This window comes from Callithrix jacchus, chromosome 5, assembly GCF_049354715.1.
Source record: "Callithrix jacchus isolate 240 chromosome 5, calJac240_pri, whole genome shotgun sequence".
Lineage (NCBI taxonomy): Eukaryota > Metazoa > Chordata > Mammalia > Primates > Cebidae > Callithrix > Callithrix jacchus.
This window is the reverse complement of record NC_133506.1, coordinates 31,151,958-31,224,046: the sequence shown is the minus strand read 5'-3', so window position 1 is coordinate 31,224,046 and position 72,089 is coordinate 31,151,958. Positions and strand designations below refer to the sequence as shown.

General features: G+C 45.0%; 1 long non-coding RNA gene across 3 annotated transcripts; it reads right to left on the bottom strand.

Moving 5' to 3' along the window:
- Nucleotides 1-28,123: 28,123 nt before the first annotated feature.
- On the bottom strand, nucleotides 28,124-55,345 carry LOC118154057 (uncharacterized). 3 transcript variants are annotated; one of them, XR_013536356.1, is made up of 4 exons: nucleotides 55,093-55,345; nucleotides 51,172-51,354; nucleotides 50,724-51,082; nucleotides 28,124-28,219 (listed from the first exon to the last, which is right to left on the bottom strand). It is a non-coding gene; the product is annotated as an uncharacterized LOC118154057 (long non-coding RNA). The 3 variants fall into 3 exon arrangements; XR_004743986.3 differs by lacking the exon at nucleotides 28,124-28,219 and having other exon boundaries at nucleotides 49,966-51,082; XR_004743987.3 differs by lacking the exon at nucleotides 28,124-28,219 and having other exon boundaries at nucleotides 49,966-51,082; nucleotides 55,104-55,345.
- Nucleotides 55,346-72,089: the final 16,744 nt, after the last annotated feature.

Here is a 72,089-nt window from a genome sequence, read left to right as displayed (position 1 = left end):
ACTTAGGGTTTTAATGTAGCTTTAAATTAAATGTGTTAATTGGTTGAGAGAGAAGTATTGGTCAGCAGACAGCGTGTAAATATCACATCAGTGTCACTGAAGCAAACGTTGAAAACAATCGTCTGAACTGCCCAGGGTCTGGGTGGTAGATCTGCTATTGATGCTTCCTGAGGGATCCAACCCTTTCTGCTGGTTTCATGCTCTCCTGAGCACTCTCCGCAGGATGATTTTCTTCCTTTGTGTGCATGCAAAAATCATTTGCCACAGATTTCAGGGTGACCTATCTGGTCAGTTTGAGGGTCATAGTTTTGCTCTAGGTTCCTCAGCAGCATCCTTGTCTACACACCTGCAGCTGTGAGCTCTGCAAGTGTGTGTCTGTACCTGAGTGGCAGGTTCACACTCGAAGAGTTGATAAGATTAGATCCTTGAGCCTGTAAAGCTGTTGAGCACAGGCACAGTGAAATGTCATTTGACAGACTTTTTGGCAGTCTGCCCAGCTGGGAAAAACAGATTGGCCCACTTTCATTCAAATCACAGGTCAGGATAGAGGCTGCTCACAGATGCTCAAACAATGCTGGGGAGCCATCATCAAAAAACCGCAACAAATGATTCTCACTATGCTTTGTCCTACAGCGTGTGGATTCTTCATTCCTGCACATTAATGAGACTGACATACACAGTCCATCTCGTCCCAGCCCTACTCAAATGCCACAGCATCTGCAGGCAAACAACGAAATAATCTTGCTTAAGAAAAACAAGCATGAAGCTCTCCATCTATAAATCACACAGAGACCTGGCAGGGTAGAGCACACTGGGACCCAAACTGAACACGTAAATTGTTCTCTCGGAGGTGGCATGGAGCTGTTGCTGCCTGCCGGCACCCAGTGCTGTCAGATACAGCACCGCACAGCCACTGTGTCACCCAGATGCTGGAGCCGGCACCACTGTGGCTCTGCGGGCTGCCTCCCCCAGCCCCAGCCAGTGGACTTGCAGGGTCTCAGAGTGGGGACTAGGTTTATTCAACAGGGGGGAGTCAATGGGTTCTGTCCCCAGTGGAGGTGGAATGTGCAGCCCACGGAGAGCAGGGAGATTGGGACTAAAGACGGATCCATTTATTTTTAGGAAAAACTCTCAGGCAGGTGACTGAAAATGTTTTCAAAAGAAGGTGCTGAGGACAACATACTGTGTGATGCTCAACCAGACGCTTGTCTTGGTAAGCCATAAGCTTGGAAAACCCTGGTAATCTGCAGAAGTTTGAAACAGCTTAGGGAAAGCAGACAATCAGCCCCTGTGAAAATCAGAAGCAGGGAACCGTGGAAGCCGGAGTCATGATCCAGTGTGGATCCTCCGCTTCTTCGTTTTCCAGGCACTGGGAGCCACCTGGCAGCTTTGGTTTCTGTCTCATGGGGCTCGGTAACCTTTTGGGGTGCTTTGCTTCCAGAATTTCCTCCTGTAAGTATCCTTCTCCCACGCAGTCAAACACGCGGTATATCAGGAGATGAAGGTGGCAGGGCAGGAAGAGCAAAGCTTAAGAGATTTCCTGGCCTTTGTGTCTATAGCATGAACTCCTGGAGGATTTCACAAGAAATGTGAAGGCGGGAAATGGACAGAATGTTTGTGGCAGAATCCAAGTGTCCTGGGACAAACGATAGTGCAAGGACCTTCTCCCATACCAGAGACAGAGAGAGGTTTTCCTGGGCCAGGAGCGGAGCAGGAGCTGTCTAGGAGTCAAGGGAGGTCCCGACAACTCAGAGCAATGGAGGCAAACGCCAGGTTCTCTGCAGCAAGCTAAGAGACAGCTTGGCCGCAGAAAGATGTATCTGGGACATGGGGTACCTCACAGATTTCCTCACTCTGCTCTGGCCATGGATGCAAATGGATCACAAAGGCAGGGGCAGAAGCCTTCATAGAAACCTGAGCAGGTAGGTAAGGATACCTGTTTCCCACCCCACACACCCCTTCCTGCTACTTTGTAGCTCAAGAGCTTGGAAAAGGGATGGCACTCCACGACTTAATGAGATGCGTTTCCAGCCAAACCAGTGAGATGGGATCTAAAGTCCAAACTGAGTTGGAAGTTGTGGATCGAGAGCTGCCCTTACCTGAAGTGCCCAAGCGTTCATGTTTCTTAGGTCAAGAAGAAAGCACCTCTTTCTCCCTTCTTTCTCTACCACATGGAGAAGAATTAATGCAAAGGGGCCTGATGTGAGTGGCTCCCAAGGCTACAGCCTCTGCATGGTGGGCTTCCTCCCATAGAAAGTCAGGTGTGATGGAACAGGCTTAGGGAACACTGCCATGTCAGAGTTCACCCAGTTGGTCTAAATGAAGAGATTTTAGTGAGAAGACCGTTTAGAGGAGAGGAACAGTGCTATGGGAGAAAGTAAGGAGTGGGTAAGCACCTGCAGCCAGCAGGAGGTTGTGTTGCTGTCCGAAAGGCCTCGTGAACAGAAAGTGAGAGAGGGTTACTGTCGCCCGGTGAGCTGGGAGCGGAGCTGTAACAGTCACCCGGTGGGAGCTGCATGTGCAGATGACACAGTCACCATCAGCACAAGGTACTGGGACTGGGAGGTATTCAGGAAGAAACAACCCGTTTCTCTCTGCTCTATCATGTCCTTCTAGTACCTTCTGTCGGTCCGACTTAACTTGAAGCCTGCTTGGAGTTAGCCTCATGGACTGCAGCTGTCCTCCTGGGGCACACAGCATGGCAGAGAAGGGTGAAGAATGAATCTGGGCAAAAAACAAAGAATGACGAAGGCGTGTGCTAAGGTCTGAGTCAGATGCATGGTACAGGCTCCCACGTTCGATTTCTGGGGCATATACCTACCAGTGGGGTTACTGGCTCTATTTTCAGTTTTTTGAGGAATCTCCAAACTGTCCTCCACAGTGGTTGTACTAATTTACATTCCCACCAACAAGGGTTCACTTTTCTTTACATCCTGGTCAGCATTTGCTGTTGCCTGTCTTTGGATAAAGGCTATTTTCACCGGAGGGAGGGAGACAATACCTCACTGTAGTTTTGATTTGCATTTCTGTGGATCTGTGACGTTGAGCGCCTTTTCAAATGCCTGCTTGCCATTTGTATGTCTTCTTTTGAGAAATATCTATCAGATCTTTTGCTATTTTATGATAAGATTATATTTTTCCTGCAGAGTTGTTTGAGCTTCTTTCATATTCTGGTTATTAATCCCTGGTCAGATGAGCCGTTTGCACTGTTTTTCTCACGTTCTGTGGGTTGTCTCTTCACTGTTGATTGCTTCCTTTGTGTGCAGAAGCTTGTAACTTGTTGTGATCCCATTGTCCTCGTTTGCCTTGGTCGCCTGTGCTCAATGAATAGTTCAAGTCCTGGAGCAGGAGGGCAAATGGATAAGAAGGACATCTGGAGACATTTCAGGATGAGTTTGGGAGCTGTAATCTTAAATTGGGCTTGGAGATTGTCATTGTACCTGCAGCAGGTCAGTACCTCTTCAGGGGACCCAGGGGAGCTGGAGCCACACAGTCTCCACGTGCTGATTCATCAGAGCTGCGCTGAAGCCCCCCTCAGAAGCCACTCCCAGGGCCTGGAGTCCACAGCCCTGCAGCTTGTCTTTGTCTTCTGCTGATCTGGGGCTTTCCCCTGCATCCCACATCCTAGGCTTTCTGGTAAGTGGGAATGTTGGGATGAATCCCCAGAATGTCTTTATCATACATGTTACTGTCTGGACCAAAAGCTCTTTTAGCCAAAAGCTGAGTCACCTCTAAAGCACTCCATCCAAAACCATAACATTCAGTTCTCATTTTTAGCACCCACAAAATGGGAGTTCAACTCAGGTCAAGACATCAAGAGGGAATGAGAGAAAATATATGATTTTGCAGCAGAAAATAGGCTAAGAATATGGTGGCAGAAGAAAAATAGGAAACAGTTTGGCAAGAGGTAGGAAGGGAAGCAATTGAGTCCATGATAATGGTGTTGGACAGAGGGAGAGGTCCAGGGAGAGGCGGAAGGTGAGGAGACAGCTGTAAAATGCAGAGAGGCTCATGAGAAAGGAGAAGTGACAGACCTTGACGTGAGATTACAGAGTGTGAAGAAAAGCAGGGAAGAAAGATGGTGGGAACACAGCTAGAAAGTGGGGGTGGGAAATGGTTAACAGAGAGACAGAAACACATTTGGGAGAGAAACTCATGATACAATATTCCTATAAAACAGATATTTGGCATAGATTCCTTTGGGAAATGTGACCAATTGTAACTCACATATATTAAGTTAAAATTCTTTGTTTACAAATACTATAATTTGGGCTGAATATAATTTCTTTATAAAAGTCAAGCAGTAAAGGGTTGGACTCTCAAGGAAATAATTAGGACAATAGTAATAATTTTAAAAGTCATGCACCAAAATTAACCTAGAATTAGAATAATAATGTGGGATCAGATGGCACCAGAGTTGGGATGGGACTCCAGTCTCATCATTTAGCTGTCTGCCTGTGAGCATCTGGCACGTGAGTCAGAGCTGAGGGCAACTGGGAGAATCTGTAAGGACAGGACTGCATGTGCAGCATGGAGGTCTGCACAGGGTCTTTGCTGGTGGGAGTGGTCAGTTCAAACAGACAGGCACACACATATGCACACACATAGATATATACACACATATACATGCTATGTATTTATATATATGCACACCCACACATATATACACAATTTATATACACACATATACACACAACTATATACACACAAATATATATGTGCAAATATATACGCTGTGTATATACACACAAATATATACACACAAATACACACACTATACATATGCATACACCCACACATATATACACACAAATATATGCCCATATATGCACATGGGCATGTATACACATGGGCATATACATACATATACACACACCCCACACACCCACATATATACACACAAATACACATATACACACACACTATACATATACATACACCCACACATATATACACACAAATATATTATATGCCCATATATGCACATGGGCATGTATACATATGGGCATATACATACATATACACACCCACATATATATACACACACACATATACACACACACTGTACATATACATACACCCACACATATATACACACAAATATATTATATGCCCCTATATGCACATGGGCGTGTATACATATGGGCATATACATACATATACACACCCACATATATATACACACACACATATACACACACACTGTACATATACAAACACCCACACATATATACACACAAATATATTATATGCCCATATGGGCATGTATACATATGGGCATATACATACATATACACAAATCCATATATACCTTCTATAGACCCACAAATTATATATATTCAAATATACACACATATGTACACACACAAATATATATGTGCAAATATATTCACTATATATACCCCACATATAATGCACAAAAATACATACACTCAAGTATATGCACACACACATACATACACAAATATATATTTACACACAAATACATTTATTTACACACATATGTCCACATGATATACCCACACATATATACTCACACATGCATACACACACATATGCACACACACACACATTTATATACACAGACCATATTAGTCTGTTTTCATGCTGCTGATAAAGACATACCCGAGACTGGGATGAAAAGAGGTTTAATTGAACTTACAGTTCTACGTGGGTGGGGAGGCCACAGAATCATGGCGGGAGGAAAAAGGCACTTCTTATGTGGTGGCAGCAAGGGAAAAATGAGGAAGAACCAAAAGCAGAAACTCCTGATAAACCCATCGGATCTCATGAGACTTATTCACTATTATAAGAATAGCATGGGAAAGACCAGCCCCCATGATTCTGTTACCTCTGCCTGGGCCCCTTCCACAACACATGGGAATTCTGGGGGATACAATTCAAGTTGAGATTTTAATGAGAACACAGCCAAACTGTATCATACACAAATATATATATATATATATATATATATATATATATACACACACACAAATACACACACACACACATATACACATGAAGTATATACATGCTATATATACTCTCATATATACACACACATAGACACACAAATATATATACACATATATACATTTACATACACACACAAATATGTGCATTCAAATATATACACACAGATACACATTTATATACACATAAATATATACACACATATACTATATACACACATTTATACACACAAATATATACATACACTCATATACACACATTTTTATATACACACAAATGTATATATACACACGCAAACACATATACACAAAATATAAATATATATATTTGACATATGTTTACTGTCCAAATTATGAGAAAATATTATTAAGATAAAGACAGACAACAATATAAAATTGGGCTGAGCCTTGAAGAAGTCCTTCCTAAAAGAGTATTCGAGTGGCCAATTAGTAGATGGAGAGGAACACTGCCACATTGGCCAACAAGGAAATGCAAATATATATGCATACGTATAAGATGTAAATATACTTGTAGATATGATATATATATATATGCATACGTATAAGATGTAAATATACTTGTAGATATAATATATACACATACACATTTGCATTTTCCTGGTGACCAAGGTGTTAGTTGTTTCAACCAACAGTTGAAAAGGATGTGAAGCCAATTCTGCTGCATTCCTCATGTAAGTCTAGGTTTGTGAAAGCCCTTGGAAGTATGCTTGAGGGTGTCTGTGGAGACGGAACACACATAATCTATGACTCAGCAGTTCCACTCCAGAAATGTGTACATGTTTTCACCAGAGACACGTACAAGGATGTTTATAGTGGTATTTTTATAATAACAAGAAATTGGAAACAACTCAAATGACAATGGAGAAAATAACATCTTTACAGTGAAAAAACCAGGAAGACACCTCTGAACCAAGTGATCCAGGTGAACGTGGGGTATTAATATGGTGCTGGCATGTCACATCCATAGATTTAAAAAAATCATAGCATTTATATTACCAGTTTATGATCAGAAAGACATAACCATTGCTACGAGTCTGAGTTGAGTTGACATAATTCTAGCAAAAAAGCTACAGAACCAGGCATCTGGGTTAGTCTCCACTGCATGCTGTTGGTGAAGGCATTGTGCGTTTGAGTCACTCACAGTGTCTTCACTCCATTTGGGGGTGCCCAGAATCTCCAGATGGAAAAGTCCTCAATGCATCCCATTTTTCTTCCCTAATTCAATCCTGAGTGAAGAAGAAAACTGTTAAGGCCCGTGGGGAAGCAATTCCAGACTTTTAAAAATAATGCTTCATAGGCCCTGTTTTCCAAACACAAAGGCTGAATACATTTCATTCCTTCAACTGTTGACTCACGAAGTTCCTGACCTGTGACTTCCCTTCACCTGGACCCAGCTCTAGCATGGGCAACAAAAATGATTAATTTCATAAGCATTTGGAAATTTTCAAAACAATGTTGACTTGAAAATAAAAATAATGGCAACTATTCTGCCGGGAAGTCTTGACCAGCAAGAGGGTTCCAACCTGAATGGGGAGTGCACAGGAAATAATAAAGGAGACAGAAAGAGGGGTCAGGAGGGATGAAGAGACATTGCTCTGTCATCAAGTTTATTATCTGAGGGCTAAGAATATGTAGTTTTCAGGATCTGATTGACGTCATGGTAAGGAGAAAAATAAGTAGCTAAATCATCAATTCTATACAATAAATTGGCAGCTAAGTGAAAGGTGGCTATGGAAGATAATAATATCTTTGGTGCTCAATAAGCAAGTTTCTTGTAGCAAAAAAGTTGGTTCCTCATGAATGCGGGGGGCCATCTGATTTCGCCCGTCTGGTTATCTTTTAGCTAGATTCTCCTTTTTTCCTGTCCTCGACTTCCCTCTCTCTACTTCCCTCTGCCTAGGGGCTCTGCTTCTGGGGTCAACTTCCCGTATAGTGAACACCTGCTTTGCAGTCTCACATGGGAGGGTCCCCAACAAACTATGGTCCCCAACAAAATATTCCAGATAAACTGAGTTGTCTCAAGAATTCCGCCCTCCTGTGCCCCAGCACTAGCATCACCCTGTGTCAGATCTTCCCTTCTAAGATGGGGTACAATGGAGCAATAAGTACAATAAACATAATTTGACCAAACCCACCTGTGAAAATGACAGCGATTTTCAAATCAGACAATACAGTGTAATTTTGGTTTGCAAGTGGCAAACCCAGAACACAATTTCGGAAAGAACACCGAAAGCGAGTGAATGGGAAAAGTCACAGCAAGCGGTCACGATCCCAGAGAAACGGGCGATGACCTCAAATCGGGTGGAACGCGCTTTTAAAGGCGGAGAGGGCCAAAACCCAGCGGCAGATAAGTTAATTCATCAGAAAGGCTTAATAATTGTAAATATGGATATGTCCAAAAAAGGAGCCTCAAAAGATGTATAAAAGGAAATTGTAGAATTTCGAGGATAAAGCCACCATTATTCTGTGAGATTTCAACGAATCTCTTTCCGTTAATTCTAGGTCAAGCAGACAACCTAATTAGCAAGAACACAGAACTTGAACGATGGCATTAGCGACCTTGACCTTCCTTCCCTGACCTAGGTGACATTTCACTTTTCCTTTCAATTCTTTCCTATCTTTATGACGGAGATGTTTTTCATGAATACAGATGCAAAAATTCAAAACATAGTATCAGCAAATAGGGCTAACCATTTATAAAGAAGGAATTGAGTTTATCCCAGGTATGAAAGGAAGATTTAATATTAGAAAACTTGTACAAAGTACTTTAGCATATTGTTGTTTTTAAAATGATATTTTCAATATCTATTTACAATAAAAAGCTCTTTTAAAAGTAGAAATGAAGGTAAAATTCAATCTGACAAGTATCTATTAGAAGAAAAATCCAGAGCGAGCATTGTCATTCTAAGTGGGGGAAGGTGAAAGGAACACCCTTACACATCAGGACCAAGGTAAGGATGCCCGTGTATGAGAATTGCAAGGCAGGACTGTTGACTGAAGCAGGAGCTGGGAAACTAGAAAATCCCCACACTTGGGAGAGCTGGTGAGTAGACTGTGGGGTGTTCGCACATTGGGATGCCAACACAGCAACACAGACACATCGTGCCATGCAACAATGAGGCAAACTTAGTCAGTCATTGCTATAGATACAGATGCATGGTTCCCTGGGGAGAAACATGTGAATGCCAGCAAAGAAGAGGTGCTTCCAGAATGGCAGCATAACCAGCCCCATGGAACCGCTTCCCCGAGAAACAATCCCAGCTAGGAAACATCATCTAATAAACTCCCGTTCAAAGCCTCGGGAGATTGTCCCAAGGGCAGACAGCCAAGACACCTTTATTCAGGAAACTCTAAAATGAGATAAGAATAGTGAGTCTGTGGCACTTGAGGTATTACTGGTTCCTCCTGCTCACCCCCTCCCCTTTGGGGGAGTACCTGCATCCTGGGGGTACAGCCTGAGCTCTAGCTTCTGAGATGTACCTGCTTGTTGTGTGCGTTCGCCACTCATTCCTTTTTTACTGCTGAGCTGTATTCTGTGGCATATTCATTATTTCAGTCCTAATATTTCATTCAACATATCTTAGCTGGACACACAACACTGAGTGGATATGAAACCGTCCCCATGTGATAACAAGAGTTCTGGACAGCAATAGAGTTATAATTAAGCCCTAATCAGAGTGTACTTTGGCCTAATTCCTTGTCACCGAAAGTCAGATAGCGTTAGACTCTGACCGTCTGCATCCCCATTGTTCCTGTAGGTAGAATCTCAGGCTAGAATCATAAGCTTTGTTTAATAAATGCTTGAGATGTTTTCAGATCCTGAATTCCAGTTGACACCAGTTTGAAGACCCCTACAAAGAAATGGGATCAGCATGAGAATACAGTTTTTTTCTCTCTGTCCCATAACTTCACCCTGCACTGTTAACCAATCAACCATCTCTACACTCTGGCTCCATCTGAAGCCCTTAAAAGCCTGAAACTCCTCAGGGAGATGGATTTGAGGTTTCCTTCCACCTCCTCATTCAGCAGCCCTGTCATCGAACCTCTTTCTCTGCAGCCGGTGTCTGGGATTTTGGCTTCCCTTGTGTGCTGGGCAACCGCCCTGTCGCACTTACGGGAGTGTTAGATGAGAAGCCTTTTCGCAGCCACGGGCACTCCATGCTGGCTGGTCTTGGCCCTAGGGGTTAGTGGAGCGTGTTTCACGGAGAATGGTGGTTGGTTCACAGTGTGGCTCTCCAAGCTGCCACTGCCAAGCACAAGGTCGACTCTGATTTTCATTAGATCGAAGTACAGCTGAATGGTTTCCACATGGAAGCCGTGATGTGACAACCGTCTTCCCCGCCGAGTAAGATGATCTTCTAGAAGGGCATACATCTGTGTAAGCGGCTTTCTGTGCTCGTCATACGCTGGCCTCTAGCAACTTCTGTTTTAAACACACGTGATTAAAGAGACTCTGTGGAAATAGAACTAATGCAATGTTACAGCAACTGGAAGTGTATGTTTACTCTGTGTTTGAACCCTTACCAGCTCCCCTCTTGTGGTGGCTGCAGCAGCGCCTGGGAAACCAGACTCCCAGCAGCACAGATGCAGGACCACGGACTCATTAGAAACGTTTCATTCTTCCAGTTGTTGGAGTGGTTGTGCATTTTTGGCTTTCTTTTCTTTATCTTTTGTTTTTAGAATTCATCACTTTATGTTCCATTGTGAAAACGAAGACGATTGTCAGCCTTGAGGGTTATTCACAGACCCCAAACACCTTTGCCTATGATGCCCTACTGCTTTGAGACTAGCCAGAATGCCGTTGAAAGCCCTAAACCCCGACATGTCTTGAGAGACGCCACAGGAAAGAGGACCGCAGATTCCAGACAACACCCCCATACGCATCAGCCACTCAGCATCACCTGCGACTCCAACTGTTGGAAACACTGATTTCAGTGTGAAAAACACCAAAAACAACAGAGTAAAAGGGAAACCCATACCCAGACGCTCACTAACACAAACTGGCTGAGCGCCGTCAGCGTGAACCACACTTAACTTAGTTAAATCAGGTGAATCTTAACTACTTAAGGTTAATTACTGCATAAGAGAAATAAAAGTACCCTGAAGTATACAGCTCAGACATAAGGAATTTGACAGACATCTCCTAAAACTTGGCAATGGTATTAAAATGCACACGACATCGCCGATTACCAGCTGTAAAGCTAAAAGAAGTGTTTAAAACCAATTAATAAGACAAAAAATTATCATCAGCCGTGGCAAGAAAACAGCAAAGTCATCTTTGCATCTCTCTGTGGAGAGGGTTGCTGTGAAGTCGCTGGCAGTGGAGAGGCCCCAGCAGGCAGGCATTAAGGAAAGTGTGTCAGAACGGATGTCGAGCAGCTGCTTCATAGAAATGTGGCATTTTCCCAAAACGTGTGATGTTCGTAGCATCTGCCGGCTTTTAAGATGTATGACTTATGATTTTTCTTTTCATTCAAAACAGGCAGTCTCTTTCTTAAGAGGATACCCACAATGGAGAAACTTCAAGTCCCATTCATCTGGGTCTGTCTATACTTTTCAGCCTGTTACTTTGCTAAGCAATAACATTAGAAACTAAATGAGACTCAGCCAAAGTGACCCACCAGTTATCTGCATTGCCAACTCATGAAACAATATATATCTTAACACGAAAAGAGGAAAAATAATTGTTACTGGAGTAAAACGACACCTTAGGAAAAGATGTGTGAAGACAGAAGCACGTTGCCCTCATTTCCCCGTTGCTTTTCTAGGGAACCTGAGACGGAGGTGAGGTCTCCACAGTCTGGCCAAAGCTGCGCGGCCTCCAAGCATTCATTGCCCGTGAGGCAGAAGGGGGACCTGACGTCACTGCCTGCCACCCACATGCCGATCCATGGCCTCCCAGCTGCACAGCCAGCACCGACAGGCCTGAGGGCCAGACGCCTGCATGACCTGAACACCGCCCCTCCTCAGGAGTAGCCTCACATCCCTCCCTGTTAGAGCAACCCAAATGTGAGGCTTGCTGCTGCCCCACATGGGGATTTTAACCCACAGGGCGACAGCGCTCCCCTTCCGGCTGGCGCTTCAATGATGGAAGAGGGCCCCTGCTTATCTCCATGAGTCCCAGGGCACGGAACTGGGCTCTGCCTCTAATCCCATTTCACTTTCACCATTCATCATCAGCCTCCCTGCAGGGTCTCAAGAACCCAGATGAGGCCCATGGGTTACTTTAAACACTTGAGGCAGGCAATAGGATCGAGGCGGGCCTGTGCTCCCGTCCCCACCCCTGCCAGAGGAGTGAGTAACTTAACTCAGTGACTTGTCTTGGCCAGGGCCCTGCTCCCAGTGAGTGGCCAACATTGAACCAGAATCTGTGATCCAGAGGGAGGCTCCCAGCATGGAACCAGAATCCTCCCTTCAGTGGAGGCTCCCGGGCTTTGGCACTAGTACTACCACAAAGGACGGCAGGAAGGAGCTCTCACTGGTGAACTGGGTACTTCAAGACAGCTGGGCCTACAATCTGGTGGAGACCCTCACCTGGCTTTGTGTGAACATGGCCTGCAAGCCTGGGGCCCGGGACTGCACAGATGATCCCAGACTGCCCCGGGCCAGCTGCTGGGTGGGGGATTCTTGGCCCCTGTCTCCTGAAGATGATACCCCCCCGCTGGAATCTGGCTGTATTTGTCTCAGGTGAACCTTTCATCCAGCATATTTTCTGAGCCCTGGAAAAATTAGAAGCTGAGACTCCCATGGTCTGCTTACTAATAAAGGCTGTGAGCCTCACTTTCAGTTTCCAGTATTTACCCAGAATAATCAAATTGTTTGAGACATTGTCCACTTCACAATGAAATCTTGCTTGCGGAGGTTTCCTCTGAGAGAATGGGGACAGCCACCAGGGATTTCCTCTGCCAGGGGAGGCACAGGGCTCCTGGTGGCTGTGCCCCGCCCAGCAGGGGGGTGAATTGTGGACCTTGGTGTTGCACGCGGGCTCTGGCGTGCCGAGACACAGCTGTATTGCTCACACCTGAGTGCAGCCCACCTGGCTGGACCAGCTGGCATCCAAGGGTGCCCTCCACAGCCTGTTCAACCCAGCGCCAGGTACAGCCTGAGCCTCTGTTGTTCTAATTGCTGTGACTAAAGCATCAGACTTACCGGATTAATGTAGAGCTGTGCCCCCTGGGTGGCAGGGTGCCCTTGCTGAGCCTAGTTACCAAGAGAGGGTGTGGACTGGACAAAAGACCCTGGAGCCCTGTATCACGGCATTCACATTTAGTGAATGGAGTTCAAATAGCAATAGTAGTAATGATTGGGTGTGATTTCCTGAATGTTTTATGGAACAGTTCTCAAGGTGCTCTGAGGACCACAGGGAGTCCCTGAAACCCTTTCAGGTGACCACAAGGACCTCCCTTTCCCATCCACATGCCCGCGAGAGGCTGGTTTTGTGCACAGACTGAATTCAGGGCAACACATTGTAACGGTGGGAGTAAAAAGCGGAGAGGAGATTCCAGCTTCTTCTATTAAAGCAGACGTCCAGGGAAGAGGTCTGCAGGGTGTAAAGCAACATCACTCTTCTCGCTGTTTTCAACTTTGGAAAATACAATTATTTTTTGATAAAACTGTTACCGGTGTTACCAGGTAATGAGTGTTATTGTTGTTTCAAGGTGGATTAATACAGATTTAAAACAGGTCTTGGTTTTCATTGCGAATGTGGTGAATTTTGATCACTACAAACCCCTGAGGGACCCCAGTGGTTTTGAGGGGTGCAAAGGGTGCTGACCCGGGCCTGTCTGTGAGATACGTCCCTGTCTGTAGAGATGTAGGGAGCTTGCTGACACCAGACTTTCTGCCCAGCTTTCACCCGAGACGATTCTGAAGCGGGTGAAGGTAGAGACACTCAGTACATATGAGATATTATTATTGATTGCTGTTTCTATATATTATTTACCAACAAAATGGCTATTGTAACATTGAGCAGAAGAGGAAACTGAGGCACAGACAGCAGAGCAAATGCTCAAGGTCATTGGCTACAAGTGATGAGGTGGAGAGTCTAACCACAGCTGTCCTGCTCCAAAGGTGACACAGAGTCACTATTTTATAATTGGAGAAACCTCCCAGATCTGTGTAGCTTTTAACCTAGAGATGTTGAATTATCTCCATACTGCAGATCATGCTGTTTCAACACTTAGACATATGCAGTCAGTAAATAATATAAAACTCAGCTCTAATTAAAGAGCAAAACTTAAATTATTCTGAAACTTAAGCACATTCTAGGTGGTATTTTTATGTTACACACTTCAGTAGGCTGATTTAAAATCAGAGCTGAATGATGGAGGATTTGAATGTGAACTGAGGGTGGGAGATTAGATTTGGGTCTTACCAAATGAAATATGAAATTGAAAAGTCATTTAAGAATGTGGAACCTCTACTGAATAGAATAATAAAATAACAAAGTCAATGCTGGGTGGGAATTCCAAGTCATTGCTTCAAAACTGTGAAGGGATGAGAAGCAAGGCATATCTGCACTTCATCGACATATCAGACGCTCGAAGAGTAAATCAAGGTGCCTTCGTGTAGGATTTGATTAAACAGGACCTCGTTCACAGGCCTCCTGTGAGCACTGCAGGCACTCAGATTTGTGAATTCCTCCACAAATGGCCCTGGCAGACTCACAGCAAGTAACGCAAACGCATTTGCCTGAACATGCATAGCTCTGCACACCTGCCTACTCAAACACATTTTAACTTGTCTCTGGCAAAAAAAAAAAAAAAAAAAAAAAAATGCTTGTTTGATAGACAAACAAGAGTTTTGACATATTTGCTCTATTAACTAACCTTTAATTGAATTTCAGGTGGGGCAAAAGAGCAACCACTTGACTGTCCGACGGGCCGCCAGAGAAGATGCAAAATTAAAGAGCGTTTGCTAAAACCAGCACCCTGGAGGACCGCATCAGCGATTAAAAGGAAACTTCAGTGACTCAGCAGGGAAATCCGTGCACCAAGAGGAGACAAGGTGGCCTCCGCAGTGCTGGGGCCACCCTTGGGTGAAACAAAACGTGCTCATGGTTTCTGCTCTCCTGGAATCCAGCATCTGTGAAGGTCCCCAAAGGGTAATAAGCTCTGGGAGAGGAAAGTGGCAGTGTTGGCACAGGGGTATCCTGCACTCAAGATGCTTCTTGCCTTTTTGTAACCAAGTGAAGTGCACGTCCACTGCAGGATGAGGCACGCACCAGCACGGTCATCGTGCGTGGATCGCAAGTGCTGTGCTACCTCCGCAGGCCACATTGGAGGGAAAGTGGAGCCTTGTCAGATGTCCTCGGTCCCCTCTTAGTCTCTGGCTTTCTTCCTCTGATCGGCCTTACCCTCCCTTTCCTGGGGGCAGCCTATGGGTAGAGAGGGTGCTGGCCCTTCTGGAGATACCAACAGGCTCCCATTCCTTTCTTTCTTGCAATCTACCCTTTCTTTTCCATACTCACCAGGAAGGAGCTTCTCCTTATGACTCAGGCTGCTGCAGCATGTCTCATGCTCTCCCTGCCTATGGCTCATCTAAGCTCTAGCTCCAGATATACAAGGAGAGCGTCTGGGTTTAGAACTCCTTTTCTCTCTGCATACTTTTGCCTTTAATTATATGGTCTTAATACAGAGAGACTTCAAAAAATCCACTTTTGCAGCCAAGGCTGATTAATGATTACACTGTGTTGACGGGTATCTATCTTTATGCTGAAGCAATGAAACTCTTCCGTGATATAATAGGGGTTACACAATGCATTAGGAAAGAAAGCAGATGCAAGATACACAGGGGTTAAAAGTTTCATTAATAGTGCATCCTTTGCATTAACATAGAAACTAAAATGGCAGAAAATAAGGTAGTAACAAAAACTCAAAGAGATGGAAGATCATGTAAAAACAGGTTAAATATGAGGAAAAAACTAGGTCAAACAAAACTATAGGAATAACTTAGAAAATTTCGCAGAAAAAAAAAATGACGGTAGCTTTAAACCAATATAAAGCAAAGCAGTATGTTCTACAAAAAATAAACAACAAAACAAGCCCTTAAAACATAGACCACAGAACAGGTTCAGAACTGTAAGGAGAGATGGAAATGGAAGCCCACGAGGACTCTGACACCTGACAAAAAGAAGGAAGTCAGTGTCTTTGTGGGCAACAGAACAGCTCCCTTGTCACAGGGTAGAAAGTGTTCCCGAAGTCCATGAGCCTAAGCACTGGTTGCAGAAGTTTTCACAGGACTTCTGCCCAGCAGCAGAGGATGAGCTGTGTGTGAGCAGAGGCTGAGAGCTGGACCAGGCTGATGGGTGGTGCCATCCAAAGCCCTGGGTTCCAGTCTTGGTTTTATCACGGTGGAACTGAGGGACCCCGGAGCAGTCTCTCTTCCCACTGAGATGCTCTTCCTTAGCTGTGTGTCTGTAAAACTGGGAGAATAGAAAGGCCAAGCTCAAAATGTTTGCTGTGGGATTAGCAGGGATCATAAGGAAATAGCTGGCAAACTCCCAAGTGCGTACAGGTAATCAAAGCCTCATGCTCAGGAAACACGTTGGGAAGGAGGAAAATATATTGCTGTTGAGATCAAGGAAAGCAGGTGCAAACGTGGCTCTGATCTTCTTGTTAGGATCATGTGGTAGCGGAGCAGCCTGCAGAGCTGCGAGGGATGCAGAGTCACAGGCCCTGACGGGAAACGGATGCGGTAGCGGAGCAGGCTGCAGAGCTGCAAGGGATGCAGAGTCACAGGCGCTGACGGGGAAACAGCAGAGACCTTTACAGCCGGGACGACTGTCCCTTTGTTAAAGACTGCCAGAGGGCATTCATTCTGTAAAGAAAGAAATGTGTCTTAAAAATAAAAAGGGAACTCGAATAGTGACTAAGGCTGCTGCTGTTTGTAAGTGAGATGGTAAGAGAAAGAGCCGAGCTTCAGGTGTTGAGAGGATGCTCACTCTCAGAGCATGGCCTGGAAGTCCATATTTCCATGAGACAGAAACAGAGCTGGCCTGAGCACTAGGACACATTCTCCAGGGAGGAGGCAGAAACAGGGGCTGGAAAATGCAGTGACGTCAGCGTGTTGCATTTATGAGAGGCTGGGATCCAACACTTCCCAAAATCGTTGGTTTGCTAGTAGCAGCAGTAAGTAAGGAATACGTATAATATGCAAAGACCTTTAACATGTTTTTGAAACTCTGCCATCATAAAGTAAAAAATATAAATGTAAATTTAAAAGGAAACTGTAAAGGGCTATAAAAATCCATCAATTCCAACATGGCTGTTGACGTTTTCGCTAATAAAGTGTTGGGTTTTGCGTGTACAAGACATATTTAAGTGTAAGGCACGCGCTTGCATCGGTGTGAGACATATTTAAGTTAGTGTAAGATGTGCTTGCATCGGTGTGAGACATATTTAAGTTACTGTAAGACACGCTTGCATCGGTGTGAGACATATTTAAGTTACTGTAAGACACACTTGCATCGGTGTGAGACATATTTAAGTTACTGTGAGACACGCTTGCATCGGTGTGAGACATATTTAAGTTAGTGTGAGACACACTTGCATCGGTGTGAGACATATTTAAGTTAGTGTGAGACACGCTTGCATCGGTGTGAGACATATTTAAGTTAGTGTAAGACACGCGCTTGCATTGCTGTGAGACTTTCAGGCATTACACAAACTACATCTTTGATTTTAAATGGTCTCTAAATGATTAGTACACAAAGAAAGCCCCAATGTGTCCATTTTGTACATATGAAAGGACACAGTTATTACTAAAATAAATTTAATGAGTGGTGTGTGCCCTTCTTTGTACAGCTCCTCAGATTCCAGTGCACCTTACAACCTGCTGTTGTTCTGAGGCCCGTGGTGTCTGTAGATGTTCAGTGAGGTGAGAACCAGGCCCGAGGCTGGGGTTTCCAGAATCTCCTTCCGGGTGCAGGGAGTGTATGCATTTCCACTGGTGTTCCCTTTAGTCAGGGTTTGCCTCCCAGTTCATCATTTATAACCAACACCGTGGACCTCTGGATGGCATGCTTCCATGAAGTCAGGGAAACTTTCAGGCGTGGATGAAATGTGACCTATGTGTGCATTGTCGTCTGTAATTCTGAACTATTTGGGTCAATGAGAGACCCATGGCAAATTCTCTTATCACTTTCCCATTTCATAAGTCAACATAGTTCTTCAAAGTACACTGTGTGCTCCTTTCATTTTAAAAATTCTTTTAAATCAAGATTTAATTCCCAAGCTTATTTCTAACATATTAAAAATGCAGCAGTTTTATTCACACTTGAATGCCTGTGCTTGTTATGAAAAGGCGAGGCAAACAGGTCTGTTTTGAAGGGAGCAGCAGTCCTCAAATCCGCTGCGTTCAGCCTCCAGAGGCTGTTGCTGTGGTCAGCTCCCCCAGCAGGTCAGCCTCACCTGTCCTCTGCCTTCTGCAGCTGGTCAGCTCTGCCTGACCCAGGTTACTGGCAAAACGCCTTCATGTCTCCCCACACATGGCTCTGCTTCGTGGAAGTCCCGTGTTGCTTCCGAAAGGTTTTCAGATGCAAAGGATTTGCTTACGCTCCATGTGTCTGTACCGTCCTATTTCAACTCACTGCAGTGGGGCAGTGCAGTGAAGACATATCCATGTCGTGGATTACCAGCAAGTTCCAAAAGGACACATCTTAGCCAAGAAGGTGAACTGAAGACTTAACTTAAAATCAAAATGTGATGTGTTTCTGAAATACAATCAAATGTATTTGCTATCTTGGGGTAAGAAAGGATTTTGTTAAAACCTGCAAAGAAAAAAATAAATGATAGAAAAAAGACTGACGAGTTAGTTTACGTTAAAACTATGAACATCTGTTCTTCCAAAGACCCACAAAGAGCCAGGAGCTAAACATCCATGTGCAAATGCGTACAGAAATCATGTAGACACGGAGCATGACACGTGCTGTTCAGACTATGAAGAAAGACAGTGGTGCAGAGAGAAATGGGGTGGAGAGCGATTGAGCCCAAGTGGGTACGTGTGATAGGTTCCGTCCTGCTGTAACCTCCCAGGTTATCTTTTCCGTTTGAATCAATCTGGGACTTCAGGCTCACTGTGAATGCTGACGCTGAGTGAGATACTGAGTGAGAACATCTCGCTGCTCTTGTCCGATAATCTCATCATCACAGCCCAGGGCAGCTGCTACATAAACGTTTGTCTTTTCGGATTATCGTCTTTGCTTTCCCTCCCTGATTTAAATTCCATGTAGGTCTGCTAAGCCTCTACATTAAAACAAACAAAGAAACTAAATCTACTCACTGTATACCTCCCTCCCACAACAAAGCTAATCAAGATTGACTTCCTGCCCAGAGATTGGTGCTTGTACACTTCACATAAATGGAATCATTTGATGTTTGTTCTTTTAAATCTGGTTTCATTATGTCTCTGACATCGATCTAATTGTTCATATAGAAGTAGAATATTCTTTTCATTTTCTATATAAACATCTCACCACATAAGTAAGCCACACCTTCAGAGTTATTCTGGTATTGACGTATAGGTAGGTTATTCAGTTTCCTTCCTGCTCACAGTGCTCCTGTGAACATTCTTGTACCTGCCCTGAAGACCTGAATGTAAGTCGTTGTGTCATGAGGCAAACGCGTGTCTGGATCATGGAAATACCGCTCAATGCTTTTTTCCGAATGTCACGCCAGCTGAGAGTTTGAGTTGTGCACGTTCTCACGAATGCCTGGTATTATCAGGATTTGTATTTAGCGTAGTTCAGGCTGTGCCAGTGCACATCTAATGAGTTCTCATTTTTGTTTTGGTCTACATTTCCCTGAAAACTAAAGGTATTAGAAAGCTTTTATATCAGTTTGTTACCACCCTGGATAACCTCTTTTATCAAGAAGTTGTTCAAGTCTTTAAGCCGTTTTACTGTTAGGTTGTCTTTTTAAATTAGTTTTTGGAGGATTTTTTCATTTTGTTTTGTTTCTCTGTTGCCAAGGCTGGAGTGCAATGGTGTGATCTCAGCTCAGTGCAACTTCTGCCTCCTGGGTTCAAGCAGTTCTCTTGCCTTCGTCTCCTGAGTAGCTGGCACTGCAGGCACGTGCCACTCTGCCTGGCTAAGTTTTTTTACTTTAATTCTTAGTAGAGATGGAGTTTAACTATACTAGCCAGGCTGATCCTGAACTCCTGACCTCAGGTAATCTGGCCACCTCGGCCACCCAAAGTGCTGGGATTACAGGTGTGAGCCACCGTGTCCAGCAATTTTTGGAATTTTTAGTAACTGCCTTTGCCATCCCCGTCCTCTGGCCCGACACTTCCTTTTCACTTATTTGATGGTGTCGCTCATGAACAGACGCTAACGCAGCCCAGTCCAACAGTCTTTCCCTTTATTACAGTTTGTGTTTTTGTCCATGTTTAAGAGATGAACTCTCCTCGCCGTAAAGTGATGCAAATATCTCCTACATTGTATTCTAGGACCTTCTTGTTTTTCAAAGTTATGCTTTGAGGAAACGGTAGTTCTTTTCTTCCTGTGAATATGTACACATATCTGGAACACAAGAATGCAGAGAAACCAAAAGAAACGCTTATGCTCCAAGTGCTGTGCACACCTGGAGACTGAGGGCGAGACGGCAGCTCAACCCTGCCCCTGTACACATGGCTGCGCCAGCACATTTCTAAAACCAAAGCAGAAATACTTCAAGAAGCAGGGAGCTCTCAGTATTTCACAAAAAGAGCACTGAAATAAGCTCCTTTAGAAATGGAAAAACAGTCATCATATCACCGAGATAATCTCTAAGCAACCAAAATCCTGTCAACCTAGAGTGTGCCTTATGCTAGGAAAGCGGAGTTTTGCTTCTCAAAATCAAACACATTTCTGACAGGAGGCTCTGGTACCTGTGGGAAAAGTGCATTTCAAAAGAAAAACAAATACACACACACACACTACACACACCTCGGTCCACCATGGTTTATTGCTCTTTTTGGTGACACAAAGGAGAGGGAGGAGGCGGATCACACTCAGAGTGGCTTTCCTGCTTTGGCACTTTGGTCCACGCACACGTGGCATTCCATGTCTAAGGGTCTGGGAGCTTGTTTTCCTCCTGAGGTGAGGATTTTGCTGTGGGTTATCTGGGTGCTGGTCCCCGGAAACTCCCCTGGGAAGTGGGGAAGGGATAAGGCAAGGAGAAGCTGGCCAATTAAAGGCATGCTATCCAGAAAGTTATAGCTGTGGGCCACAGCAGCTTAATTCCCCCAAGAAAATTCAGTTTATCAGTGTGGCATGGATACTCTGGGGTTATCTGACTGATGGGCATGGGAGCTGGGGCCTTCTTGGCCATGCCTATCAGCCAGCAACTGAGGGAAGCGGGGGGTAGGTGTTGATTCTCAGGCACTTTTTGCCATGAGCAGAGCTGACTTTCAATGCCAAAGTCCTCTTGGTGCCAGAGGCCTGGCAGCCAGCTCTATGGTGGTGCCGGCAGTGGGGACGTGGTCAGTGCCACTGCATCTGCTGGAGTTAGGAAAGCTGATGAAGTTCCCAGGGGACACTCATCACCTAGAGCCTGTTGTGATGGCCCAGGCCAGAGGAATGGCATAAACTTTCTTTGTTAGGGTATGTTTTTCAGAGAGACTTCCTTTGGGCTGTAACTTCACTCAATGCCCATGTAACAAAAGAGGCTCTCAGGGGCAGCACAGCTGGGTATAAAACAGAGGAATCCAGGGCTTCACCTCTCAGAGGACAAAACAGAATTCATACAACAAAACCAACAAAAACAAAATTAACTCCTTCCCTGTGTACCAACTGGATCAGTGAAGAAACATATGTCCAGGTGAAAAAAAAATCAGACACAAAGGAGTACACGGTGAATGACTCAACTTAGAGAAAGTACACAAACAGTAATCCATGTAAATAGAAGTCAGAATTGCTTTTGGAAGAGGGGTAGTAAATGGGAAGGGTCTTGTCTATTTTTTGATTTGCCTTATTTGTGTATCTATCAAGAAAAAAAAATGAGGAACAAGAATAAACCAAACACAGGCATTTACGTAGCAAGCTCATGGCTTTTCCATCTTGGTCCTCACAGTGTCAGCTGCAGTGGGGCATGGACCAGAAAAAATAAATTAAAAAACTGATGTAAGCTGGAAGTGCATGGGTTTGGGTGTTAGGAAGCTGGGACTGCAGCCCCAAATCTCTTATAGACCCTCTTTCTTCCTAGACAAGACCCACTTATTCCCCTGGGAGTTGGCTGTGAAAGACGTAAGTGATAAATGGATTCCACTAGCAAATTCTCATGATTTCTTTCATATATCTGATCAGCCACTATTACTCCCTCCCCATGTATTCAGGCTCAGGTCTTTCCTTCCGCAAGAAGAGTCTGCCCCACAATCTGCACTGGCCCTGTGACTTGCTTGGCCAATAGAACGTAGTGGCAGTGAAGCTGTGACTCTTCCAGGCACAGGCCTTAGGAAGCCTGGCAGTGACCATGCTCACCCTGTGAGGAAACCAAACACCTTGCTGTGAGGATGCTCTGGTTAGACGATCGAAGGGTGAAGCAATGTGAATGAAGCTTTCTGGAAACCTCCAGCCCAGCTACCAACTGAATGCCACCAAGTGAGTGGCCTCAGTGGGTGCCACGTGGAGAGGAAGTCCTTCCTTGCCACCCTTGCCTGAACTCCTGACCCACAGAATCATGAGAAGTAATAAATTGTTGCTGTTCAAAGCTGAGTTCTGTAATGGATTGTTATACAGCCACAGATGAAGGAAGCACTGACAAAACATGCAGGAAGAGTGTAAGGTGTGTGTTGTCCTTCGTGACACGTGTGACTTGCTCCTTCTAATGCTGGGGTCTGGACTTTTTCCAGCTTGTTCTTGGTGCACTGGCAGATGGCGCTCCCTCCTGGGCGTCATCCCTGCAGCCTCTGCAGGATTGGGCTGTGCTCAGTGGGTTCTTGGCCACTGCCAAAAGGTTTCCTGTTTGCTAAATTTCCCAATCCTGGCTCTCTGCAGTCCACTCCTTCCACAGCCAACACTTCTCAGTGAATCTGGCTTCTCTACCCCTGACTCTTCTGTGTCCTAAAGGAGGGCCCTGTGTAACTTAGCTCCTAGGTCCCTGCTAGTTCCTATGCACCAAGTCATTTGATTCCTTAAGCCCCTTCCTCTCTCTCCCTCCCTTCCTTCCTCCCCTCCCTCCCTTCCTTCCTCTCCTCCCTCCCTTCCTTCCTCTCCTCCCTCCCTTCCTTCCTCTCCTCCCTCTCTCTCTCCCTTCCTCCCCTTCCTCTCCTTCCTCCCCTCCCTCCCCTCCCTTACTTCCTTCCTCCTCTCCCTTTCTCCCTTCTTTCCCTCCCTCCCTCAAATGTCCACCAACTGGTGAATGGCTGAACACGTTGTCGATTCATACAGGGGAATCCTACTCCAGTGAAAGGGGCAAGCCATTGATCTGCACAGCAACAGCAAGTGTACATGTCACAGGACTCCATGGCATGATGTTCTGGAAAACGTGAAGGAAAGCAGATTCCTTGTTCTCTGAAGAGGACCGACTGCAACGTGACACGAGGTCATTCAGGGCAGCTTGGCTGTGGGGTGGACACACCACTTAGCCAAAGCACCCAGCTACACCATCAGCACGGGTGCCTTTGAGGGTACATGAATCGGACTTCAATAAAGTTGATTTCAAAGAAAAATGCCCAGGGTTGCTGTTTTGCAGGTTTTTTGGCTGAATTACCTGTGACTTTATGGGCTCTGGAGACCTTAGAATTTGGGGAAGACAACAGAGGGACTACATGTATCGTCCCAGCAGATGCGAGGCTGTCACTCACCTGTGTGGACGGCTTCTGAGTTGGTTTACGGAGTGGAACCTGAGGCGAAGGCGTGAGCTGTTTTGCATCTTAACCTAAACAGGCAGCATGTTAAGGATTCAGACTGAGTTTGCCTGAACCAGAATATCTTGCTTTTATTTAGCTGTTTTCACCATCCCTTAAAGAGGGTGAGTTGGAGCAGGCATACCTCTTAGGGGCCTGCTGGGTACCCATCCCCAAAGCATGAAAATAAAGGAAAACCTTGAGTTTCCTCAAGGGCAATTCCAGGCACCCAGCCAGCCCTGAGAAGTAAATGAACAGCTTACTAAGCAAGAAGGTAATAGGAGCTTAAAACAAATAGTGAAGGAAGTCAGAGTCACCCGTCACGAGATACTCGGTTCCCTACAGGAACTAAAGAGGGCATCTTAACATAAGACCCGGTGTCATTTCTCAGAAATCTGGGTCCCACCAGATGAAAATGTCATCTGCAGGCACCTAGTCCTCAAGGAAGGGGAGCTGGGGACTGAACTCTACTGTTCTCTGACCTAGATTTCTTTCTGAGGACCCTAGCGGAGGTCATGGCCACAGGCCAGAGCTAACGTTCTTTTCTGCTGACCCCAAAATTTTAAGCAAAGCTTTGCCCTCTTATCCGATCACAAATCAGAAAATCTTTGAATCCTCCTATGACTATGACCTGTGTGTCCCCAACAAGCTGTCCCACCTTTTTAGGTTGAAACAATGTAGCGTTTCCATGTACTGATTTATGACTGTGTCCGTGACCCCCACCCCCCTTAGCTGTCAGCCATTGGTGAGGTCAGACCCTAAGCAGGAGCTGCCTGATTCTCTTCGCTTGTCACCCTGCAAATAAATGCCTTCCTTCTCCCACTGTAAACCTCTGAGTGGATTTTTGGCCTTTTTGTGCCAGGCTGGCAGATCCTGGTTTGGGTTGGTAGCAAAGGTGGTGGCAAGGACAGTGGAGGGGTCTATCAGCATGTGTCTCTGCTGCTCCCCCTTGCAGTCATAGGACAACAGAGGGGTCTATCAGCATGTGTCTCTGCCGCTCCCCCTTGCAGTCATAGGACAACAGAGGGGTCTATCAGCACCTGTCTCTGCTGCTCTCCCTTGTAGTCATAGGACAACAGAGGGGTCTATCAGCACCTGTCTCTGCTGCTCTCCCTTGTAGTCATAGGACAACAGAGGGGTCTATCAGCACGTGTCTCTGCTGCTCCTTCTTGCAGTCATAGGACAACAGAGGGGTCTATCAGCACGTGTCTCTGCTGCTCCTCCTTGTAGTCATAGGACAACAGAGGGGTCTATCAGCACCTGTCTCTGCTGCTCCTTCTTGCAGTCATAGGACAACAGAGGGGTCTATCAGCACCTGTCTCTGCTGCTCTCCCTTGTAGTCATAGGACAACAGAGGGGTCTATCAGCATGTGTCTCTGCCGCTCCCCCTTGCAGTCATAGGACAACAGAGGGGTCTATCAGCACCTGTCTCTGCTGCTCCCCCTTGCGGTCATAGGACAACAGAGGGGTCTATCAGCACCTGTCTCTGCCACTCCCCCTTGCAGTCATAGGACAACTGAGGGATCTATCAGCACCTGTCTCTGCTGCTCCCCTTTGCAGTCATAGGACCATAGAGGGGTCTATCAGAATGTCTTTGCTGCCTTCTCTCGCAGTCACATCATAGGGAATGTGCCTGAAGAGCCACCTTCTATGAAGACTGCCCTTGTGGACATTGGCTTTACTCCACCTGCTTTGCCCCACGTGCTCGTAGTCAGAATCCAGGCAGATTCGTGCTGTAGAAAAAGGCCCCTTCTCAACACAGGGGCCATTGCAAGGGAACTCTGTGTAAGAGCCCTTGGAATATCAGGCATGAAATAAACTGACTGAATGAATGAGCAGATGAGACCAGGAAAATACAGGAATGGGTGGTAAGCTCAGAGAATTTATCTGAGCCCTGAGATGTGGGAACTCACCGCCCAGGCACAGTGCACACGGGTCTGCCAAAAACCATATCAAATGAATTCCCCCCAGATATCCGCCCTGCTTATTCCATCACAGTGATCACAAATAAACACCATAATGCCTGTTTGGAAACAGAAGCTCTGCATTTATCGCTTCAGAGCTCCCTGCAGCTCTGCAGCCCCTGCCAGTCCTTCTCTCGCAAGCCCTCAGGATGGCTGGAGATCGTTGGACATTCCAGCCCCAGATGTGAACAATGCCACATCCTTCCTTTTAACCTGATATACCCCAAGAATTAGACAAAAAATATAAAATGAAAGTTAGCTTTCTGTCCAAGGGAAATAAGTAATTTTCTGAGAAACGGGGGTGGGAGCAAAATAATCACACCATCTGCTGGAAACATCACTTTCAGAGACAGAAAAAGCCTGTGTCCACAAGTCAAAAGTATCCTCTTTTCCTGTTTCACTTTTAGGACATGTCTTAAGGCTGATCTGTGCTTTTTGGGGGTCCATGTTTTCCTCTGGTTTCCCCTTCGAAGTCGTGCGTCATTGCAGAGCTGGCAGTGAGCCTCAGGCCTGCGGGATGGCTCCTGCACAGCCTGGGAAGCCTCCAGCCTCCGCACTCTGCCTCCCCCTCCCCTCTGTCCTCTTTCTCCTCTTTCTTTCCTGCAGCAGAAGTGATGTCATGTTTCTACAAAAAGCTTCTTAAAAGGCTTATTTCATTACAAGGCAAGGTGGAAATTAAATTTTGGGTGAAAGAATTTTAAAATTTGATTTTACCAATTGGAAAACACCTTAGGGGCCTTGGTTACGCAGGGCAGGTCCAGGGCCTGGCCTGATGGGGAAGTTTGACCCCGGTGCCAGGCAGGACTGCTCTGTATAATTAGTCAATGGGACTTTCCTAGGGTCATCTCGTATTTTAACTGAAGATGTGTCCCTTCTGGTGGGGAAGGGGATTTCAGAGTGAGCAGAAGAAAAGCTAGCAGGAAGAAACTGGAGAGCAGGACCACAGCAGCAGGCAGGTCTCCAGGAGGGAGCAGCCAGCTGGGCACGGGCTATGAGATGTGAGCGTGGATTCCATCCATCAGACACCTTCCACTTTAAGAAACCAAACGGAGAATGTATAAAGGCACGTTGTGTATGATTTAAATGACAGGGACCTATTCCATTCAACATTTCAAAGCACTATTTGTACAATGTGGAATTAGTGAATGACAAGGCAAAGGCAGAGACCACAGTGAGCTTGGGGACCACGTGTTCATGAAACCAGAGTGACAGACGAGAATGGAGGTGCCATTGGATCTAAAAATTAACCAGTATCAAGTCGGTGGGGAAGGAGGAACAAGAAGGGTGCTCTAAGCACATGTAAAACTGTAAATTACAAAAGAATACGCCATGTAAGTGATTAGCCATAGATAAGAGACAGGAGTCAATGAAAATCAGGGGAGGACCAGGAAGATGAACGTGGGGGTCCAAGAAGAACACTATTATGTTGTTTCTAATAATCGGCATCTAAGCAACAGTGTCCAAAAATAAAAGATATTGTGGAAAGTCATCTTTATAAATGCAATCCTTTGAAATAAAAATATGATCTTCTTTATAATGAGAGAAAACTGTACAAGAAAAACAGAACATACACAAATAATTTTAAGCTATAAAAAGGAAAACAATATAAAATGGCAGAACTAAAACTAAACGTAACTGTCATTTCAATAAGAGCAAATGGGCTGAAATAATCTATTAAAATGAAAACGCAGCTTTATTCTGTGACAAGAGGTGTGAATTTTAGTGATTAAAATTTGAATGCTGAAGTATGTGAAAGGATAAAGTAGCCTATGTTTTCAGAAAGAAAATAGTTACTTATCTTAACATCAGATTACATTGAATCCATGCCAAACGTCATTAATCAAAACAAAGAAAGACACTTAAAAATGCTGAGGGGTAAAGAACACAGCTTGACAGCTGTGAAACAACACGGCGAGCACGTTAGTAACAGGAATATTGCAAGAGGCATCCTGAGAACTAGACACCAGTACTGGGAGTCTTTCAGGCACCACTGCAAGGTAAGGCAGACATGGAAGGCTTCAACGCCATCATTAATAAGGGTTATTTACCAACAGATCCAGGTAATACACCCTGAAAACGAGATGGAACCCTTCTCAAGTGCCCATGGAACAGTCACAGTCTGTTTACAAGGGATCCAAACAGAAAAAGAAAATGTCAGTAAATGCTAAAAGTCAAAAGTACAACCATTATCTGCTCTAATGTAATGAAGCTGGAATTTAACAGCAAAATGACAAAACAAAAAGTCCTTAACACTTGGACTTAAAGGTGCTCTCAAGCAATTATTGGCTGAAAAAATAAAAATCAAATAAAAATGCCAGAACAGAGCCAGATATCGTATCTCATACCTGTAATCCCAGCACTTTAGAAGGTTGAGGTGGACGAATTGCCTGAGTGCAGGAGTTCAAGACCAGCCTGGCCAACATGTTGAAGCCCCGTCTCCTTAAAAAATACAAAAAATTTTGTCAAATGCCTTCTCTGCGTCGATTGAGATAATCATGTGGTTTTTGTTTCTGGTTCTGTTTATGTGGTGAATTACGTTGATAGACTTGCGTATGTTGAACCAGCCTTGCATCCCTGGGATGAATCCTACTTGATCATGATGAGTAAGTTTTTTGATTTGCTGTTGCAATCGGCTTGCCAATATTTTATTGAAGATTTTTGCATCTATGTTCATCATGGATATTGGCCTGAAGTTTTCTTTTCTTGTTGGGTCTCTGCCGGGTTTTGGTATCAGGATGATGTTGGTCTCGTAAAATGATTTGGGAAGGATTCCTTCTTTTTGGATTGTTTGAAATAGTTTTAGAAGGAATGGTACCAGCTCCTCTTTGTGTGTCTGGTAGAATTCGGCTGTGAACCCGTCTGGACCTGGGCTTTTTTTGAGTGGTAGGCTCTTAATTGCTGCCTCGACTTCTGACCTTGTTTTTGGTCTATTCATAGTTTCAGCTTCCTCCTGGTTTAGGCTTGGGAGGACAGCCCTTTATGCTAAAAACCCTCAATAAACTCGGTATCGATGGAACGTATCTCAAAGTAATAAAAGCTATTTATGACAAACCAACAGCCAATATCATACTGAATGGGCAAAAACTGGAAGCATTCCCTTTGAAATCCGGCACTAGACAAGGATGCCCTCTTTCACCACTCCTATTCAATATAATACTGGAAGTTCTAGCCAGAGCAATCAGGCAAGAAAAAGAAATAAAGGGTATTCAAATAGGAAAGGTGGAAGCCAAATTGTCTCTATTTGCAGACGACATGATAGTATACCTAGAAGACCCCATCGCCTCAGCCCAAAAACTCCTGAAACTGATAAGCAACTTCAGCAAAGTCTCAGGATATAAAATCAATGTGCAAAAATCACAAGCCTTCCTCTACACCAATAACAGACTTAAAGAAAGCCAAATCAAGAACGAACTGCCATTCACAATTGCTACAAAAAGAATAAAATACCTTGGAATACAACTCACAAGGAATGTAAGGGACCTTTTCAAGGAGAACTACAAACCACTCCTCAATGAAATTAGAGAGGACACAAACAGATGGAGAAACATTCCATGTTCATGGTTAGGAAGAATTAATATCGTGAAAATGGCTATACTGCCCAAAGTAATTTACAGAATCAACGCTATCCCCATCAAGCTACCATTGACTTTCTTCACAGAACTGGAAAAAACCACCATGAACTTCATATGGAACCAAAAGAGAGCCTGCATAGCCAAGTCAATTCTAAGCAAAAAGAACACAGCGGGGGGCATCACACTACCAGATTTCAAACTATACTACAAGGCTACAGTAATCAAAACAGCATGGTACTGGGACCAAAACAGAGATACAGACCAATGAAACAAAACAGAGGCACCGGAGGCAACACAACATATCTACAACTATACAATCTTTGATAAACCTGACAAAAACAAGCAATGGGGAAAGGATTCCCTGTTTAACAAATGGTGTTGGGAAAACTGGCTAGCCATGTGCAGAAAGCAGAAACTGGACCCCTTCCTGACACCTTACACTAAAATTCACTCCAGATGGATTAAAGACTTAAACATAAGACCTGGCACGATAAAAACCCTAGAAGGAAATCTAGGCAAAACCATCCAGGACATAGGAGTAGGCAAGGACTTCATGAACAAAACACCAAAAGCATTGGCAACAAAAGCCAAAATAGACAAATGGGACCTAATGAAACTCCACAGCTTTTGCACGGCAAAAGAAACAGTCACTAGAGTGGATCGGCAACCAACAGAATGGGAAAAAAGTTTTGCAGTTTACCCATCTGACAAAGGGCTGATATCCAGAATTTACAAAGAACTCAAACAGATTTACAAGAAAAAAACAAACAAGCCCATTCAAAAGTGGGAAAAGGATATGAACAGACACTTTACGAAAGAAGACATACATGAGGCCAACAATCATATGAAAAAATACTCATTGTCACTGGTCATCAGAGAGATGCAAATCAAAACCACATTGAGATACCATCTCACGCCAGTTAGAATGGCGATCATTAAAAAATCTGGAGACAACAGATGCTGGAGAGGATGTGGAGAAAAATGAACACTTTTACACTGTTGGTGGGAGTGTAAATTAGTTCAACCATTGTGGAAGACAGTGTGGCGATTCCTCAAGGCCTTAGAAATAGAAATTCCATTTGACCCAGCAATCCCATTACTGGGTATATATCCAAAAGACTATAAATCGTTCTACTATAAGGACACATGTACACGAATGTTCATTGCAGCACTGTTTACAATAGCAAAGACCTGGAATCAACCCAAATGCCCATTAATAATAGACTGGATTGGAATATTATGCAGCAATCAGAAATGATGAGTTTGTGTCGTTTGTAGGGACATGGATGAATCTGGAGAACGTCATCCTCAGCAAACTGACACAAGAACAGAAAATGAAACACCGCATATTTTCACTCATAGGCGGGTGATGAAAAATGAGAACACATGGACACAGAAAGGGGAATACTAAACACTGGGGTCTATTGGGGGGAAAAGGGGAGGGCCAGTGGGAGGGGGAGGTGAGGAGGGATAGCTTGGGGAGAAATACCAAATGTGGGTGAAGGGGAGAAGGAAAGCAAAGCACACTGCCATGTATGTACCTACGCAACTGTCTTGTATGCTCTGGTCATGTACCCCAAAACCTAAAATCCGATAAAAAATTAAAAAAAATAAATAAATAAAAATAAAAATTCTAAGGATTTAAAAAAAAAAAAATTACAAAAAATTAGCCAGCGTGGTGGCGTGCACTTGTAATCCTGGCTACTTGTGAGGATGAGGTGGGGGGACTACCTGGGCCCACGGAAGTTGAGGCTGCCAAGAGCTGTGATCGTGTCACTCACTACACTCTGGCCTGGGACCAGAGTGAAACCTTCACACACACACACACACACACACACACACACACACCAGGCTAACTGTAAACAACAGCAAAACAAATAACAACATCAATTTTACATCTGAAAATATTTGAGATATACCTAGTGCAGGATTCTGAGAAAGAGTCACAGTTTTCAGTATAGGGAAGAAGTCACGAACACACAAAATGAGAAACTATTTAGAAAAAAATCGGAGATAATTAAAAATTAGAAAACACCTCATTACTTAACTCTGTGAAATACATTTGAAATCTAGGAGGAAATGCTAATTTTGTAACAAAACATACTTTGTCAAGACAGACTCAGGGAAGAGAAAAGCTAGAAGAGATAGAAAACAAACGTGATTATAGAAGAAATAAGGGTTTATTAAAAGACTACTCAACTTCAGAAAATAGCGAAGAATCATGTCATTTAAAGAGTAGATAATTCCTAAGATATGAAACTACTTCAGACCAAAGAAAAATAATTGTTTATTTCAAAATATTTTGAAAAAAAAAGCATGCTATTTACACAAAAATGTGAAAATAATTTCATAAGAAATTGTAAATTACAGTCCGATTTTATATGTAAACATTCATTCAAAAATCCTAATGTAAATAACAGTAAGCAGAACAATTAAAGCTTTTTAATAGAATTGTATGGGGTTGCTGGGTGCAGTGGCTCCCACTTCTAATCTGTGCAGTTTGCAGGCTGAGGTGGGAGGATAGCTTGAGGCCAGGAGTTTAAGACCTCAGCCTAGGTGACATGGTGAGACCTCATCTCTCCAAAAATTTTTTTAAAAAATGTAGCCAGGCAGCCTAGGCGACAGAGCAAGACTGCCTCAAAAACAAAGAAAAAAAAAGAAAAAGCATCATATAAGGGTTTATTTCAGGACTGCAAAGGGATTCAATATTAGAAAAAAATTGATTTCTTCTACAGATGTTGATAAGGCACATGTAAAGTCCGATTTCCATGCTTGTGTGTGTGTGTGTGTGTTTAATAACACTCTTAAAAATAACGCATCGACACTTCTTTGTGGCCATTTGGCTTTGTACACCAAAGCGTTCTCATTGCAGTCCGAGAAAATACAAAGGTGCAAGCTCCTGTTTATCTTCAATATTGTTTGTTATTACTGATGCTGTACTACCACCAAGACTTAGAAAAATTAATTCAAAATTAAAGATATACAATTGGGATGAAAGATAAAACAGCTGTAATAGTAGATAATATTTGTCAGTTGTCATCAAAAACGAAGGGACTCAACCAAACAATTTTGGCAATGATAAGGGAGTTCAGAATTCAGGTATTTTGACATAAAATTAATACACAAAAATCAGTGGCATAGATATGTTGTGTGTACGTAGTATAGAAAATATTATATATTACATAGAACACATTATATGAATTGTACATGTGGAATATGGGAAGCTTTTCTGACTATGAAGCAAACCCAAGAAGAAGGAAAAAGGTGATTAATAAAATTAGCTACGTAAAATAAAACTTCTGGCATTGTATCAACCATGCAGTGAAATCAAAAGACGGCACGTCGGGGGAGATCAGGATATGCCGCCACTGTCACAGAAACAGCTCATTACGCTAATATGTTAAGTGCCCCTCCCAAAGACCAGCAGCTGGTACAAAAGTGGGACAGTTGGGGGCGTAAGTCTCCAGGGGATGGGTCAGTTGGGTGCTATGTCTGGGAGAGTCCTGCCTGCACTCAGGGTCAGCGTGTGGGAGCTGCAGGAGAGGCTGAGGGGACTGGGTGCTCCCTCTGGGTGAGCCGCAGCGTCACCATCAGACGGCACTGAGTGGAGTTAAACCCGGAGCACATTCCAGAGACCCAGCCACCACTGCAGGCGTCGGCATCTGCACAAATGCTTTATCCCCTCAGTCACGGGCAAGCTCTCCAAGGGCCTGGCTTGTTTTGTTGTTGTCATTTCGTATTTTATCTGTTTCCTTTATTCAATGTCCATCATTTAGTCTCATGAAATGCAGGGCTGATGTTTGTCTAATAAACATAGAATCCAGTCATTCCCAAACTTCACATATTAACATGAGCTGAAGATTTAAAATAATTCTGAAGACAGAATTAAACCTAAGATAAATTCGGTCTTGTGGGGTTTGCAGACAAATGTGGAAACCTCTGGAATAATCCCACGGTCGGGGAGCCTTTTCTGTTTCTCGTTCTGGAGACTGCCATCAACCACAATCAACAGCTCCCGTAAAGGGGCGTGTGTTCTTCAACTGGGAGATACACAACAAGCCTCCACTTCTCTGTGACCCCTCCGCCCCCCGTATCAAGAATTCCTTCCTTCCAAAGGCAGCCAAGCTAGCCCACTCAACTCCCAAACCACGGATTCTACTGAACAAAAGCAGAAACCCAGAAACATTAAATAGATGGAGAGTGGCATTTGCAGACGATTTCCTCCCTCCGCGGGGCTGCGAGCATTTTGCTGTTGTGGTTCTTTGTGCTTTTTGCTTTGTTTTGATTCTCACTTTGCTTTTCATGGACCAGAAAGCGGGAGGCCAGCTTTGTTTCATCTCTTATCTTGCAGAACAGGAATGTAATTTCAAATAATGGCAATATTTTCAAGAACATTCCATGTTCACTAAAACAAATGACCTATCCAGAATAAATTTTCACTGTGAGCGAACAATCCCTTCTGTGCTTTTTGTTCTGAGTGCAAAAAACCGGTGAGAGGCTGAATAAGGAGGAGGGAGGAATAAGGAAGCCAGAAGGAGCTGGTTCCTTGGCATAACACCTGCACCAGTACGGCGGGTGCCAGACAGGGTCTGGGAGGTCACATCCTACAGACAAGCCTGCTTCAAGGGCTGGTACCTTAATCAGTTATTCTGGCACGAATGTGATAGACTGGGCCGCGCCTTCCTGCATCACCCGAGAAACCAGCTGAGCTTCACCTCCTGTCCTTGCCAGCTTGATGTGAGTGAGGTGTCTGCTGGGCCGGGCTGGAAATCACTCAGTGACTGGGGAGGCCAGGATGTTCTAACGACACAGGCCTTGGGGTTGGCTTCCTGGAACAGCGGTTCTAAAAAGCTCTCTGTGTCTTCGGTTTGAAGATTACCTTGGCTCATCTCAATGGCTTGGTCCTCGTCTTCAAGTTGGTCTCATCCCAAAAGGATGCCTCTGTTTTTGGCCAGAATTTCAGATCCCTCAGACTTTTCTTAGCCCAGACTCGAGAATAACTGGGGTTCGTTATTGGTCAATAGAACACCCTTGTTTCCCTCACATTTGATAGGATGTGTTGGTGGGTGTGAGGGAATAGGGTCTGGGCAGGAGAAACTATATAGGGAAGACTGTGGAAACTGTAGCCACGTTCTCACTGATTTTCTTTTTTAAAAATTAATATTATGTTTAATTGACAAAGCATAAGGAATAAGATGTGTGGAACACACTGTGACGTTTGATGGACATACACAATGTACACAAGGTGAAGGGATTTGCTGTACCAACCCTGCTTCCCTGGCACCAATTTCCTATCTTAGCCTGTTTTGTGCTATTGCAAAAGAATACCTGAGAATGAGTGGTTCATAAAGAACAGAGATCAGTTTTTACAGTTTTAGAGGTGGAGAAGTCTGAGATTGAGGACTCACAAGCCAAGGGTCTTCTTGGTATGTCATAGCTTGGCAAAATAAATCAAATGGTGCAAGGGCAAAGAGAAGGCCGAGCAGGTGGCGGGCAAACTTGTCCTTTTATAAGAACATGCATTCGAGCAGTATCCTGAGCACATTATCCATCATACAATCATGTGCTGGGATTACATTTAAAAAGTTAAAAATGACATTAATTTTATTTTAATTTTAATCTTTTTTTTGACACACGGTCTCACTTTATCACCCAGGCTGGAGTACAGTGGTGTCATCTTGGCTCAACGAACCCTGCCTCCAGGGCTCAGCCTCCCAAGTAACTGGGACTACAGGCGCTCACCACCAGGTCTGGCTATTTTTGTATTTTTTGGTAGAGATGGGGTTTTGCCATGTTGCTCATGCCTGGACTCAAGCGATCTGCCCACCTTGGCCTCCCAAAGTGCTGATATTAGAGACATGAGCCACCATGCCTGGCTCAGAAATTAATTTTAATGCCATGCTTTATTTAAGTATAGAATATCTAAAACCTTGTTATTTTGGTGTCAGCGATGTAAACAGGTTAATGAGCTGTTATACAAACCTCTTTCATATTAAGTCTTCAAAATCCAAGGTGCACTTTACACTGACAGCACCTCTCACTGTGGACGTTCCGGGTTCCGTGAACTCAGTGATCATGTGAGGGTCATGTCTGCTGTGTTGGACGATGGCAATTTACAAGAAACAATTCAGAGAATCTCAGTTTGTTGAGTGTCCCTAGGGGCTGCTCTAGATCGGCAGACGCTGCAGCTCTCCACAGCTTTGCACTTCTGCTCCATCTCTCTGAATCATTCTGCCCACTGCCCTCCCTCCACCGCGTGTCCCTCTGACAAATCCTTGTTCTTCCTTCAAAATCTCAACCATGTGTCAACAGCCTGGGGAAGAGTTTTACGCCCTAGCTTCTAGACACAATTAATTTGGTGTCCTATTTTTACCCTCGACTTACTTTATCATTTCTATTTATTTGTTTTCATGTCATTTCCTCTACTGCGGGTATCTTGCAGGCATGAACGGTGTATATCATGCTTATTACCACAATGAATATAAATGCTAATGTTCTGTATGTGCTATAATAAATAAATGACTCTAGATCTTAATTTTAAACTCAAGAGTAAGGACCTTTCCACGGGCTGTCCTTTGCTTCTTACGCAGTCTGTTTACAAATCATGCTGGAAAAGCCAAATCAGATATTGGTTTCATGCAATGTAACAGAACCATACTAATAAATCTTAATAATTAATAGTAAAAATGTTAACATTACCTTTAAAAAAATGTAACTTTTAACTCTCATTTTAAAGTTCAGCATATGTGCGTGTTTGTTATGTAGGTGAACTTGTGTCACGGGAGTTTGTTGTACAGATTATTTCATCGCCCAGGTATTAAGCCCAGTACCCACGAGTTATTTTGCCTGATCCTCTCCCTCTTCCCCTCTCCACCCTCCAGGAGGTGCCAGTGTGTCTTGTTCCCCTGTATGTGTCCATGTGTTCTCGTCATTTAGCTCCCACTTACAGGGAGAACATGTGATACTTGGTTTTCTGTTCCTGCATTAGCTTGTTAAGGATGGTGGTCTCTAGCTTCATCCATGTTCCTGCAAAGGACATAATCTCATTCTTTCTTATGGCTATGTACTATTCCATGGTGTATATGCACCACCTTTTCTTTATCCAGTCTGCCCTTGATGGACATTTAGGTTGATTCCATGTGTTTGCTACTGAATAGTGCCGCAGTGAAGATACACACGCATGTGTCTTTCTAATAGAAAGGTGCATATTCCTTTGGATGTATATCCAGTGACATGATTGCTGGGTCAGGTGATATTTCTGTTTTTAGGCCTTTGAGGAATTACCACACTGTCTCCCACAATTGCTGAACTAATTACACTCCCATCTACAGTGTATAAGTGTACCTTTCTTCTGCAAACTTGCCATTACCTATTATTATCTGATCTTTAGTAACAGCCACTCTGATGGTGTCTCATCGTGGTTTTGATTTGTATTTCTCTAATGACCAGTGAGGTCAAGCTTTTTTTCATGTGATCGTTGGTCACATGTATGTCTTCTTTTTCAAAGTGCTTGTTCATGTCCTTTGCTCACTTTTTACCGGGGTTGTGTTTTTCTTGTAAATTTGTTTAAATTATAGAGGCTGCATATTAGACCTTTGCTAGAGGCATGGTTTGCAAAACTTTTCTCCCGTTCTGTAGGTTGTCTGTTCGTTCTGTTGGTGGTGTCCTTTGCTGGACAGATGCTCTTCAGTGTAATCAGATCCCATTTGTCATTTTTAGCTTTTGTTGACTTTCAGTGTCTTCGCCGTGAAGTCTTCACTGATTCATATGTCTGAATAGTTATGTCGAGGTTGTTTTCCAGGGTTTTTGTAGTTTGGGGTTTTTCACTGAAGTCTCTAATCCAGCTTGAGTTAATTTTTGTGTATGATATAAGCAAGCAGCCCAGTTTCAATCTTCCTCATACGGCTAGCCAGTTATCCCTGTACCATTCATCGAACAGGAAGTCCCCCATTGCTTGTTTTTGTCAGGTTTGTCGAAGATCAGATAGTTGTAGGCGTATGGCCTTATTTCTGGGTTCTGTATTTTGTTCCATTTGTCTACATGTCTGTTTTTGCACTAGGAACATGCTATACTGCATCTCTGTAGTATAGTTTGAAGTCAGGTAACACAATGCCTTGCCTCTAGCTTTGTGCTTTTTGCTTAGGATTGTCTTGGCTATTTGGGATTCTTCTTTTTGTTCCATATAAATTTTAAAATAGAATTTTTTTTTTCTTTTGAGACGGAGTGTCGCTCTTGTTACCCAGGCTGGAGTGCAATGGCGCGATCTCGGCTCAGCGCAACCTCCGCCTCCTGGGTTCAGGCAATTCTCCTGCCTCAGCCTCCTGAGTAGCTGGGATTACAGGCACGCGCCACCATGCCCAGCTAATTTTTTGTATTTTTAGTAGAGATGGGGTTTCACAATGGTGATCAGGTTGGTCTTGATCTGTTGACCTCGTGATCCACCCGCCTCGGTCTCCCAAAGTGCTGGGATTATAGGCGTGAGCCACTGCGCCAGGCCTAAAATAGAATTTTTAAAAAAATGCTGTTTAGAATGTCATTGGTAGTTTCATGGGAATGGCATTGAATCCATAAATTGCTTTGGGCAGTATGGTCATTTAAATGATATTGATTTCTCATCCATGACATTGGAATATTTTTCCATTTGTTTCTGTTATCTCTGATTTCTCTGAGCAGTGTTTTATAGATCTTTTGTCTCCCTGGTTAGCTGTAGTCCTAGGCATTTTACTTTTATTTTTGTGGCAATTGTAGATGGAATTGCATTCCCAATTTGGCTTGGTTTAACTATTGTTGTTGTACAGGAATGTTGGTAATTTTTGCACGATTTTGTATCCTGAAACTTTGCTGATGTTGTTTATCAGCTCAAGGAGCTTTTGGACTGAGACTGTGGGGGTTTCTTGATGTAGAATTGTATTGTTTTACAACATATAGTTCGACTTCTCTTAATATTCAGATGCCTTTATTTCTCTCTCTCGCCTGACTGCCCTGGTTAGGACTTTCAATACCCTAATGAATAGGAGTAGTATCCTTGTCTTCTGTTGGTTTTCCAGACGAATGCTTCCAGCTTTTGCCCATTCAGTGTGGTGTTGACTGTGGGTTTGTCATAGATGACTCTTATAATTGAGGCATGTCCCTTCAATACATAGCTTATGGAGAGTTTTTAATATGAAGGGCTGTTGAATTTAATATGTATTTAACATACCTTTATTTTTGAATTTACTGTCCTTCTCCATCTTTGTAGATATACCTGCTAATGAGCTCAGTGATCAGGGAAGCAACCTAAATTTGTGTGAAACTAAATGCAGCTTTCAAAAAGGTAAGTGGATTCTGTTAAGAAAGAAGAGGGCTGGGCACGGTGGCTCACTCCTGTAATCCCAGTACTTGGCCAGGCCGAGGTGGGCAGACTGCTTGAGCCTAGAAGTTAGAAACCAGCCTGAACAACATGGTGAAAACCCATCTCTACAAAAAATGATAAAAGAAAATGTAGCCGGGCATGGGGATGGATGCCTGTAGTCTCAGCTGTTTGGGAGGCTAAGGTGGGAGGATCAATTAAGCCTGAGAGATTGAGGCTGCAGTGAGCCAGGATCACACCACTGCACTCCAGCCTGGGTGACAGAGAGAGACCCTGTCTCAGAAAAAAATTAAGAAAGAAGAAGAGGAAAGGAGGAGAGATAAGATGCATATGAAGGTCATCTCATTTTGAGTATGAGCGTGACAGGGAACTAAAATATGAGGGGCCATAGAGTTAATACAAGACATTATTAAGATTCTAGTTTTTATATTGAGTAATGGGTTCACAGGTTTGATATTACTCAAAATAACTAACAAATAGATTATTGAATGAATAATATAAAATAAGAAGTATAAAAAGAACCTAGCACTTTGAGAGGCCAAGGCGGGCAGATCACCTGAAGTGAGGAGTTTGAGACCAGCCTGGCCAACATGGTGAAACACTGTCTCTACTGAAACTACAAAAATTAGCCAGCATGGTGGCACCTGCCTGTAATCCCAGCTACCAGGGAGGCTGAGGCAGGAGAATCGCTTATATGTGGGAGGCGGAGGTTGCAGTGAGCCCAGATCATGCCGTACACTCCATTCTGGGCGACAGATGGGACCCTATCTCAAAAAACAAAACAAACAAACAAACAAAACCACCTGTATTCGAATTCCCTGCATTGCACTCAGTTACGGCGCGTCTATCTTCTCGTGCTTTTCCACATCGATGGCCCAGTTCACGGCTCACACCTCATCCTTCTATTTGATTCGTTCAACCTTTCCCAGGTTGCTTTTCTTCTCATTCAAATATTTTTCGCTGGAATTCTATTACAATTTCTCACAATTTTAAACATCTTGGTTACTTTAAAACTGTACTAGTTAAGTATCTATACATCTTTGTACCGGATTACCCATTGCTGCATAATCATTCCAACACTCGGCGGCTTAAAACATGTCTTTTCTTTGAGAAATGTGTGCGTTGCCTGGGCTTGACTGGGTGACTGCTGCGTGCGACCCCTCATTCAGTAATAGTCAGACGGTGCCAGGGATGCTGTCACCGCTCCTGGAGTGAACAGCTAAGGTGGCTGGCAGGTCGGGAATGTTGGCTGTCAGCTGGGAATGCAGCAGGGGCTGTTCACACAGGCACGGCCTGAAGGACCTTTTCCTGTAGCTCAGGCTTCTCACAGGTTCTAAGAGCAGAAACTTCACATCTTCTTATATTGCAGCCTTTGGAAAACTCAGAAAGTCACTCCTGCTCTTTTCTACTGATCAAATGAGCCACTAAGACCATAACCAGGGGAGGGGGATAGGACCCCACCTCTCACTGAAAACAGCAGCAAGAGATTAGTGGCTGTATTTACCACCTTTCTTCTTACATATCTTTTAATATGCTGGAAGTGTTTTAATTCAATGACATTTAAAAAATCTTAAGCTTAATTTTAAGATGAAAATATATTCTCAAAAGTACATATGGTTTGGATAAAAAGTGACTGCAGATTCATCCCATTTAAAGTCTGATATGATCGGCTTCTATAGAATCACTGGCTGCTTATGCAATCATCTCTGATTAAGTAATTAAATGGAGACTGTCTGGTTGACCTTGAGGGGGCATCTGCGTGTAGATAGTGCTGAACTGGCCGCAAAGTATGACCACGGTGCATTAAAATCAAACACTAAGCGCGTTGTTGGGCCATTTGTTCTTCTTATTGAGTGACATTTCTTCCTTTCTTCACAGCCCTGGGTAATAAGCACGGCTTTTATCTAGAGACTTCAGAGCCACTTAACCCTAAATGCGTGTGCCCCTACGCTGCCCTTCGAGGCTGGTGTAAGCACCTCTTCCTGGCTGTGGCAGACTATAATTATATTTTTCAAGAAGGATCTCAGCAATATACCCTGTCCCATATGCTCTTTCTTTCCTTTTTAAAAAAGCTTTAGTTTTTGAAAACATCTTTAGACTATTGATGGGAAAACTGTGGAGATGCTGTGGAGAGTTTCTAAGTACTCCACACCATTTTCCTTGTTATTAACATCTGACATTAGTATGGCGTATTTCTCACAGTTAATTAACCCATATTGATGCATCAATTTTAACTGAAGTCCCGACTTCATTCAGATTTCCTTACTCTTTATCCAATGCCCCCTTTCCGCTCCAGGAGCCCGTGTAAGATCCCGCGTTGCCGTCATGACTTCTCAGCTCCTCTGGGCTGGGACGTTCTACATGCACTTTGGCCCTTCTCTCATTGAGAGATGGGGCATGTTTTCTGTCCCAGCGACTGCAGCACAGGTGATGCCATGTGACTCCCTCCTAATACGGCGCCAGGAGAAGTATAAGGCTTCCACCCGTTCCTTTAGGTGACTGGCTCTGGGAACCCAGTCATGCTCTGAGGAAGCTTAAACTAGCTCACTTGGAGACACCACATGGAGAAGTCACACAACTCAGCTGTGATTCTGGTCAATATACCACATCAACTACCAGACATGAGACTTAAGAAGTTTCCCATCAATTTCAGCCTCTAATCATTGAGTCATCCCAGAATCCAGTCTTCAGCTGAGGCTCCAGACATCTTGGAGCCTCATCTTGTCTCCAGAGAAGAGACGAGCCAATCCCACCTTGCCTGGTCTGACCTTGGCACACAATATGGAAGGATAATACGGTGGTTATTTTATGACATAAGTGTGGGTTGTTACAAAGCTGTACTAACCAGAGCACTTGATATTTCACAAACTGCTATAAACCTTTACTGTCATACAGCCACCTGAGAGCCAGTGGGTGGGAGAGAGGCTTTTCCTGAGAGCAGCTAGGTGCAGAAATCAGTCATAATTGCCACATGGCTGGCGTTTTTCCTGTTTTCCATTTAACCTAACAATGACCTGATTCGTTATTGCATAATATTTACTGAGTGCCCACCATATACCAGGCATGATTCTACATGCCTGGGATGCATCAGTGAAGGAAAAAGACCCTCACACTCGCCGAGCTTCCACTGCAGCACAGGAACAGTAAATATCATTTGTAAGTTAATGTATAGCAGCTTAGAAGGTGTTAAATGCAATACAAAAAGAATAAATAATGCAGCAGGCCAAGGGGACCAGGAGTCCCATGGGCATCCCAGAATCACACCAGGTGGTCAGAATGGGCCTTCACGATACATGAGCAAAGGCACTAGGGCGTGACTGAGCCCAGGCCTTCCAGAGAGCAGAACCCGAGGCAAAGATAAGGAGAGGACAACTTGGAGGTGGAAACCCAGGGTTGTGATGCAGAACAGGGCAGAGGAGCTCAGGACATGAGCAAAGCAACGTGAAGAAGTGGGTTACCAAGAGGAGTCACTCTACCAATGGCCACAGAGAAGGGCAGGCGCAGGCATGGCAGTGTGCTCTCCAGGAATCCTGCATTCTCTGGACCACGTGATTCTGTGGCATTTGAGAGCTGCCATAGAGAGTGGAGGGGTTGCTACCTGACTCCCATTGTCTTTCCTCTACCAGTGGCCTGTGTTTACCTTAAGGATAGCTACTGGCCTGGCACCCAAAGCCTGTATGGCTGGGCGCGGTGGCTCATGCCTGTAATCCTGGCCCTTTGGGAGCCTGAGGCTGGCGGATCACAAGGTCAAGAGATTGAGACCATCCTGGCCAACATGGTGAAACCCCATCTCTACTAAAAATACAAAAACATTAGCTGGGCATGTTGGCATGCCCCTGTGGTACCAGGTACTCGGGAGGCTAAGGCGGAAGAATCGCTTGAACCTAGGAGGCAGAGGTTGCAGTGAGCCGAGATTGTGCCACTGCACTCCAGCTGGGCAACAGAGCAAGACTCGGTCTCAGAAAAAAAAAAAAAAAAAAAAAAAGCCTGTACCATCCTTGGTGGTAATGACTCAGGAGTCCAAACCCACAGCCCCTGTGTGCCTCTCATCTGAGTGTAGAAGCAGACTGGTGGTTGAGCATGGAGTCGGGCATGAGGTTATGTGGGCCTGTGGCTGTGGCTGGGATCCTTGCTAGTAATACAGAGAATCTCAGAACAGGCTCCAAGCCTGTGTCTATTATTCCGAAGGTGAGGGGCTTGGCCATGTGGAAATCTGGCTCAAGAACACTCCAGCCCAGGGATGAGCTAGGTCTGGCCATGGTCTGAACCAGACTGGCTTGTTGGAAAACAAGCAATAAGGCCAGCGTGGCTCAGACGTGGGAGGAAGAGCAAGTGTGGGGCACAAAGCTTCTGAGAGGAAGGGGGCCTGGGGCACTAGGACCCATGGGCTTCAAGGACTTTGGCCTTCATGCTGAGTAAAGGATGACTGGTTTGAGTGAAGGATGGCATGGCTTGATTTCTATTTTGGAAGGTGACTGTGGCTTGTAAATATTCAATGGGGAATGTGTGTTGGGGAGCCTAGAGAAGCCGAGGCACTAGTCAGCGGCCTACCAGGGTTAAAAAGGAGAGTGGGTGGGGGCTGAGAACCCAGTGGTGATGGGGAGATCGTATGTGGATTTTCTCTGAAGGTGGAGCCCACTGGCTTTGCTATGGATTAGCTGCTGGCTGTGAGAGAAGGAAATAGGTCAAGGTGACTCCAAGCTTTGTGGTGTAACAGGACGGATGAGCTGACCTCACTTTGGATGAGTGAGGCAGCGTGTGGAACTGCCTCCTGGGGAGCTAGGAAGTACATGTTTGGACTTGCAGAATGAAGCCATTTAAAGCAGAAACATTGAATATGTAACTAGATGAATCAGAGAGAAAGCTGTTGCTCTTCTCTAATCGGGTTGAAACGGAGGTTACGGAAGGTTCATTGGAGCCCTGCTCAGGAGGACCAGGAGCCTGTCCCCTGCCATGGCACAAGCACAATGGGCAGAGCTGGGGCGGCTGCAGACGGTGGAGAAGGCTAGTGGGCCCACCAGACAATGCAGTGTTGTGGAAATTCAATGGAGTGCCTTCGGCCTAGTCAGTGAAGATGCACATCTGAAGCATGTCTGGCCTTGTGGCCTCCAGCTGGTCACAGCCTCCCAGGCGCAGGCTAGGGGAGCCACTGGTTAGCCAGGACTGGATGTCGCTGGGGCAGGCTGATCTGTATTTGTATCCTCTTCACTCATTTAGAGCCGTCTTGCCTCAGGGATGCTGCTGGCCACCTTGGCACCACCATGTCCTCACTGTAAAGTGGGAACAGTGGTGACCCGTAGCCCACAGCACTGTTTGAGGAATGGGTCAGATGTTTCCTGAGCACAGCAGAGTCTGGCACTTCGCAAGTGCTTCATAGATGGAAACTGGAGGGGTTACCTTTTATTTTAATTTTTTAAGAGACAGTCTCACTGTGGCCCAGGCTGGAGTGAAGTGGGGTGGTCACAGCTCACTGCAGCCTCGACCTCCTGGGTTCCAGTGATCCTCCTGCCTTAGCCTCCCTAGTAGCTGGGACTACAGGTGCTGCCACCACACCTGGCTAAGTGTTCCTCAAGCAATCTTCAGGCTCTGTCATCCCGAAGTGCTAGGATTCCAGGTGTGCGCCACTTCTCCAGGCGTGGGGGGTTATTATTGTTTTAATAGAATGCCTTTATTTCCAATAGCACCTCCTTTAATTTCATAAACTGGAAAAGGGTGTTGTTATGTGACTTCTTGTGACGCTTCTGGGTGGGTGGGTTTGTTCTGGGAACTTTGTTTGTTGGTGAAGCCACTTTTGGGGTCTCAGTTGACAATGATTTATAAACAAAAATAGCTCTGTTTCATCAACTATCCACAGCAAAACAGCAGGAGGACAAAAGCCAGAAAGATAAAATGGGCAAAGTTGTATCATTTGGGACTTAATATCCTGAGAAAATAACACAAAATTTACACATGGTCAAGGCCTCAAATGCTCAGCCATCAGACGAGGTGGGGCGGGGAGGTGCGAAAAAGCGTTTCTGAGCAACTTCTCTGGGCCAGGATTCATGCTCAGCATCAGACAATTTACCCTGTCTACACACTCGGGCTCCCCTCTGACCTTATCGAGGGGCTGCCAGGGCCATGGCGGGGCAGCGGGCCCAGGCTGCCCTCAGGGGGCAGGAGCCCATCACCCAGAATCCCAGTTGCATCCATGAAAGGTTTGTGTGCTATTGAGTTTGCAGACGTGATCTCAGAGTGGAAGAGAAGCAAGAGTCAGTGTCATGGCGGGACAGAGTTCTTCACTGCTGGGAGAGGAGTGGGGTTTTGCGTCACCACTGTAGAAATAGAAGACTGTTTTTGCATGTTCTTTCAGTGTTCACCAGCAGACACAGTAGCTTTATTTTGTTAAATACATCCCCCCTGTGCATTAAAACATTCTACTCAGGGGCTATTGTTTCCCTGTTAGTCCTCTTCTGTGTTTTATGACATCCAGCTGTCTTAGGACTATCTAGCTCATGGAAATGATGCATCCTGCAGCCCTAGCCTGCGGCCATCCTATTCAACCGCATCCTTTAGCCTTCAGCTCCAGCCCAAGCTGAGTCAAATCTCCTGGAACCTGCCCGGTCACAGGGCTGCTCAGGAGGTGTGCTGAAAACATTTCATGCTTCTCACGTACCTTCCTTTTCCCTGCAAGACACAACTGAACAGAAGGGACCACTTCCTTTCAAGTAAGAGAACAAAGGCTGGTCAGAAGCAATCTCATCACCCCTTTGAAACCCGAGGCTCAGCACTAAAACTATTTACAACAGGCCACAGAATGGACTCAGAACCCTCCCACGAGTGCCCTTGGAAGCACATTTTCTAAACTGCTTTAGTGGGGAAAAAAGAAAGCAGCTACATGACTGCTACTTAGTGCTTCACTTGAGTGATGGTGTGCTGACCTTTTAAGTCAACCTCACAAAAATCTTCTCAGGTTTGGTTTTTTTTTTCTCCTTACGAGATGTGGCACCTTATCTCTCTAAAGTTCCATCAGCCCCCACTCTGCAGCCCTGATATCTTGACCCCCTTTGAATTAGTGCCCTTCTTTAAGTTTTATTTTGTTTTCCGTTGACACGTAATAATTGTACATGTTTATGGGGTGCAGTGTTGTGTTTGACACATGTGTACATCGTGCAATGATCAAATCAGGTTAATTAGCATGTCTGTCACCTCAAACACTTGCCATACTTTTGTAGTGAGAGCATTCAAAATTCCTCTCTTCTAGCTCTTTTGAAATATACAATACCTTGTTTCTAACTATAGTCACTGTAGTGTGCGATGGGTACAAGATCTAATTCTCCTTCTCGAATTGTAACCTGCTACCCGGGAGCAGCCTCACCGCATCCTCCCTTTCCCGGCCTCTGGGACAGCAATTGACAGAAAGGAGAAGCAACCCACAGAGTGGAGAAAATATTTGCAAATTGACAACATCTGAAGTTAATACCTGGGGTTAATATCTGGAATATATAAGGAACTCAAGCAACTCAACAGCAAAAAAACCCCAAATAATGTGATTTTAAAAGGATTTAAAAATAATCTGATTCTAAACACCTGAAAAGAAGACATACAAATAATCAACAGGTGTATGAAAAAATGCTCGGGATCATGAATGGGTACAAAGATTCGGTTAGATACAAGAAATAGGACCTAGTGTTCAAGAGATCAGTAGGTAACTATAATTAACAATAATCCATTGTACAATTCAAAATAGCTGGAAGAGAAGAATGCGAATGTTTCTGGCATAAAGAAAAGATAAATGTGTAAGGTGGTGGATATCCTGGTTACCCTGATTTGATCTTTACACTTTATAGAATTGTACCAAAATATCAAATGTACACCAAACATATGTACATCTATTATGTATACATTTAAAAAACACAATGAGTTGTCACCACACCAGAGTTAGAGTGCTATTATTGAAAAGACAAAAATTAACACATGCTAGTGAGAATGTGGGAAAATGGGAACTCATACCCTGTTGGTGGGAGCGTGAATTAGTATAGCCACATGGACAACAGTATGGAGGCCCCTTAAAAGACTGAAAATGGAGCTGCCGTATGACCCAGCAATCCCACTACGGTGAATGTACATAAAAAGGAAAACCGGATGTCAGAGATCTCTGTACCCCATGCTCACTGCAGCGCTATTCACAATAGCCAAGGCATAGACTCTGCAAATGTTCATCAAAGGATGGATTTTAAAAGCGTTACAGATAAGCAATGGAACACTATTCAGACATTCCAAAGAATGAAATCCCATCATGTGTGATGATATGGATGAGCCCAGAAGACATTACATTAAGTGAAATAAGTCCGGCACAGAAAGACGAATACTGCATAGTGTCACGCATGTGAAATCTAAAAAAGTTGATCTCATAGTAGAGTAGAATATGTATTTTTAAATTTCAGACTAGTTTTAGATTTGCAAAAAAACTTTCAAAGATAGTACAGAGTTCTCATTTACCCATCACCAAGTTTCCTCTGTTGACAACTTACATTAGTAAATTTATTGGAATTAATCAAATAATATTAATACATTATTATTAACATCCTTACTGTAATTACAATAATTAAATTAAATTGCAGCTAAAGTCCTTACTTATTGAGATTACCTTTTTACCTATGTGTGCATCTGTGTGTGTGTGTGCATGTGTGTGGTGTGTATGTGTGATGTGTGTGCATATGAGGTGTGTTTTCATTTGTGTGTGTTTGTGTGTATGTCTGCGTGTGTGGTGTACGTACGTGTGTGTATGTGTATATTTGTGTGGTGACGTGTGTGTATCTGTGTTATTTCGTGTGTGTGTGTGTGTGCACTCCAGGATCGCATCCAGGATATTACACTGCATTTTGTAATCATGTATCTTTAGGCAAAGCTTGGCTGTAACAGTTTCTTACAATTTGATTGTTTTTGATGACACCACTGTTGATTTTTTTAGCATGCTTTCTATTGGCATTTGTAGGTTTTTCTCATCATTAGGGAAGTCATGGAGTTATGGATTTTGGCAAGAAAAGCAGCAGGTGTGAAGGGAAGTCATGGAGTTATGGATTTTGGCAAGAAAAGCAGCAGGTGTGAAGGGAAGTCATGGAGTTATGGATTTTGGCAAGAAAAGCAGCAGGTGTGAAGCATCATTCTGATTACATTGTATCAAGGGTACATGTCATATAGAGAATCCATTTTTCCTGCCTGCTCCAGTTTCCAGAGGCTGCCTGCACTTCTTGACTTGTGGTTCCCTTTTACCTTCAAAGCTCGCAGCGACTGGTAGCGACCTCCTCACACAGCATCACTGTGAAATGGACTCATTTTCTGCTTCTCTCTGCTACTTTAAAGGACCCTTGTTATTACTTTGGGCCCAGCCCAGATAATCCAGAATAATTTCTTCATTTTAAGGTCATCTGATTAGCAAGTTTAATTTCTCTAGCAACTTTAATTTCTCGTAGTCATGTAATCTATCATATTCACAGGTTTCTGAGATTAAGATGAGGAAAAAAATTAATCTGCCTGCTACAAAACCCAAAACCTGGGTGCCAGATGTGTTCACTGCTGCTGGAATATCATTGTTTCTAGACCTCAGCAGATACAGCAAGGAAATATATGTGTGTTTGCTAACACCTATCTGTCCTTCTATCTTAATATGGAGCTAAATATAAACTCACGCCGATGTCTCTAACTGGAATCCAGCATCTCGTGAGTTCTAGCCCTTGATTCTCTACAACATTCTGCTCCGACAGTGAGAAAGCTGGCTCCACCTTCTGCCATCAGTTTACTCATTATTCAAGTGAAGTGACAGGTACAATGGTTTCAGAATCATTTACCCACGTGCCCCGCTGGAGACAACTTTACCAACTGAAACACAGTGCCGATGGGCAGCCCCTTTGCTTTCAGTCTTCTGCATTCTGCTCTTCTCTAAAACTACTTAGGTCAATACCTTGTACCTCCATATCTTTCAGTGAGATTATTTCATACATTTGTAATAGCACTTTCTGGGGCATCATAATTTGAATTCTGGGATTTCCAACCTCTTAGACTAGAAAGAACTGAAACAGAAGGGTAGGATGAGAAACCAGAGTCAAAAAGTCCCCGAGGGTATGGACGTGTTATGTGTAAAAATAGCCCAGCAGCCCAAGCAGTATACCTTCCCAGAAGGGAAGCCCAGCATCACCTTGACTGTCCACTGAACTCCTAGTCATCTTTTAAAGCCTGCTGTGAATGTAATTCTTTCCTTGCATGTCTTTTTCTTCTTTTCATTCAGGCTAAATGAACTCTTGCTGTCCTAACAATGAGACTGCTTCATTTTTGAGTCGAGGGTAAATAGACACCTGTGTGTTCATTGCTGTTCTTCATAAGCGAATCCCACTGTTTCCACTGACTGCTTCAAGCATGCCCATCTTGTAAATCTTAACAGAACGTGTTCAGGTGCCTGTCTGTCCTGTTATCCCAAGCATAGCCCAAGGGTGTGTTCTTTCTTTTTAGTATATGAGACCACAGGTCTTCAAAAGGTCGTGATAAAGAAAAGTGTGCTCTGATACAACAAATCCAAGAACGACTGCTCTTCCAGCGGGAGGTCTGCCCCTTCCTCACTCTGCCTCATACTTCACCATGTGTAGGGTTACCCCTGGTTCCTACATGTTAGTGGTGGCTGGCCTATCCCATTATCCACCGTGGGGCAATGAGTCCCAGATAGAATGGCCAAATTCATGTTGGGTAAAGGCGGGGAACTATTCTTCAGAATTATGACGTTAGTGTCTCTTAGTATTGGTCAGGAACCTGTTTCAAGGCTCACGCATCTTGTGATGCGTTTCTACTAATATGTTCAATCCCTTACAGAACTCTTAGAGAAGGAGCTGCCTTTATGTGCTTCACTCTTGGAACTTTAAAATACCGTGCCATCATGCTGGTCACGTTTCCATATGCTTATACCTCCTAAAAAATGATAACTACAAGAGATTAAATTAATTTATTCTCCTCTCTACCTTTCATAGTGCATGTCATGAAACTTTCTATGCAGTAAGTGATCAGTAGATTTATGAGGATTGAGAATAAAAAGCTACTTGCTGAAATCAATTCCCCATCAAATGAGTGCTCTTATCCTAAGAATACCTGCCTTCTGGCCTTACCCAACACAGAAGTAACACACATTCATCGCCTCCCAACTTGGAAAACTAAACACATGGGTTCCCACATTTTCATACGTATTAGGCAAGCCAGTGTCTTTACCTGGGCTCTGCCAAAAGCAGAGCCTGACACGTCGTTCTGGGTGTAGGTGCTTTATTTGAGAGGTGATTCCAAGGAGGAAAAATGAGGGGAAGAAGACAGGAACGAACGGGAAATCAATAGAGGGAACATAATGGAGCTGGTTATTGCTGTGGGCAATGGCGTCTTATCCTCTGAGAAGCCCTGTACAAATCACCTAAAAGCCACCCTTTAAAGATGGGGCATTTATGCACTGGCTGCTAGTCCTCATTGGCAGTGACTGTGCCTGGGACACACACCAGCACCATGGCTTTGGAGAGAGCCCCGAGGTAGAGGCAGCTAGCCCACTGTGTGCCCTTGTGGTGGGAGCTAGCCATGTGCACGGACGTACTCTGCACCGTTGCACTGACGTTGATTGGGCCAAGGGGCTGCCTTGTGAGGGATAAATGTTTTCTGCTATGCAAAACATTGCTTGATTTTCTGAAAGGTAAGCTGGTAGTCCAAAAGTGTCATCTAAGTCTCAACTGGTATCCGAGATTAGATTTTCGTTTAAAAATTTTATCCCAAGTATTAGTCGTAAGTGTGTACTCTTCTAAATTTGAGTTTCATAAGATTTGATTGATGTCATTCTAATGTAATATGATGCCTCTGCAGCAATCCACAGGAGTTTTTGAACACAGGAATTAGAGCATTTACCAAGGCCCAGTTTCTCGACCGGTGAGAGCTTATGTTTGAGCCGGCAATGCGCTGATCTGCAAATGCGTACTCTTCAGTAAAGGACATGTTACACTGGGTTTGTCCCTTAGGAGCTACTCACGCACAGTAGGAGAGCCCGGAAACCACACTCTTCACCACGACTGTGAGAAGCAAGTCTGGGCGGGGAGCCCTGGCATCCGTGAGGAGCTCTGTGTTCATGCTTCTCTGATGGCCGGACTTCCGTTGGCGATGACAGCCACTGGGTTCAGACAGCTAAGAGCAGTGGGATCTCAGCGCAGTGCAGGATCTAATTACTGGCATGTAGTCATAAGATCCTGGGTGACAGGGGCCAGGAGGCAGCACTCAGCCACCAAAGACGAGGTAGGCATGGCTACTCTTAACGGATGGCAGAGCCAAAGCAGCAATCAAGTAGACTGACTCCAGAGCACCTGTGGCATCAGCTAGTCTATCACAGCGTTCCTAGAAGTGAAATAGACAGTAAGTCTACCAAATTCATAAGTGATTTTAATAAACAGAAAAGTTCTAGGTCAACTGAGTAAAAATCTAACCTGAAGCATAAAAACAGAGAATCAGGGTCTCTCAATCAATTCCCACACAGGACCCCTTGGATGAAGGGAGGACGGGTCACCTTGAGGAAGGATCCTGGCACTCCAAAAAGTCTGTGCTGTTAATCTTGCTTCTGGTCTTCCCCAAACGGAGACATGTCTGTATATATCAGGGTAACTATGCAGCTGGGGAAAGAAAGGAGACCTTTCAGAGACTGCGAGGCACTAACTCTGAGCAGACACTAATTCCAGGAGACCCAAAATTTCACTGTGGCCCACCAATCAGATCTGGGTCTTTTTTTGATGGAATCGGGTCGGGGGAGGGATTCAGATGATCAGTGGAATTTTAGCTCAGGTCCATCTCACAGTGGGCCCAGTGGGTCCCACGGCCCATCCCGTAGTTATTTTCTGTTCTGGAATGCATGGTTGGAATAGGCTTTCAGAATCCTCACCCAACTGGTTCCTTAACATGTGGAATCAGGGCTATTGGAGTAGAAAAATCCAAGTGGAAGACAGTAGAACTGCCTCTAGCTGGGAAAATAAACCCAGAGCCACACCGCATTCCTACACGGCTGGCAGAGATCAGTGCCACATTAGGGACAAGGATACAGGGGTAGTGATTCCTGCCACGCGTATTCACTGGTAGATTTGGCCTGTGCCCAAGACAGACACATCTTGGAGACTGGTGGTGGCTTATCATAGTTAACCAGGCAGACTCCATTGCAGCTGCTGTATTGGATGTAGCTGCATTGTTTAAGTGAAGTAACACATCCCTGGGTCCTGGCATACAGCTACTGACCTGGCCAATTCCCTTTTCTTCTTACCTGTTTGTCAAGCCCACAAGGAGCAGTTCACTTTCAGTTGTCAAGGTCACCAACACATCTACGCTGAGCTGCCTCAGGGCCTATCAACACCCCACTTGTTTGCAAGGATCTTAATTGCCTTTGCCTTCCACAGGATATCACATTAATTAACATCATTAGTGACACTGTGCTTACTGGACCTAGTGAGCGAGGAGTAGCAATGACTCCAGACGTATTGGTAAGATATTTGTGGATCAGAAGGTGGGAAACAAATCCAACAAGAGCTCAGAGGCTTCTACGTCAGTGAAAGCTCTAGGTTTCCTGAGGTGTAGGGCCTGTTGGAATATCCCGTATAAAGTCAAGGGTAAGTTGTTGCACCTGCCCCTCCTACAACGAAGAAAGGGGCCCAACGCCTTGTGGACCTCTTTGGAATCTGGAGGCAACATATTCCTCCTCTGGGTTATTCATCCCATTTATCTGGTGACCCCAAAAGCTGCAAGGTTTGAGTGAACAAGAGCAGAACAAGAGGCACTTCGCAGCAGGTTCAGGCTGCTGTGCATGTGACCCAGAAGACGCAGTGGTACTCAGAGTGTCAGTGGCAGATGGGGACACTGCAAGGAGTCTTTCGCAAGCTCCTGGAAGGGAGTCACAGTGCAGGCCCATAGCATTTTGGAGAAAAGCCCTGCTGTAGCCTGTGAATAACGGCTCCCCTTTTGAGAAACAGCTTAGTATAGACCGAGCACTTAGACGTGGGTCACAAAGTTACTGTTCACCCTTGGTTGTCCATCATGAGCTGATCGTTGTCTGACCAATGAGCCATACAGTTGGGTGTGCACAGCAGCGCCCCATCGCCATGTGGAAGTGGTATATACGTGGCTGGGCCCAAGCAGGCTCTGAAGGCACAAGCAAGTGACATGACGAAGTGCCCCAAGTGTCCATGGTCCCCACTCTTGCTCTGCTGCCTTCTCTCTCCCAGCCTGCACGTGTGGCCTCACGGAGAGTTCCCTAGGATCAGTCAAAAGATGAAGAGAAGCCTCAGGCCTGGTTTACAGACGGTTCTGTACAATGTGCAGGCACCGCCTGAAAATGGAGGCTGCAGCAGCACAGCCCCTTTCTGCGACATCCCGGAAGGGCGGCAGTGAAGGGAAATCCTCCCTGTGGGTAGAGCTTTGCGCAGCACACTTGGCTGTACATGTTGCCCAGAAGGAGAAATGGCCAGACATGAGAAACAAACGGATTGAAGGGCTGTGGTCACTGGGTTGGCTGATGGTCAGCACTTAGAAGGAGCATGATTGGAACATTGGTGGTGAGGAAGCTGGGAGGAGGCACGTAGATAGACATCTTTGGAGGTGAAAAAAGATGTGAAGACATTTGTGACCTACGTGAATGCTTTCTTTTATATTTTTATTTTTATTGTATTTTAGGTTCTGGGGTACATGTGCAGATCATGCAGGGCTGTTGCATAGGTACTCACATGGCAAGGTGGTTTGCTGCCTCCATCCCCCGTCACCTACATCTGCCATTTGTCCCCATTAATCTCTCTCCTACCTCCTCACTCCCCTACTGCCCCTTCCCTAGTCCCCTCTCTGACAGACCCCAGTGTGTCATGCTCCCCTCCTTGTGTCCATGTGTTCTTATTAACACCTCCCTATGAGTGAGAACATGTGGTGTTTGATTTTCTGTTCTTGTGTCAGTTTGCTGAGAATGATGATTTCCAGATTCGTCCATGTTCCTACAAAGGACACAAACTCATTGTTTTTCACCGCTGCATAATATTCCATGGTGTATATGTGCCACATTTTCCTAGTCCAGTCTATCATCGATGGGCATTTGGGTTGGTTCCAGGTCTTTGCTATTGTAAACAGTACCCCAATGAACATATGTGTGCATGTGTCTTTATAATAGAATGATTTATAGTCCTTTGGATACATACCCAGTAATGGGATTGCTGGGTCAAATGGAATTTCTATCTCTAGGTCCTTGAGGAATCGCCACACTGTCTTCCACATGGTTGAACTAATTTACACTCCCACCAGCAGTGTAAAAGTGTTCCTATTTCTCCACATCCTCTCCAGCATCTGTTGTCTCCAGGTTTTTTAATGATCGCCATTCTAACTGGGGTGAGATGGTGTCTCAGTGTGGTTTTGATTTGCATCTCTCTAATGACCAGTGATGATGAGCATTTTTTTTCTATGTTTGTTGGCCTCATATATGTCTTCTTTTGAAAAGTGTCTCTTCATATCCTTCGTCCCCTTTTGGATGGATTTCTTTGTGCTTTTCCTGTAAGTCTGTTTTAGTTCTCTGTAGATTCTGGATATTAGCCCTTTGTCAGATAGGTAGATTGCAAAAATTTTTTCCCATTCTATTCTTTGCTGGTTCACTCTAATGACTGTTTCTTTTGCTGTACAGAAGCTCTGGAGTTTAATTAGATCCCATTTGTCTATTTTGGCTTTTGTTGCCATTTCTTTTGGTGTTTTAGTCATGAAGTCCTTGCCTATGCCTATGTCCTGAATGGTTTTGCCTAGGTTTTCTTCTAGGGTTTTTAAGGTGTTAAGTCTTATGTTGAATGCCTTCTAATAGGTGACCTCAGTAGAGCAGAAATCTAACAATCAAGTGGATAGGATGACCCAGTCTGTAGCTATTGGTCAACCTCTTTCCCCAGCCACCACTGTAATTGCCAAATGGGCTCATGAACAAGGTGGCCATGGTGGCAGGGATGGAGGTTCACATGGGCTCAGCAACGTATACTTCCACTCACAAGGCCAAGCTGGCTATGACCACTGCTGAGTGTCTATTTGGCCAGGAGCAGAGACCTACACTGAGCGCTCAATATGATACCATGCCCTGGGGTGATCAGCCAGCTGCCTGTGGTGGGTGATTACAGTGAAGAGCTTTCATCGTCGAAGGGGTGATGTTTAGCCTCAGTGGAATAGACGTTAACTCTGCATATGGATTTGCCTTCCTTGCCTGTAGTGCTTCTATCAACACTACCATCTGTGGACTGACAGAATGTCTTCTCCATCATGACAGTCCACACAGCATTGCTTCTGACTAAGGAACACATTTCACAGCAAAATAAGTGCAGCTATCGGCCGATGCTCATGGAATCGGCTGGTCTTACCATGTCCGCACCTTTCTGAAGAAGCCAATTGGATAGAAAAGCAGAATGTCCCTTTGAAGACTCAGTTACAGTGCCAGGCAGGTGGCCATACCTTCTAGGGTTGGGGCAGTGTCACCGAGGAGGTGACAGGATTCACAAGTCTAGACGTGAAAGGTGGAAATGGGAATGGCACCTCTCACTACCACCTCTCATGACCCACCAGCAAAATTTCTGCTTCCTGTTTCCATGATCTGATGCTTTGCTGGCCTAGAGATCTTAGTTCCACAAAGAGGAACGCTTTCACCAGGAAACTTAACAAACATTCCACAGTCACTTGGCCACTTAGAACTTCTCATGTCTCTGAATCAACAAGCAAAGAAAGGTGTTACTGCACTGGGTGGGTGGTGACCCTGACTGCTGAGGGGAAGTTGGGCTGCTCCTCCACGATGGGGATACGGAGGAGTAGGTCTGGAATACAACAGGTCCCAAAGGGCATCTCGTAGTACTATCATGTCCTGTGAAAGTCGATGGAAAACTACAGCTTGATTCAGGCAGGACTGGTAATGGTCCAGGGCCTTCAGGAATGAAGGTTCAGGCCACAGGTAAAAAGCCACAACCAGCTGAGGTGCTTGCTGAAGCTGCAGGGAATGCAGAGGAAGAGATGGAAGAGGCGAGTGAAACACCAGCTGGGGCCATGTGGCCAGTTACGGAAGTGAGGGCTGTCATCACTGTGAGTCTGACTCCTAATTTTTATGACTGTGTCTGTGTATACAACATGTTTATCAACAAATACATATATATATACCTATTAAGCAAATATCTTCTATTCTTTCTTTTCTTATACACTTATCATGTACATAGTAATATTGACTTGATTAATTAATTAACGAATTTTTTGTAGACAGGGAGGGTCTCACTCTGCTGCCCAGGCTGGAGTACAGTAGCACAATCACGACTCACTGCTGCCTTGACTGCTCCAAGCTCAGGTGTTTCTGCCACCTCAGCTTCCCAAGTAGCTTGGATGACAGGTATGCACCACCATGCCTGGTTGATTTGTGTATTTTTTTTTTGTAGAGATGGGGTTTTGTCATGTTGCCCAGCTGGTCTCAAACTTGTGGGCTCAAACAGTCTATCTGCCTTGGCTTCATGAAGTGCTGGGATTACAGGCATGAGCCACTGCACTTGGCTTGTACTAAATTTATATCACAGTATTTATTTATTTATTTTTGAGACGGAGTTTTGCTCTTGTTACCCAGGCTGGAGTGCAATGGCGCAATCTCAGCTCACTGCAACCTCCGCCTCCTGGGTTCAGGAAATTCTCCCATCTCAGCCTCCCAAGTAGCTGGACCTACAGGCGTGCACCACCATGCCCAGCTAATTTTTGTATTTTTAGTAGAGACGGGGTTTCACCATGTTGACCAGGATGGTCTCGATCTCTTGACCTCGTGATCCACCCGCCTTGGCCTCCCAAAGTGCTGGGATTATAAGCGTGAGACACCACACCCGGCCTATCACAGTATTTTAAAATTGCTAACTTTACATCTATTATGTAAATATTATTTTAAGGAATAACAAGGAGAAGCCTAAGGATCACTGAAGGAAGAATGGGACTCCTGTACTGGGGAAGGAGTCAGTACGTCTGTGGTTGTATGCAGGAAAATTGTATCGTGATAGACAGAATTTTGATCTTGCTACTGTCTTTATCTGGACATTAAGTAGAGTTTATAAAGGTGCATATGAGTGTGAAGTTGACAAAGTGTTGATTAGTGATGGCGACTTTTTGTGTCAACTTGACTGGGCCACAGGGTGCCCAAATATTTGGTTGAGCATTATTCTGGGTACGTCTGTAAGTGTGTTTCTGGGTTTCTGGTTGACATTAAGGCCAGTAAACTGAATAAAACAATGTCCCCCCTGCCCTCTCCCACTGAGGGTGGGCCACATCCAGTCTGCTGAAGACCTGAATAAAACAAAGTTTGCATAAAGATGGACTCTCTTTTTCTGCCTGATTGTCTTTGAGCTGGGACATGGGTCTTCTCCTGCCCTCAGACTCAGGCTTTGATGGAACTTCTACTCCCCACTCTCCTGGGTCTCTGGCTTGCTGATTACAGATCTGAGGACATATTAGATTCCATGACTGTGTGAGCCAATTCTTTACTCTAAATCTCTTGATGTCTGTCTGTCTGTCTTCCTTCCATCTGGGCTCATTTGAGCACTTCTGGCTTCTCCCTCAGCAAGAGAGAGATCATCTCCAAGTGTCTGCTGCTCACCCAGAGAAAAGGAGCAGAAATACCTAGGCAAGACTGGTGTCACATTTCATCAGTGCAAGGGGCATACTGCGTTGGCGCATTACAGACTGGAAGCCTATGCTACTGGAACCCTTACCTGCTGTGTCATGCTTGCTGGTGGGCCAAGCTGCCTGGGTGGTCTGCTGTCAATCAACAAGCTCCACAGGAGGCTGTTGAGGGTTCCTTCTAGGACTGCCTCCCACCTCAACACAGGATGCTTTCTCTGGTCTCATAGTATAGAGAAGTTGCTCAGGGAGCTGGACGAGCCACAGGAAGCTGACCAAGGTGTGCACTGGCAGCGTAGCACCTGCCTCAGTGCCAACTGGAGCTCCCCCTGGCTTGATTACCCATCCTTGTGCTATTGGTCTGGTGGCCTTTTCTGAAGTGCAGGGAGTCCCCTTCCTATAGCAACCACATCTGGGCAGATCCCTAGCCCCTTGGGTGGGTGGCTCTGAGATGTGTGTTGTACACGGTTCCCAGGACGCCCAGCAGGAGCGAGCCCCTCTCACCCACAGTCACAGTCATCACAGTGTAGCAGCAATGGTGGCTTAGCCACATGCTCGTTCTCAGCTTCTTCTCTTCCCTATCTCCCTTTTCCACCTTGTGATTCCACTGCTGGTGTTTCCTCTGCTTCTTAAATAAATTGTTTGCTTCCAGGGGATGTAGTCAGGCAGCCATGGCCAGGTAAGGGGGAGGATTTTTGTATTTATTACAGTCATGAAGAGGGCCTGGGGTCCACAGAGCAGGGCTGTGGCCATACGCAGTCTCTGCATTGCTACCCCATCTGATTATAAAAATACAACTCACAAGGAACGTAAGGGACCTCTTCAAGGAGAACTACAAAACACTGCTCAACAAAATCAGAGAGGACACAAACAGATGGAGAAACATTCCATGTTCATGGTTAGGAAGAATTAATATCGTGAAAATGGCTATACTGCCCAAAGTAATTTATAGAATCAACGCTATCCCCATCAAGCTACCATTGACTTTCTTCACAGAACTGGAAAAAACCACCATGAACTTCATATGGAACCAAAAGAGAGCCCGCATAGCCAAGTCAATTCTAAGCAAAAAGAACACAGCGGGGGGCATCACACTACCGGATTTCAAACTATACTACAAGGCTACAGTAATCAAAACAGCATGGTACTGGTACCAAAACAGAGATATAGACCAATGGAACAAAACAGAGGCACCAGAGGCAACACAACATATCTACAACTATACAATCTTTGATAAACCTGACAAAAACAAGCAAGGGGGAAAGGATTCCCTGTTTAACAAATGGTGTTGGGAAAACTGGCTAGCCATGTGCAGAAAGCAGAAACTGGACCCCTTCCTGACACCTTACACTAAAATTAACTCCAGCTGGATTAAAGACTTAAACATAAGACCTGGCACGATAAAAACTCTAGAAGGAAATCTAGGCAAAACTATCCAGGACATAGGAGTAGGCAAGGACTTCATGAACAAAACACCAAAAGCATTGGCAACAAAAGCCAAAATAGACAAATGGGACCTAATGAAACTCCACAGCTTCTGCACGGCAAAAGAAACAGTCACTAGAGTGGATCGGCAACCAACAGAATGGGAAAAAATTTTTGCAGTTTACCCATCTGACAAAGGGCTGATATCCAGAATTTACAAAGAACTCAAACGGATTTACAGGAAAAAAACAAACAAGCCCATTCAAAAGTGGGCAAAGGATATGAACAGACACTTTACGAAAGAAGACATATATGAGGCCAACAATCATATGAAAAAATGCTCATCGTCACTGGTCATCAGAGAGATGCAAATCAAAACCACATTGAGATACCATCTCACACCAGTTAGAATGGCGATCATTAAAAAATCTGGAGACAACAGATGCTGGAGAGGATGTGGAGAAAAATGAACACTTTTACACTGTTGGTGGGAGTGTAAATTAGTTCAACCATTGTGGAAGACAGTGTGGCGATTCCTCAAGGCCTTAGAAATAGAAATTCCATTTGACCCAGCAATCCCATTACTGGGAGTATATATCCAAAAGACTATAAATCGTTCTACTATAAGGACACATGTACACGAATGTTCATTGCAGCACTGTTTACAATAGCAAAGACCTGGAATCAACCCAAATGCCCATTGATAATAGACTGGATTGGAAAAATGTGGCACATATACACCATGGAATATTATGCAGCAATCAGAAATGATGAGTTTGTGTCGTTTGTAGGGACATGGATGAATCTGGAGAACGTCATCCTCAGCAAATTGACACAAGAACAGAAAATGAAACACCGCATATTCTCACTTATAGGCGGGTGATGAAAAATGAGAACACATGGACACAGAAAGGGGAGTACTAAACACTGGGGTCTATTGGGGGGAAAAGGGGAGGGCCAGTGGGAGGGGGAGGTGGGGAGGGATAGCCTGGGGAGAAATGCCAAATGTGGGTGAAGGGGAGAAGGAAAGAAAAGCACACTGCCATGTGTGTTCCTACGCAACTGTCTTGCATGCTCTGGTCATGTACCCCAAAACCTAAAATCCAATAAAAAATTAAAAAAAAAAAAATCCTGACAGTAATAGCAGCAGTATTGTGAGGTTGCGGCCCAGCAGGTCTCACTGCCCTCAATCTCCATGACAATGCGGTAGTGTGAATATTCTAATACAGTCTTCACCGTCTGGAAACCACCTTTCAGAGAGGTTAAAAAATCTTAGCTAGAAAGCTATAAAGGTGGACTGAAATTCAGATGCAAATGATTGTGTAAAATTCCTCCCTCCTTCTCAAAGTCTCCCCCGAGCAGCCCAGTCTGGGATAACGGGAAGTGGTCAGGCCTTAGTGTCAGAGAGGCAGAGACACAGTGGGGAGCAAAATAAAGCCCATTTAACAGACCCAGAGCGATGGTGCAGACAAATGAATGCTTGCTGCTCTGATGCTTGGTGAGCTCTCTCCTGACCTGAAGACCGTGACTGATGGTGCAGAAAGCTCCATCTGTAAGATGATAATTACAACGTAATTTATAATGGAAAAAAGTGGACACAACCCAAATGCTGCATATGTAGTGACTGGATAAATAAACTATGCTGAATTCAGCAGCAGAATACCACACAAGTACTCAAATAACATCATATGAAACAGTGCATGGTAAGGGGACATAAACATCACGTGCTGAGTGGAAAAATCTAGGTTGCGAAAAAGCCCCAGTAATACCACTGTGAGTAGGTGCAGTGTTGGTAAAAGGGAAGTCAGGAATCCCTGCCCCGGGGATTTTCAGGAACTCTCATTGTCCTATGTGGTCTTTTATAGGTTTTCTTTGATGAATACATAAATATATACTTAATATAGTCTCCATTCTTCAATCAAATCTCAGAGGCTATTTCTGAGAGATGGTTTAGTGAGGCAGAAAACTGTTGAGGGAAGGAATGTGTGAGGTCACTTAGTGAAGGGAGGGTAACAGAAACAAAATGAGATTCAGTTGTGTCTGGCTCTAGGCTTCCTGTTCTGCGCAGAGGACCCTTTCTCAAGCACACAGTGTGAAGGATTCCCCTGAAGCCACACAGGTTGTCGAGGCAGGCAAAGCTACGGAGGGCAGCCCAGGCTCCCTGCCAACTGCTACTTCCTCCAGGCCGCTCTGGTCTCCTCGTACCTGGACCCACTTCACAGGTCGTTGGGCTTGTTGGAGTCTTTGCAAGACTCCAGAAGAGAGAAAGGCATTCTCGTCCTGTTGGAGGACACAGTCAGAGCTGCCACGTTTGCCAGAGGGCCCGAGGCCTGCGATGCACCGCACTGTGGTGGAGAGGCCGGCTGCTGCCCTCTTAGCTTGCCTTGGGGTGTCTCTCACTGTGTGTGACCTCAGCAAGGACCCAGGATCCTGGCTCTTCCAGGCTGGAACATCCCGTCTGATCTTTGCTGGGATTCATACTGGTTCTGTTGCGTAGGAGGACATGCTGCTGCAGCCACCCAGTGACTTCGGAAAGAGAAAACTCAGCAGAACGCGACAGAATTTCAGGGAACCCAGTGTGAGAGAAGGGACAGAAACAGGGCAGAAGAGGATCCGTCCTGCGGGCGTGTCTCGGGAGGTGGTCCCTGTTTTCCTAAAGGATTTGCTGCAGTTTCCCTCAGAGCGGGGTTGAGGCACAAATGCCCAGTGGGAAGAAGATTTGGTGAAAGTATATGGCTTCCTCGTCCACATCCTCATCATTCTCTGCTACTGAGTCCATCCTTTCTGATTCTTGAACTTGGACTATGAAGAACAGGCCAGGCTTCTGGAATCTCTGAGTTCACAGTCTAAATTACAGCTTCTGAGAATGTTCTTAAGGTAGGAACAGGAGCACGGCAGGATCTGTATCTCTATCTCAAGGCAGCAGTGAGGACTTACATTATGCCCGTATTACCCCTCCCAAATAGCCTGTAAGGTTGTTTCTCAAAGATGTAATTCGCAGCAGAGTGCAGTGGTTCACACCAGTAATCACAGAACTTTGGGAGACTGAGGCAGGAAGATCACTTGAGGCCAGGATTTTGAGTCCAGCCTGGGCAACACAGAAAAACCTCTTCTCTACAAAAAGTTTAAAAATTAAGACCTGTAGTCCTAGCTACTAGGGAGACTGAGACAGGAAGATCACCTGAGCCCAAGAGGTTGAGGCTTAAGAGAGCTATGATCACACCTCTGCAGCCTGAGCCACAGCGTGAGGACCTGTCTTAAATAAATAAATTAATTAATTAAGTAAAGCATAATTCATTGTGAATGTTGGAAAAAGGAAATCTGTTCTAATCTCAACCAGGTCAATAGTCCCACCCTCAATCTTCCGGCAACCTTTAATTTATGTTGGCTTTGAGTGCCAAGAAATGTGGATAAGTCTGCTTTTTCAAACTTTGTAATTAGAGATTCTCCATCACTGTTTCAAAGGAAAATGATAACACTCTCTCCACTTATGCTGAAGGTGGGTAAAAGATGAAGTGTTGGAAGGTAAAGACATAAAGAACTTGATCTTCCTGAGGACAGTGGGGTCCTGAGGAGGGGAGGAAATAAATGAATTACATTTGTACATCTGTCCGGGCTGTCAGGCAGATCACTGTGGGTCCTCTACTGGGTAAAACTGAAGTGCAAGGTATGAAATCATCCCCCTGAACCACACACACTGTTAACAGAGGTGCTGGGGCTGCCGTCCGGGTTCCCTGAACCGCAGCCCACGGCTTCCTGCTCCACCCCACACCTTGCATCCAGATGTGCTTCACAGACTCTTGGTCTCATTAGATTTTTGCAATAACAGCTGCTTGGTTAATGGCCATGGAGAGAGAGGCTCCTGATGAGTCTGTGAGAGAACTGCGTGCAAAAGGGGCTCCCGTCGTAGTGAAAGGAATCAGGCGGTTGAGGGTGTCCTGTAAAAAACGCGGCCTGACTAGATGTCACTCTCGGCTTACGGCCGCCTTGTTTATCAGACAAACTTACAGGTATTATAATCAAACAATACAAATTAAGTTCACAGTAGTAAAAACAGACAGACTTCATTTGCCGGATGTCTTGTGGTTCAAATGCCCTCTGCGAACTGAGAACGGACTCATCTGGTGGGCAACTGTGTCACGTTTTGTGTGCAGTGAAGGGTCTGTCCCTGATTCAGACATCTGTACTTCGGAACTGAGCAAGCAGCTGCGTAGCTGCCTGGCTAGAACAAAGGGGGCGGGAGCTGAGCATGTCCACTCCCCTCACTGTACAGATGAGGAAGCTGGAGGCTGGGCGAGGCCTGAGGGGTCACGGTCATTAAGTCACTTACCAAGACAGCCAAGCTCAGGGTCTGGACCTCCTCCTGTCACTCACCTCACACTCTGTGCTCACTGCTGCCTGACAGGGAAGCAGCCACACCCACCCAGGGGCAGCCGATGACGTCATATCTGCACTGCATCCTGCGTTTTTCCAGAACCTGTCTTTGTAATAAACTCAAGAGACGGAGACCTTCTAACTGAACCCACTGGCCTTTCTGATGATGCGTTCTTCCCTGTCTGTGAGTATCTCTGAATGCAAGAATATAATTCCACATTTCTTGCTGCCTTGCGCCCCCTCTAAAAGCCTCACTGACGGATCCACTGATCGTAGGTCAACCCTTGTATCAAGGGGAGCATGTTAATTCCATATGACAGATATTCACATATTTTGAAGCAGTTCGTGGGATCTTCCTACTGCCAAGGTCGTCTCTTCTGCAGGCTAGAGACACAAGTTCTTAAGGTCGGAAATGCATTTCCTTTCTAGGTAGGGCCCATGATTTACCCCATGCATGGGGTATTTGGAATCACAGTTTAGAGATATTACAAAGGAGTCCATGGCAAGATGTCCACGATGCCACCACACCTGGGACATTTCTAAATTCCTCAACACGGTTGCAAGGAGACATTTCCCAGGACAGGCAGGTGAAGTCTCCTGATAGGAAGGAGCCATTGACCCAATATCTATTTTACGTTTTGACTTTTGCTCTCAGAATGTGTGTTTCTCATAGATCATGATAATACCTATTACTGTTGTGCGTAGAAGAAAGAGTCTGTTGTTGAATCAGAACAAGCCTTGGGCCAGCTGAGGTTACATCTGGAGTCAGGAACAGCACGGCTGGGATGCAGAGGCTTTGCCCAACTCCGATTGCTCAGGAAACGATTGTGAGTGGTCAGTGTCTGTTTTGGGTCTTTGCCTTTTAAACAGAAATTGGTATGGGGAAGATTGGGGAGCGGATTAAGAGAGGAGCAGGCTGACCGATTGAAAGGAGAGGGTCTGGTCGTTATGGGGAAAGGTTAATGGAGTTGAGGCCACTTCTCCAGCAGAAAGTGTCCAGGAGGCAGATGAGTAACGGTCTTTGAGGGTATGAAAGGTTACGATGAGGACACTTCACAATGATCTGCTTCCTCCCCAGAGGAATAAACAGGGAGAAATGGACTAGCATTGTCACAACCACACCAGAAATGTTCAGTTAGAAAAATGAGAAAGAACTTCTTGATAGTAAAAGCACTTTGATCATTCAGCAGGCCCCAGAGAAAAGGCTCCAAAACTTGGAGAGAAAAGACTGTGTCTGAGATCCTGGAGCACACAATGTGCACGCTCAGGCCACAGCTGCTGGAAGCCCTTGCCACTTTGTGCACGTCCTGTCCAGGCACACTGAACGCTCCACAGCCAGCACCTGGTCTCCTGATCAGAGGCTGCACCATGTTTTGAAGAAGACCCACTTTGCTTTGCCACAGACAGCCAGAAGTGCCTGGCAATGCACATTCCTGTAACTTAACCAAAGACCTAGAACTTAACCAATGACCAAGGTGCAGGGACATAAACGCTACAGCTCCCCCACTCCTGACTGGGATAATTCTGGGGTGTAGCCCTCATTGTCCCTAGAGGTTCCCTGCAAGGTTAAGCCAACTCATTCTCCCAATCTCGACTTTGACTGACATCTCACCCATGCTAAACTTCCTTCCACTCTCACTGCTGGGTTTTCCTTGGAACTCTTCCTAATCAATCAGCTGCCCATAGATCTTTATCTCAACATCCATTCCGGGAGAATCCAACCTAAGACAAAGTATCAATTAATTTTTGCCACATAACAAACGACTCTAAAGCATAGTGGTTCAAAACAACCACCATTTACTGATTCTTCAGTGTGGTAATTTGTGCTGAGCTTAGTGGGAAGCTTCTTCCAGTTTGGTAGAATGTGGTGGACTGTAAAAAATGACCATGGCACTTTGCAGCTCTTCCTATTAACAAGTGGAATGTTCTTTATTGCTCCCCTTGAGTTTGGGCTGGCCTTGTGATTTGCTCTGATCAACAGGATGTGATGGAACAGGTTTCAAGCTTAGGCCCAAGGGCACTTGTAGTTACTACGCTGTACTCTTAGAATCTTACCAATGTCTGAACACGTCTGAGCTCACCTGCCAGGGAATGAGAGATCCCTGGACAGAAGCCTCAGTGATTCCTGCCATCCCAGCCCAGGTCACCCTAAATTATGAGCCCTAGCCCACTGCCCAGCTGACTTCAGATGCATAAGCAAGCCTGGCAGAGATCTTCTGAGCTCACTGCGGCCTAGAAGAACCACCAGCTGGCCAGCTGGCTACCTTAATGAGTAGTGAATAAAATAGATGGCTTTTGATTTGAGTCACTACAGTTTGGATGGTTTGCTATGCAGCAAAAGCTGACCAACTCAGGCAGAGACTTTCTGCTCTCAACTCGCTGGATATAACAGCCTCCATCACAATCCTCCTGATGTGCTATCAACCCCTGTGACCCAGCACATATTACTTTTTGTTGTCTCTCTGGCATTAGGAGTTTGCAGTAATGGGAGAGACAAATGTCTTCACGATGTGAGATCAGGCTTGGGTCATCCATTCAGTCATCACACAGGAGCCTGCTCAGCGCTGCCCGTTGGAGCTAGAGAATCACCCTTGGTCTTGTGGGCTCGGTCTGCTCTTCCTGCATTTTGGCAGTGTGCATTCAGAGAATCTGTGTAGTGTGATTTATGGTTTAGTTTAAAACAGTGGGTCTTAAATTTTTCTTAATTTTCTTTCTGACTCAGGCTTTCCTTTTAGAATTTTAGACAAATTCTCCCCAGAAAAGTGCACAGCTTAATAAAATGGGTCAACAGTGTAATTTCAGGGTTTCCAATCTGCTTGGAGTCTCTCCACGGACTCTGTAAATCCTCACATGAATAACATCTGCCCTGGAGAATTCAAAGCAGTTAAATAAAAGAAAGCCTGGCCGCTAAAACTGCTTCTACAGATGAACTGTTTTCATCAGTTTTCCCAAGGACTTAACTGTAAAGTGAGTGGGAAAATTGGAGGCTGTAGAGGGGCGTGAGGCTGAGGAAAGACGAAGCTGCAGGAGTGCCCTGGGGTGAACAAGCCCACTGGGAAGGCCTGAGTCAGAGGCCCGTGGGGTCCCGGGCTGGTCCAGCATTGGCCATCCCAGACCTGCTTCATCCACCCAGGCAGCACCCTGCCTGCACCCTCCCCTGGAACCTGGATTCAGGCCTCCAGCTTCCCGAATCTGCATGTCTTTGCCTGGGGGTCTCTCAGGATGGCAGTGGGATGTGCCAGGGAGCCAAGATCCTCCAGGGGCAACCCTCAAACAATGGCGGGCAGGGATCTGGGAGCCAATATCCAGCCCCTGTTCGGAATCCCAGCGGGGCTGTGGCTGCCAGCCGCAGGAAGCCACTTGATCACATGTCCATTGCTGACTGCCTGCCCCGCCCTGTCTCACTTCCCCAGGCTCCTGCTGTGGTTTCTTGGGAGCACCTCTGAAATACCCTGAGTGTGCTCCAATCCTTGTCTCGAGGCTGTCTCTGTTTCTGGGGAACCCTAATGAAGGCAGTGTTTCTCTAATGTCAGACATGGTGGCCAATGGGGCCCGGTTGGCGTGGTGACACTGGGTTTCTGGCGGGGTGGAGGGTTGTCTTTATTTTTTGAGACAGGGTCTTACTCCATTGCCCAGGCTGTGGGAAGTAGCAACTTCGTGGCTCACTGCAGCCCCGACCTCCGTGGCTCAAGCATCCTTCTACCAGAGCCTCTGAGTAGCTGAGAACACAGGGGTGTGCCACCAAGCCCAGGTAATTTTTTTCCCCTTATTTTTTTGGTAGAGATGGAGTCTCACTATGTTGTCCTGGTTGGTCTTGAACCTCTGGGCTCAAACGATCTTTCTGCTTTGGCCTTCCAAAGTGCTAGAATTACAGGTGTGAGCCACCATGCCTGGACTCCAGTGTACTTTCTTGTTGAAATGGTTCTCCAGGTGGAGCCAGGGTGGGGAGCAGGTTTGAGCTTTTGTCCTCTGTTTGCCCTCACAGGTGGCAGGCTGGCTGTAGCCTTGGCCAGTTGCCTGGCATGGTGTTCTAGAACCTGGGGAATGGGATCTGAAATCCAATATACAATTAAAGCCTGAACTGGAGCCACTTGATGGGGTCTTGTGGAAAAGGAAATCTTGGGGTGCAATGGGAAGTCCAGGGACACAGATGGCTGGGTGCTGGGCAGCAGTATGGACTCCAGCCACCCCTGCTGGGTGCAGGCTCTCCCTTTGCTGATGCCTGGGGGCTAGATGGTGTTAGGGGCTGGACAGGACAGAGCTTTTAAGTGAAGGCACCCATACCCATTGCCAGGAAGGGCAGCATCTGACAACGCCATGCTGAAGTATGTTTTCCTGGTCCTGGAAGAGGCAGGTGGGGAGGAGTCGGAGAGCACAACTATGCTGCAGCCACCTGTTACCCTCCGAAGGGGCGTTCTGAGGGAGGCTGAGTGAATCCTGAGCAGAGGAAAGGAGGAGGAGCTCAGGTAGAACCCGGAGAAGCAATGATCCACAGCCACAGTGACTCTTGGGAAGGAGCAGAGCCAAGAAAAGCAGCTCCCTTCCTCACAGAGACACAAACAGCCCAACTAGCGCAAAGGGCAAGGAGGAAGGAGATGATCAGAGACGCTTGCACACTCGGAGCAAAAGCAAACTGAAAGTGAGAGAAAAAGGAGGTGCAGAAAGGTGCAGGAGCTCTGGCACCGTCCTGAGGTCCAGACCATTGACACGTGCTCTGGCCCCGGGTGGCCCGAGGACAGGCCTCGCTGCACCAGTGCTTGAAAACCACTGGGGGACCTGGGCGGTGCGCAAGCCTTTTATTATATTAAAGAAGAAGGAGAAGCAGCAGCAGCCCTGATTTGCCCTCATGGGCGGCAGTCATATTTCTTCTTCGTGATAATTAGTGTGGCTTTTATGTGTTTCCAGGTGACACACAGTGACCTTCCTAAGGAGGGTGGAGGCTCTGCAGGGTGAGGATGAGGCATGGGTGGTCAGCTGGGCTCTCACATTTACTGGACCACAGACACTGTCCCTCCTGAACCAGCTGCTGGTATCACCATTGTGTCTCCAATCTAATAATAAACTGATGTCTTGAGAACCGACATTTGCCCAAACTCCACCATTAGGAAATGTCAGTTTGCATCTGATATGATTCATGTGGGTGGTGGTTTCTCTCAGCCTTCATTAAAAATGCTCACGAGCAACTCAGGTGGATAAGCAATCAGTCATGGCGTTATCCATGCAGCACTCTGCCTGATGCTCACCTTGGTCATCTGCCAGGGGTCAGCCCACTTGGCTGTGAGGGCCTCTCAGGAACCTGCAGTGTTTTGGTGAACTTCAGTGGGGAATAGGATGCCCACAGCCCCTGCTGCAGGAAAGCCCTGATCAGCTGCACGCACATGTCTGAATCACCCAGCAGTCAGAGTTCAGGGTGCACACCAGGAGCAGCACATCTGCACATCCTGGAGCTGAGACACATGCCCTCACTCACACACACTCACACAGCATGAATAACCTCACAGGCCACTTCATCGTGCCCCTCCTGCGGTCCATGGCGAGGTCACATGGTGACACCTGCCTCGCTGGCGGAAGTTAGCATCCATGTTGCACGTGGGAGTTTGAATGAATGGTTGCAGAGAACAACTGCCTTGGAATTAGCCTGAGCTAAGATCAGTACTGGCTCTGTCATGTTATCTGGCCTCTTTAAGTCACACTTATTTTGCTTTATACTTTGAAGTATCTAAGTATTTGTTGCCTGAGCTGGAAGGTGGGGGAAATAAGGAGATGTTTATCAAAGGAAACAAACTTTCAGCTACAAGAGGAACAAGTAATGAGGATTTAATGTACAACATGGGTGGTGACTGTGGTAACCTTTGCACATCTGTGTACATCAAATCACATACAACATAGGTGGTGACTGTGGTGACCTTTACACAACATCTGTACACATCAAATCACATACAACATGGGTGGTGACTGTGGTAACCTTTACACAACATCTGTGTACATCAAATCACATACAACATGGGTGGTGACTGTGGTAACCTTTACACATCTGTGTACATCAAATCACATACAACATGGGTGGTGACTGCAGTAACCTTTACACAGCATCTGTGTACATCAAATCACATACAACATGGGTGGTGACTGTGGTGACCGTTACACAGCATCTGTGCACATCAAATCACATACAACATGGGTGGTGACTGTGGTAACCTTTACACAACATCTGTGCACATCAAATCACATACAACATGGGTGGTGACTGTGATAACCTTTACACAACATCTGTGTACATCAAATCACATACAACATGGGTGGTGACTGTGATAACCTTTACACAGCATCTGTGTACATCAAATCACATACAACATGGGTGGTGACTGCAGTAACCTTTACACAGCATCTGTGCACATCAAATCACATACAACATGGGTGGTGACTGTGGTAACCTTTACACAACATCTGTGCACATCAAATCACATACAACATGGGTGGTGACTGTGATAACCTTTACACAGCATCTGTGTACATCAAATCACACTGCACACCTTGAATATACACTTTGTGCTTTAAATATTTTAGAATTAAAAGTAAAAGAAGAGCTTAGCACTTTTTATTTTTCGCTTTTATACTGGACATAACACATGAGTGGCTTATGAAATTAATTAAGTGCATAGTGGTGAACATTTTCATAAAGTGACAGAATAAAAGAAAACATCAGATCACATACATGGCCTGCAATTAGGACAGCTCGGCCTGCAATGTTTTGATTTTATGATGTTGTGAAAACATTGCAATGTCGACATAATATACATTGTTCAATAAACTACATGAGAAGAAAACTTTGTGTTAGATAATTCTGCCCAAATGTAGGCTAATGTAAGTGTTCTCAGCACGTTCAAAACAGGCCAGGCTAAGCTCTAATATTTGGTTGGTTGGTGTATTAAATGCATTTTTGGCTTTTGATGTGTTCAATTTGTGATGAATTTACTGGGATTTACCCCATCATATGTCAAGGAGCATCTGTGTTTTGAATATAATGAGGCTAAGTATTTGTAGTATCTTCTATTTTTGAAAACAGCCGCAATAATCTCTTACGGCCCATGTGCTATTCTAGAATGGTACCTTCCTGTTCTCCCATCAAGACGTAAGGTCTGCTTCTACTCTCCTTGAATCCGGGCAGACCTGTGATTACTTTGAGCAATGCAATATTCCAGAAGTGATGGTTTGATTTCTGAGGCTGGGTTACAAAAGCAGTGCAGCATCTCCTTGTCAACAAGAGCCTGGGCTTGGATCCTGGAACAGTCGTGTTACCAGTGAGACTGCTCTGAGACCGCCATGCTGTGAGGAAGCCCCGGCCACATGCAGACGCCACATATTGGTGATCCAGTTGGTCCCAGGCATTGAGCCGGTCCAGCCCAAGCACTGGACATGCGAGTGAAACCATCCAGAAATCTCCCAGATTAAGCAGTCCACTAGCTGATTACCATTGAATGGCCTCAGTTGATTTCACAAGGAGCACAATGCCCGCTTAGCTAAGAGCTGCCTGACTCCTCACCTGAAGGATTCATTAGTATAATATGCTAATAACTATTTTAAGTCTGCATTTTGGATTAGCTTTTTATACAACGACAACCAAGCCTATATAATAATAATTATTATTATTTCAGATAGAGTCTCGCTCTGTTACCCAGGCTGGTGTGCAGTGGTGCAGTCTCGGCTCACTGCAAGCTCTCCCTCTTGGATTCCAGCCATTCTCCTGCCTCAGCCTCCCAAACAGCTGGGACTACAGGCACGTACCCCAAGCCCAGCTAAATTTTGTATTTTTAGTAGAGACGGGGTTTCACCATATTGGCCAGGATGGTCTCAATCTCTTGACCTTCTGATCCGTCCACCTTGGCCTCCCAAAGTGCTGGGATTACAGGCGTGAGTCCCTACTGGGCCCAAACCGGTATCGTTTATGATGTGATAAAAGCTAGTAGGATTTTTATTTTAGTATGCGTGTTAAATTGGAAAGCAAAAGTCTTCTTTCATTTATTTTTTGTAGAGATGAGGTCTTGCTATGCTGCTAGGGTGGTCTTGAACTCCTGATCTTAAGTGATATTCCCACTACCACCTCCCAAAGTGCTGGGATTACAGGTGTGAGCCATCATGACAGGCTGTAAAAGTGTTCTTTACTGTGAGTCTTGCACTTAAACCAAAGCGTAAAAACCACTGGTTTTGCCTAAAATAAGTGCTTGTGTTCAATGCGTGTTAGCTATCATGATTTTATGGTTTTTGATACCTTAAAATCATTCAAAGTTTGCTAAGTATTCTTGTGGTTATCATATTATTACTCTTGTATTATACAGAATACAAGACTTAACTGTCTGTACCCCCATTTTCTCCTCTGCACATGGGGGATAATAGGACCTACTTTGCTAGGCTGTTATGAAGTCTCACCAAGGGAACACTTGTGAAGTTCTCAGAACCGTGCCTGGACAAGGCAGGCCTTCCTGAGGACCACGTAAACAGGATGTGAAGCCCCAGACGGGGACTTTCTCCATGGCATTGATAAAGGAACTGGGGGTGACAAAATGACAGACTTGCTCAGGACAAGAGTCGGTAGTGGGAGAGACAGGATTTGAGGCTAGATCTTCTGAATGTTTGGTGGGTGTTCTTTGCTGCATTTACTGGTCTCCCTACTCAATATTGTGATGTCAGGATTATTGCATTTTACAGCTTGGCCACTCACAACCTGAGGATCGCAGGTCAGAAGCATTTGCATCTTGGCAACAGACTGCTCTCTGGGCTTGCAGGTCTATACAATGTGTTATTAATCTGGCTGATTCCTGCCTAAGAAATCTCCTGGTAATCCGTGCCCCACCTGCCTTCAGAGAAGGACATGGCATGCCCTTGGGTGAACTCTCTCCAGCGTTCCTCGGAGCTCTCTCCCCTCTCGGCC